The 60,948-nt window shown below is 41.0% G+C and overlaps 1 protein-coding gene across 3 annotated transcripts; it reads right to left on the bottom strand.

Annotated features, from left to right (window-relative positions):
* Window positions 1–21,794: 21,794 nt before the first annotated feature.
* On the bottom strand, window positions 21,795–39,357 carry zfand5a (zinc finger, AN1-type domain 5a). Of its 3 annotated transcripts, none has more exons than XM_034169816.1 (6): window positions 39,230–39,357; window positions 31,501–31,662; window positions 26,253–26,349; window positions 26,054–26,139; window positions 23,628–23,753; window positions 21,795–23,531 (listed from the first exon to the last, which is right to left on the bottom strand). In XM_034169816.1, the coding sequence occupies exons 2-6, from the start codon at window positions 31,658–31,660 to the stop codon at window positions 23,383–23,385; spliced, it is 618 nt and encodes a 205-aa protein (XP_034025707.1). In that variant the 5' UTR covers window positions 31,661–31,662; window positions 39,230–39,357; the 3' UTR covers window positions 21,795–23,382. The 3 variants fall into 3 exon arrangements, with proteins under 3 accessions (XP_034025707.1, XP_034025709.1, XP_034025708.1); XM_034169818.1 differs by lacking the exon at window positions 39,230–39,357 and adding an exon at window positions 39,113–39,229; XM_034169817.1 differs by lacking the exon at window positions 39,230–39,357 and adding an exon at window positions 31,927–32,191.
* Between the last annotated feature and the right edge of the window lie 21,591 nt (window positions 39,358–60,948).

The raw sequence follows: 60,948 nt of genomic DNA, 5'->3' as shown, positions 1-60,948 counted from the left end.
GTTTCTCTGTGAATTTTCAGACCTTTTGTCTGACTTAGTGCTTAGCTCAGATAAGATAATTATAGTGGGCGATTTTAACATCTACACAGATGCTGAGAATGACAGCCTCAACACTGCATTTAATCTATTATTAGACTCAATTGTCTTTGCTCAAAATGTAAATGAGTCCACCCACCACTTTAATCATATCTTAGATCTTGTTCTGACTTATGGTATGGAAATTGAAGACTTAACAGTATTCCCTGAAAACTCCCTTCTGTCTGATCATTTCTTAATAACATTTACATTTACTCTGATGGACTACCCAGCAGTGGGGAATAAGTTTCATTACACTAGAAGTCTTTCAGAAAGCGCTGTAACTAGGTTTAAGGATATGATTCCTTCTTTATGTTCTCTAATGCCATATACCAACACAGTGCAGAGTAGCTACCTAAACTCTGTAAGTGAGATCGAGTATCTCGTCAATAGTTTTACATCCTCATTGAAGACAACTTTGGATGCTGTAGCTCCTCTGAAAAAGAGAGCTTTAAATCAGAAGTGCCTGACTCCGTGGTATAACTCACAAACTCGCATCTTAAAGCAGATAACCCGTAAGTTGGAGAGGAAATGGCGTCTCACTAATTTAGAAGATCTTCACTTAGCCTGGAAAAAGAGTCTGTTGCTCTATAAAAAAGCCCTCCGTAAAGCTAGGACATCTTACTACTCATCACTAATTGAAGAAAATAAGAACAACCCCAGGTTTCTTTTCAGCACTGTAGCCAGGCTGACAAAGAGTCAGAGCTCTATTGAGCCGAGTATTCCTTTAACTTTAACTAGTAATGACTTCATGACTTTCTTTGCTAATAAAATTTTAACTATTAGAGAAAAAATTACTCATAACCATCCCAAAGACGTATCGTTATCTTTGGCTGCTTTCAGTGATGCCGGTATTTGGTTAGACTCTTTCTCTCCGATTGTTCTGTCTGAGTTATTTTCATTAGTTACTTCCTCCAAACCATCAACATGTCTATTAGACCCCATTCCTACCAGGCTGCTCAAGGAAGCCCTACCATTAATTAATACTTCGATCTTAAATATGATCAATCTATCTTTGTTAGTTGGCTATGTACCACAGGCTTTTAAGGTGGCAGTAATTAAACCATTACTTAAAAAGCCATCACTTGACCCAGCTATCTTAGCTAATTATAGGCCAATCTCCAACCTTCCTTTTCTCTCAAAAATTCTTGAAAGGGTAGTTGTAAAACAGCTAACTGATCATCTGCAGAGGAATGGTCTATTTGAAGAGTTTCAGTCAGGTTTTAGAATTCATCATAGTACAGAAACAGCATTAGTGAAGGTTACAAATGATCTTATGGCCTCAGACAGTGGACTCATCTCTGTGCTTGTTCTGTTAGACCTCAGTGCTGCTTTTGATACTGTTGACCATAAAATTTTATTACAGAGATTAGGGCATGCCATAGGTATTAAAGGCACTGCGCTGCGGTGGTTTGAATCATACTTATCTAATAGATTACAATTTGTTCATGTAAATGGGGAATCTTCTTCACAGACTAAGGTTAATTATGGAGTTCCACAAGGTTCTGTGCTAGGACCAATTTTATTCACTTTATACATGCTTCCCTTAGGCAGTATTATTAGACGGCATTGCTTAAATTTTCATTGTTACGCAGATGATACCCAGCTTTATCTATCCATGAAGCCAGAGGACACACACCAATTAGCTAAACTGCAGGATTGTCTTACAGACATAAAGACATGGATGACCTCTAATTTCCTGCTTTTAAACTCAGATAAAACTGAAGTTATTGTACTTGGCCCCACAAATCTTAGAAACATGGTGTCTGACCAGATCCTTACTCTGGATGGCATTACCCTGACCTCTAGTAATACTGTGAGAAATCTTGGAGTCATTTTTGATCAGGATATGTCATTCAAAGCGCATATTAAACAAATATGTAGGACTGCTTTTTTGCATTTATGCAATATCTCTAAAATTTGAAAGGTCTTGTCTCAGAGTGATGCTGAAAAACTAATTCATGCATTTATTTCCTCTAGGCTGGACTATTGTAATTCATTATTATCAGGTTGTCCTAAAAGTTCCCTGAAAAGCCTTCAGTTAATTCAAAATGCTGCAGCTAGAGTACTGGCGGGGACTAGAAGGAGAGAGCATATCTCACCCATATTGGCCTCTCTTCATTGGCTTCCTGTTAATTCTAGAATAGAATTTAAAATTCTTCTTCTTACTTATAAGGTTTTGAATAATCAGGTCCCATCTTATCTTAGGGACCTCATAGTACCATATCACCCCAATAGAGCGCTTCGCTCTCAGACTGCAGGCTTACTTGTAGTTCCTAGGGTTTGTAAGAGTAGAATGGGAGGTAGAGCCTTCAGCTTTCAGGCTCCTCTCCTGTGGAACCAGCTCCCAATACGGATCAGGGAGACAGACACACTCTCTACTTTTAAGATTAGGCTTAAAACTTTCCTTTTTGCTAAAGCTTATAGTTAGGGCTGGATCAGGTGACCCTGAACCATCCCTTAGTTATGCTGCTATAGACTTAGACTGCTGGGGGGTTCCCATGATACAATGAGTGTTTCTTTTTCTTTCTCTTTTTGCTCTGTATGCACCACTCTGCATTTAATCATTAGTGATTGATCTCTGCTCCCCTCCACAGCATGTCTTTTTCCTGGTTCTCTCACTCAGCCCCAACCAGTCCCAGCAGAAGACTGCCCCTCCCTGAGCCTGGTTCTGCTGGAGGTTTCTTCCTGTTAAAAGGGAGTTTTTCCTTCCCACTGTCGCCAAGTGCTTGCTCACAGGGGGTCGTTTTGACCGTTGGGGTTTTTACGTAATTATTGTATGGTCTTGCCTTACAATATAAAGTGCCTTGGGGCAACTGTTTGTTGTGATTTGGCGCTATATAAATAAAATTGATTGATTTTGTTGAAAGACCCAACTTTTGTTCATTTTGTAGAAAACTCCACAGATAAATATTTTGAACTAAATAATGAAGAAACCACAGCGAGTATTAGGTGGGAAGCCTATAAAGCTTACATAAGGGGAGAGATCATAAGTTACACTGCTACCCCCCAAAAAAAATGTAACCAAGAAATTCAATCATTAGAAAAGGACATCAAAGCCCTAGAGAATAAATTTTACAATAATAGTGACCCAAGTGATCTTAACAAGTTAAATGTCATGAGAGCTAAATATGATGAATTGACATCTGATAAAGTGGCAAAGAGCTTAATGTGGACCAAACAAGCATATTATGATCAGGGAGAAAAAGCGGGTAAACTGCTGGCTTGGAGCGTTAAAAAAATACATGCAGAGAGAACAATCTTTAGCATAAAATCCACTTCAGACGAGTTGACTTATGATCCAGTAGAGATCAGTGAAAGATTCAGGGCATTTTACGAGCTATTATATAAGTCAGAATGTAGTGATAACGATGAAGCTCAAGACACATTTTTAAACAAATTGCAATTTCAAATACTATCCGAAGATGATAAAATAGCTCTCGATAGCCCATTGACTATAACTGACATACTAGAAGCAATAGGAGAGATGAATAGTGGCAAAGCACCTGGGCCCGACGGGTTCCCAATAGAGTTTTACAAAGCATTTAAAGACAAGCTAGTACAGCCTCTCCTTAATATGTTTAATGAATCATTTGAGTGCGTCATTCTCCCAGACTCACTAAGATTAGCCACAATAACCCTTATTTTAAAACTAAACAAACCCCCAGCAGAGTGCTCATCGTATAGAGGGATTAGTCTGATGGGGTGTGATACGAAAATACTGTGTAAGATTCTCGCTAAAAGATACGTACAAATACGTACCAAAATTGGTTATAGATGATCAGCAAGGTTTTATTAAAAATAGACAGGGCTATCACAATATTAGATGAGTTTTAAATATAATACATGCGAAACACAATACTAAGGATACAGCAATGTTAGCTGTGGATGCTTGTCAAGCATTCGATAGAATAGAATGGAAGTATCGCTTAAGCCTGCTTTCAAGATATGGCCTAGGCCCAACATTTATTCAATGGATAAGATTACTGTATACGAATCCAACTGCACAAATCTTAACAATAATGTTTCGAAACCCTTCAACCTGCAACGCTCAACCCAACAGGGCTGTCTGGTCTCGCCGTTGCTGTTCATACTAGCTATAGAACCTCTGGCGATAGCTGCACGACAAAATACAGGAATAGCAGGTGTTAGCATTGGCGAGAGCAATCACCTTATTTCATTATTTGCAGACGACATAATATTTTTTCTGACAAATCTCAAAAACTCTATCCCTAATCTGATGAGTGTAATTGAAGATTTTGGGCTTTTTTCTGGATATAAAATAAATAATACAAAGTCAGTAATTATGTTTCTTAATGAGGAGGAGAGGAGAAAACCTATTGTGAATACTCAGTTCACAATAGTACAGGAAGGATTCACGTACCTAGGTATTAAAATTACACCAGATTTAAAAAAATTAGTCCCCGCAAATTATAACGCTCTGGTGGATGACGTATCGGGTGCATTGAAAAGATGGTCAAATTTACCAATATCTATGATAGGACGAATTAATATTTTAAAAATCTTACCTAAATTCCTGTACTACTTTCAGACAATTCCCCTGCCATTACCACATTCTTTTTTTGACAACTTGAATAAAGAATTTAGTCGATTTGTTTGGAACAATAGGAAAGCAAGACTTCGTTTTAAACTCCTCTACCTGCCCTATGAAAGAGGAGGCCTCCAACTCCCCAATCTTAGATGGTATTACATGGCTGCCCAGCTAGCTTCGGCTGCACAATATTTCTGCGTAACTCCACCTCCAGCCTGGGTGACAATTGAGCAGGAGTCTGTTCCCAATCTACCATTGTCTAGTTATCTGTATTCTTCAGATGTTAAAACTCTTCGAAAACATACTAAAAATCCCTTCCTTAAAAATACAGTATCAGTGTGGCACACAGCTCATAAACATGTAATAGACTCCCCGCCAATCTCCCAGTTTACACCAATTTGGGGAAATGACCAGTTTACCCCTGGAGCAAAAGATGGAGGGTTCAGACTATGGAACACTAAGGGTATCAGGACAATAAAAGACCTATATACTGGGGGTGAATTGCTCACATTTACCGAATTATGTGAAAAATACCAGGTTCCCTCGAAACATTTCTTTAAATATTTACAGGTTAAAAGCTACGTATCATCTAGAGTTAAAATTATTATGAAACTTCCCCCTCTTTCACTGATAGAAGAAATTGCATTTAAACCACAGAAAGGACTATTGTCCAGATATTACAAATTATTAATGTCTAAGTCTAGGGAATCTTCAATAGAGAAATTGAATGCCTGGAAATATGACATACAAGATGAAATAAAGGAGTTGTAATGGAGTGAGGCATGTTTAAAAGCTCAAAACCAGACAATAAACACACAACTAAATTTAGTGCAATATAAATGGCTTACAAGAGTCTACATAACCCCTGCCAAACTTCATCATATGTCTAGTAATATCCCTGATACATGCACTAAGTGTTTGAATGATAAGGGTACGCTTATTCATTGTTTATGGGAATGTTCAAAAATCCAGAAATTCTGGATTGAAGTTGTCAACTGTTTGTCACAAGCATTTAATGTGAAAATCCCTCTTTGTGCTAAACTTTGTATATTGGGAATATATCCAGAGGGTTTCAAACAAACAAAGAAACAGATTGAACTACTGGACTTTGGACGTTTACACGCCGGAAGAGCTATTGCTTTATGTTGGAAGAATGTGGATGCTCCCTCTTTAAAATTATGGACAAAGGAACTTTCAGAGTGTGTTGGATTGGAGAAATTAACGTATATTGTCAAAGGACGTCAGCAGGACTTATTCTTTTTGGAAACCTTATATAAATATTATAGAATCAGATAAATAGAGTTGTGAAACCTATTTACTATATTTGATGTTTACTGTTTAGTTATTTTATTATTATTTATGTTTATTTTGTTATTTAATTGAACACTATAGGTTGATACGCTTTAAGTACATCTGTAAGCCTTTTACCAACTGTATTTTGTTTCTGGGGTCCTCTTTGTGTAAATTTGCCAGGGATGTGTGAGTGTGTGTGAATGATTGCAATTTGTGTTATGTTCAAATGTTCATGTTTGTACAAATTAAAACTTGTTTAAAATCAATAAAAAAAAAAACAATAAAAAAAAAAAGTACCAAATTCCTCAACTCCTTAGCATACAGTTATAGTGTTGATGTAAAAACAGATGGACAGAGCGTGATGGTCTATTGACCAGCAGGGGATAACTTGTGCTGACTATACTGGCTGACAGTGCCACAAGGTAATATAAGACCCATCCATTTTCTATACCCGCTTACTCCAATTAAGGATCACTGGGGAGCTGGAGCCTATCCCAGCAGTCGCAGGGCGTGAGGCGGGGTACACCCTGGACAGGACGCCAGTCTGTCGCAGGGCCACATATAGACAAACAAATTCATTCAATTTAAAGTTTCTGTTGTGTGGGCCGCTGAAGAGGAGGTACTGTTGGCCCACCACCACCAGATGACGTCCTGCTTGAAGTGCGGGCTTCAAGCACGAGAGGGCGCCGTGACAGCTGTCACTCCTACACACCAGCTGTCTTTCATCACCTCTTCACCCTTAAAAACTGGACTGCCACTCCACCTCCCCGCCGAGAAATCAGCAACCAAGAGGTAACCTGTCTCTATTGTAATTTCTCTGCTAAACTACAACTGAACTCTTCTTTGCAGCCGTTTGCCCTGTGGTGTCCTTATCGGAGCTTGGCGTAAAGGTGTGACCGCGACGACTTCGCATCACGCTCATCTCAGATAAGTGGTAACAGGAGCTGCACGAGTGTGTGTTTGGAGGTGGAGGAATTCCCCTCCTAAAAAGAACATTAACTGTGAGTGGACTACTGAGTGTGCGGGCTCACACTCACCTGGACTTTCTCTATTCTCTGCCAGCAGTACCAGGGTCGACAGCCGAAGGCAGAGGCCACCTGGGAACTCAGGACTTGGCGGCTTTTGGTGTTCTTCAGGCCCGTTGGTGGTGGAAGCTGTGTGGGAATCAGCTCTTCTCTCGCCAGAGGTCTTCTATCTTCGAGCCTGCCCACACGTCACCTGGTGTATTATTGGCAATCCATATTTCTGTCTGTATTCCGTTGTGTGTTTTCACAACATTAAATTGTTACTCGTTGGCTTATCCATTGTCCGTTCCTTAGCGCCCCCTGTTGTGGGTCCGTGTCATGACACCTTCCCAACAGTTTCCAGTTCACCTAACCTGCATGTCTTTGGATGTGGGAGGACGTTGGAGCACCTGGAGGGAACACATTCGAACACAGAGAGAGCATGCAAACGACCAAGGTTGGGCAGGATTACTTTGAAATGCAATCCAAAAGTAATCAGATTACAAGTAATCCACATGTATTCTTTCAAAGTAATCCTACCCAACCTTGCAAACGACACACAGAAAGGCCCCAGATGGGAAGCGATCCCATGACCTCCTTGCTGTGAGACAGTAGTACTAAGCCACCGTGCTGCTGGTAATATAACTTTTAATTAAAAAATATCAAATTACAGTCTAATATTACACCACACTGTCCAAATATGAAAGTCTGTGTCAATGATAAAAAATTTATATTTATATATATATATATATATATATATATATATATATATATATATATATATATATATATATATATATGACCAGCGGGCTTGCCTGGGGTTCAGATGCCTGGCGGTCCGGATGTACTCCAGGTTCCAATGGTGAGTGAAAACCGTGAAGGGCACCGTCGCTCCCTCCAACAGGTGTCTCCACTCCTCAAGAGCCTCTTTCACCGCTAGGAGTTCCCGATTGCCGACGTCGTAGTTCCGCTCTGCCGGGGTCAACCTACGGGAAAAATAGGCACAAGGATGGAGAACCTTATCGGACTCTCCGCTCTGGGACAGCACGGCTCCTATCCCTGAGCAGTGTTGCCACAGTTACTTTGAAAAAGTAATCCAATTACTGATTACTCCTTGAAAAAGTAACTTAGTTACTTTACTGATTACTCAATTGTAAAAGTAACCAAGTTAGATTACTGACAACAACCCACGTCAACATGACAATGATACCTGTTTTGCCAAAACTCACTTTATAGTCACCCTATCTTGACTTCAATGAAAATAAATACTTGTTTTATAAAAAGTAAAATAAAGACCTCTTTCTTGACCTCATATTTAACTGTTGACAGCACTGTAACAGTAAAACTTGCAATTTCAAACCTACATTTTTTATAAATGTAACTATTAAATTCTAACATTTTTCTAACATTTAAATTCTCTCTAAACATTTTACTTGTCGAAATTATTATTATTTTAAGCAATATTAGTAGTTGTAGTAAAAAACGGCTTCAAAACTGGACCTTTAATCTAGGGGTGTTGTGAGGGGGGCACATCCTTGCCCCACGCCCCCATTCCATCTGGATTCGCCCCTGCTTTGGCGTTTGAGCACAAAGAATGGATAACATTTATTTATGCAGAAAACAGGACCAGATTTACAGGTAAGAAAGTTTTGCGTTTTCACATCATGTGGTCCTCAGAAAGAGAGTTTAGGTGCATTTGAGTGGAAAATAGTGTTAGTTGTTGACGCGTCGCGGAGGATCAGCTGTTTTTAACGAGACGATACGGAGCAGCTCAGCTCTAAATAAAGGAGGGAAAAAAGTATAAAAATGTCTTTGTAAAGCTCAGTGCAGGTGTGCTGATCACCGCGCTTTAAGATGTGAGGACGAGTCGAGCAGCTGCAAAAAACCGTGGATGAAAAGCTCACAGCTCGCTTAAAGTGGGCAGTTCAGTCGAACCCCGACCCCCTGCCCACAGACCAAGTTTAATGCTGCTATCGACCCACAATGAAAAATAATAGTAACGCACAGTGACATGGAAAAGTAACTTTAATCTGATTACTGATTTGGAAAGATTAACGCGTTACCGGCATCACTGTCCCTGAGTCAGAGGCATCCACTTCGACTACAAACTGGCGATTGGGATCGGGCTGCACCAGAACGGGTGCAGTCGAGAACCGACATTTCAACTCCTTAAACACGGCTTCGCACCGATCCGACCAGGTGAAGGGGACTTTAGTGGAGGTTAGAGCCGTCAGGGGGCTAACTACCTGGCTATAGCCCTTTATGAACCTCCGGTAGAAATTTGCAAAACCGAGGAACTGTTGCAATTTCCTACGGCTTGTCGGTTGGGGCCAATCTCTCACCGCCACTACCTTGGCCGGATCGGGTGCGACAGAGTTGGAAGAAATGATGAACTCCAGGAAGGACAAAGAAGTACGGTGGAACTCGCACTTCTCGCCCTTCACAAACAGCCGGTTCTCCAACAACCGCTGCAGGACCTGACGTACATGCTGCACATGAGTCTCAGGATCCGGGGAGAAGATGAGGATATCGTCCAGGTATACGAAGACGAACCAGTGCAGGAAGTCCCGCAAGACGTCATTAACCAACGCTTGGAACGTCGCAGGCGCATTGGTGAGGCAGAACGGCATGACCAGGTACTCAAAGTGACCTAACGGGGTGTTAAATGCCGTCTTCCACTCGTCTCCCTTCCGGATCCGAACCAGGTGATACGCATTCCTAAGATCTAGTTTGGTGAAGATTTGGGCTCCATGCAAGGGCGTGAACACAGAATCTAGCAGAGGCAGCGAGTATCGATTGCGAACCGTGACTTCGTTCAGCCCTCTGTAGTCAATGCATGGACAGAGTCCGCCGTCCTTTTTGCCCACAAAAAAGAAACCTGCACCCATCGGGGAGGTGGAGTTCAGGATCAACCCGGCAGCTAAGGAGTCCCAGATATAGGTCTCCATTGATTCACGCTCAGGACGAGAGAGATTGTACAACCTGCTGGACGGGTACTCAGCGCCTGGGATCAAATCAATGGCACAATCATACGGACGGTGCGGGGGAAGAGTGAGTGCCAGATCTTTGCTGAAGACGTCAGCAAGATCATGGTACTCCTCCGGCACCGCCGACAGATTGGGGGGGACTTTAACCTCCTCATTAGCTGTCACACCGGGTGGAACCGAGGATCCTAAACATTCCCGGTGGCAGGTATCGCTCCACTGCGTCACTACCCCAGACGGCCAATCAATCCGGGGATTGTGCTTAATCATCCATGGAAATCCCAAAATCACTCGGAGGTAGAAGGTGTTACATAGAACACAATCTCCTCCCTGTGATTCCCAGACACCACCAAAGTCACGGGTGGTGTCTGGTGTGTGATTAATGGGAGAAGGGTGCCATCTATGCCCGTACCTTCAATGGTGAAGGTAGAGCCACTAGAGGGAGCCCTACCTCCCTGGCCCATCTGCTGTCCAGCAGATTCCCTTCAGACCCCGTGTCCACCAGTGCTGGAGCGTGAAGGGTAAGATCCCCACTAAGGATCGTCACTGGGATGCGTGCGGATCTACGGGCTTTCCCCGCGTGAATGTTATGGCCCACCCTTAACCCAGTCTCTAAGGGCGGGCGTTGAAGTTTAACCGCTTGGGGCAGTTTCTTTGTATGTGCTCATTCGAGCCACAGAAAAAACATTCTCCGTGAGCCAGCCTCCGTTGTCTGTCATGTGATTTTACTTTAGCCCTGCTCGTGTCCATAGCTTCGTCAGCAGGGGGAGCTGTTGCCCCACGGAGCTCTCCGACTGTGGAGCGTGGGGACGGCGGCACCCTTTCGGACCCGGAAGAGGGACGGCTCGCACCCGGCTGCGCCCTTTGCCCCGCTCCCGACAGTGTTATTCTAACCGGTTGTCTAACCGTATGACCAGGTCGACAAGCCCGTCAAAATCCCGTGGCTCATCCTTAGCCAGCAGGTGCTCCTTCAGGACTGGAGACAGTCCGTTTACGAAGGCGGCGCGGAGTGCAACGTTATTCCAGCCGGACCTCGCAGCCGCGATGTGGAAGTCGACTGCATACTCGGCTGCACTCCGACGTCCCTGTCTCATTGACAGCAGCACGGTCGAAGCGGTCTCGCCTCTATTGGGATGATCAAACACCTGTTTAAACTCCCTCACAAACCCAGTATCTGTCGTTAGGAGCCCTGAATTTCGCTCCCAGAGCACCGTAGCCCAGGCGCGTGCCTCTCCTCGAAGCAAATTAATAACATAAGCCACCCGGCTGGCATCTGACGCGTACATAACGGGACGCTGTGTAAAGACGAGCGAACACTGCATTAAGAAGTCTGCGCACGTCTCGACACAACCTCCGTACGGTTCCGGAGGGCTTATGTATGCTTCAGGGGATGGGGGGGGGGTTCGTTGAATCACCACTGGAATGTCTGTATTCAGTGCTCGGTCAGCAGGAGGAGGTGCTGCAGCAGCGCCCTGAATGGGCGCTTCCACCTGGGCGGTGAGAGCCTCCATCCTCCGGTTAAGTATAACGTTCTGCTCGGTTACTAAGTCCAACCGAGCAGTGAAGGCGGTTAAGATGTGCTGCAGTTCACCTAACACGCCTCCTGCCGACGCCTGTGCACCCTGTGTTTCCATTGGTGGTTCACTCGATGGTTGACGCCCCTCGGGATCCATGACGCTGGCCGAGAAACCTAACCTGCATGTCTTTGGATGTGGGAGGACGTTGGAGCACCTGGAGGGAACACATTCGAACACAGAGAGAGCATGCAAATGACCAAGGTTGGGCAGGATTACTTTGAAATGTAATCTAAAAGTAATCAGATTACAAGTAATCCAAATGTATGTACATACATACATGTAATCCACATGTATTCTTTCAAAGTAATCCTACCCAACCTTGCAAACGACACACAGAAAGGCCCCAGATGGGAAGCGATCCCATGACCTCCTTGCTGTGAGACAGCAGTACTAAGCCACCGTGCTGCTGGTAATATAACTTTTAATTCAAAATATCAAATTACAGTCTATTACACCACACTGTCCAAATATGAAAGTCTGTGTCAATGATTAAAAAAAAAATAAAAATTATATATATATATATATATATATATAGTGAAAGTGTAGGTACACGGACCCACAACAGGGGGCGCAAATGAACAGACAATGGAATAAGCCAAAATATAACAATTTAATGTTGTGAATGTGCACAACAGAGCAACAGACAACACAATTGAGATCAACAGTTAATAATTCACAGTGACGTGTGGGCAGGCTCGAGGATAGAAGACGCCCGCCCAGAAAAGAGCCGGATCCCACACACTTTCCACTGCCACCGGATCTGAAGCACCCCGGAGCCACCAAGTGCTGGGTCCCCAGGTGGCCACTGCCTCCGGCTGTCAGATCGGGTACTGCTGGCAGGAAGAACAGACAGGTGATGGTGGGTGCATGAACACCCAGCAAACAGTCAGAAAGGGTGGGAAACACCTCCACCTCTTAAGCACAGTCACACAGGAACAAAAACGTGCAGCGCCTGAAGGACTACTTATCTGAGGAGCGAAGAGCGTCATCTCCTCCCAGCTTCCAGCTGCTGACCAGTCAAACAGGTACGCCTGCAAATGTTCAGAATGTTGTACGGCACAAAACAATGGCTGAGTGTTTACCTGATTGGTAGACGATTTCTCGGCAGTGAGGTGAAGATGCTGCCCGGCTTTTATGGAGATGTGGTTGTGGTGATGATGAGTGACAGCTGGTGCTGGTGATGACTGCCAGCTGCCGCTCCCGGATGCTCCGGCGCCCTCTTGTGCCTGAAGCCCGCACTTCAGGCAGGGCGCCCTCTGGTGGTGGGCCAGCAGTACCTCCTCTTCAGCCGCCCACACAACAAAAAAAAATAAATAAATATATATATATATATATATATATATATATATATATATATATATATTGTGTCCCAAAAAATATACAACATTTAAAACACTCGGTTTGACCCTTAAATGCTACAAACTTAATCACTCATGTTTCTTTTTTACTTGCAGAGACCCTGAAGTTTATGTTGATGCCACGCAAGACTCAGGAAAATGCCAAGATTAACCATACTACAGCGAACAAAAATTATTGAGTTTACAAGAGTGTACAACATTGAACATGTTGTCTAAGAGACTGACAAAATGCAGGGCCAATATTGACATTGGTATGAAAAACTTCAACCTTTCAGCTTTTTATCCAGCCATAAATTTATTTCCTAGACACATGCTTTGACCATTTTCTTTGCTGATAAAATGTTGCATATTTTTTGGGACACCCTATAATTTTGAATGTTTTTCTATTATTCTTTCATTTTCCATATTCGCTTATTCCAATTAAAGCTCATGGGTTTGCTGAAGCCTATCTCAACAGTCACTGGGCTTAGAGGTGAGGTACACCCTGGGCAGGCCGACCCTCCACCGCAGAGCCACATATAAACACACTGTCACTTTAAAGTTTCCAATTCTGCATGTCTTTGGAAGTGGGAAGAACCCACCCACACAAGCACAGGAAGAACATGCAAACTCCACACAGAAAGGACCAGGCAGGAAGCAACCCCATACTATAATTAGAGAAACATTTTCTGTTTGTTCCCCTACTCCTCCCTACTCTTGGCCTGATTTCTACCAAATGTGGTATGTGGATGAATCTTGGGCTGGAAATTGCTCTTAAAGGGTTTGTGTGGAAAAAAGTCAAGGGCATTGGGGACAAATGCCACACAGAAGTGGTTGCTGGAATTCCCCAGGAAAGATCAAGGGGCACTGGAGTCAAGGTCATCAATGTCAAAGGTCAAAGTCTGAGTTTTTGCACTCTAATTTGCACCAAACTTGGCAAACGTGTGTAGGTGGGTTCTGGAATTGCCCAGGGGTGGCATTTGTTGAAGGTCATTCACTGGGACCAAGGCCATGTCTGCCTGCTTGCTGGCTTACTCCTCTCAAATTATGTTGCTGATTGCTACCAAACTTGGTATGTCAATGAATGAACCCAAAATTTCAGATGGAGGTGAGCTCTGGAGCTGGCCAGGAGAGATTACATGTACCAAAGGGCAGTCATCGGGATGAAGGCTATTGGGGTGAAAGGTCAAAATTTAAGTTTTGAAGCTAAGCAGTGCGGGACATGGTTAGTACTTGGATGGGAGACCTCTTTGGAATAACAGCGGCTTGTGTGTTTCTCCAGGTAAAACTGGAGTTGCGTCAGGAAAGGCATCTGGCATAAAACTTGTGCCAACTACCAGTGTGGATCTGGCTGTATCCGCTGTGGCGATCCTAGAACGGGAGCAGCCGAATAGACCACAACAACAACTCCAGTGTCCACTACATTTTGGAAATGCATGTAGGTGGACTCTGGAATTGCCCAGGCAAGATTAAATTTACCAAAGGCCAGTCATTAGGGTTAAGATTTGAGATTTTCAGTCCAATATGTACCACGTTTGGTGGGTTCCTGGAATTTCCCAGTTGAGGTCACATTTGCCAACAGTCAGTCATGGGTCAAGGTCATGTCTGCCTGTTTGTCGGCCTATTCCAGGTTTTTTTTTTCTAGTAAACATGGTATGTCTGTGAATGACCCCAAAATTGCCAGTCAAGATCAAGAAATTTGGTTTTCCACCCAATTTGGACAAAATGTGGCACACACTTAGAATGGATTCCAGGATTATCCTGACAATGTCAGATTGCTATAGTCTGTCCTCATGCCCAATGGTACTATTACTTAGATTTTTTTTTTTTTTTTTAATTTCAAACTTGCTTCCCAATGTTCTCTTTGGCAAAACAATATTCTGTTTTTCATTCAACATACACGTGACTGTGAAAGTGCTCACACACAAAAAGTGCTGCAATTCCTGTACGCTCTTATCAACTCTGGCTGTAATTACCCTAAATTTCTGAACTAAAAGCCACTATTCATTATTTACTTTCAGTTCTAATCTGATCATAATGGAAATACATGTTTACACTTTACTTTGTTATCCAAGGATTTTAATGTGCAATGCACTATATATTTTTGGATTATATTGTATTGCATTATAAAAAAAAACTACAAGTGGATACTACATACGTCTCTTTATTCACCTATATAATCACAACATACAAAACTGACAAGAACATATGTGAGTGTAGCATTCATATGGAAGGTCTTTGATGAAAATTTGCCTATAATGAAATTGTTTTCTTAAAAAAAAACAAAAAACAAAATGAGCAAATTTGAATGACTTGTGCTGACCGGATGGATAAAAGTCATATTTGTGGTGTATCACACTGGGATTTTTGTTGTCAGCACTTCTAGGTTTTGTCTGCTTGTAACATTTTTATGTTTTTCTTCTGTTTTTTTTTTATCTTTATTCTTTACCAACTATTTAATTTTAGTATTTACTAGTCTATTTTTTGTTCTAATGTAATTATATTTGTGTTTTTGTCTTAACCGCCCGTTATCATGTCACTTTGTGTTTCACAGAGTGCTGTTGTTGTTGTTGTGGTGTGCGGTTTGAACAGAAGCTCCACCAGGTGAAGTGTGCTGGTAGCTCTGTCCTCCTCAAAGGTCAGCTGGGGGTCCAGAGTGTAGATTTAAAAAAAAAAAAAAAAAATTAAAGCATGTTTGACATTCTGAATTTATTACAAAATTCTTTAATGGTTACATTTAGACAAGCTGATGAATAATCTTGACTTTAAATGACACGTGTTCGCTAACATGAATGTGTGGAACTGCTGCGTTACGCTTTGAGTCACAAGAACCTCCAGTGATCACGCTTCAGCCATCTGAACAGCTGCTGCAATGCTGCCATCTGTCACTGCGGCCTCAGAGCTGCAACACACACACACACACACACACACACACACACACACACACACACACACACACACACACACACACACACACACACACACACACACACACACACTGAAACCTCACCCCTCACTTTAGCCCTGGAAATTGGAACAGGATCCCTTTCTTTCTTGTGTGACCCAGACACCGTTTTGAGGCACGTGTCCCATGTTATGTGTGTGTGTGTGGTTTAGCGCATATGGCCAAAATCCTGCATTAACATTGAGGTGCAAAAGAGGCCAGGTTAGTCCAGGCAAAGATTTACAGGGAACGCTCTGCTGTTCATCCTCTTTAAACTCACTCACCATCTCCTGCTAAAATGGATAAACCACGTTCACACTTCTGAAGGTATTTTGAGGATATGGAGCTAAAATGCAGAACAGAGTTCAACCATATCAGCAAATTAAAGGGGAACAGAAACGCTTGTTGAGAATTTGTTTGTGCATTCCTTGGTAAAAGTTAAGTGTTATTCATACACTTGCAGAATGTTTGAGCACAGTGTAGATAATGTTATTTGAATCAAATTTGCCGCTGAATTGACATCGCCATTGGCTGAAGTCAGTGGAGGGCACTTCCGGTTGACGTCACTGTTTGGGGTCTCCTCTGCTGGGGACGAGTGCAGCTTACTGAGCTCGCTTATTGAAATTCTATTAGTCTCTTCAAGAAACAGGTGGAATATGCTGGAAAGCTGCGCATGCTGGCAAAGCCACAAACGGAGGGACAAGGGAGACAATATTTCCTTCCATAAGTAAGTGGTTTTGGTTATTCTTGTCACTTTGTCCGTGACATTTGGATGATAAACAGGTGTATGTTTCCTGCCCGTGTCATCCAAGGACTCGGGTGACAATTACACACACCACTGACTTCATGAATGAAACTTGGTCAATAAAGGATAATTGTGTAAAAATATAGTGTATATATATATATATATATATATATATATATATGTTTGGTAATAGTTTTAGGAGCCGCGCTATGATGAAAACAGCAGCAGCAGGTCCATTCAGCACAGCAGGGCAGCTTAACAGCACAGATCGGTGTAACATTCAACACTAATACAGTGGGGCAAGAAAGTATTTAGTCAGTCCCTGATTGTGCAAGTTCTCTTACTTAGAAAGATGAGAGAGATCTGTAATTTTCAACATAGGTACATTTCAACTGCGAGAGACAAAATGAGAAAAAAAAAAAAATCCAGGAAATAACATTCTAGGATTTTAAAAGAATTTATTAGTAAATTATGGTGGAAAATAAGTATTTGGTCAATAACAAAAATTCAACTCAATACTTTGTAACATAATCATTGTTGGCAATGACAGAGGTCAAACATTTCCTGTAAGTCTTCACCAGGTTTGCAAACAATGTAGCTGGTATTTTTGGCCCATTCCTCCATGCAGATCTCCTCTAGAGCAGTGATGTTTTGGGGCTGTCGCTGGTCAACATGGACTTTCAACTCCCTCCACAAATTTTCTATGGGGTTGAGGTCTGGAGACTGTCTTGGCCACTCCAGGACCTTGAAATGCTTTTTACGGAGCCACTCCTTCGTTGCCCGAGTGGTGTGTTTGGGATCATTGTTATGCTGGAAGACCCAGCCACGTTGCATCTTCAATGCTCTCACTGATGGAAGATTTGGCTTAAAATCTCACGATACATGGCCCCATTCATTCTTCCCTTAACACAGATCAGTCGTCCTGTCCCCTTTGCAGAAAAGCAGCCCCAAAGCATGATGTTTCCACAACCATGCTTCACAGTAGATATGGTGTTCTTGGAATGCAACTCAGCATTCTTCTTCCTCCAAACACGACGAGTTGAGTTTTTACCAAAATGTTCTCTTTTGGTTTCATCTGACCACATGATATTCTCCCAATCCTCTTCTGGATCATCCATATGCTCTCTGGCAAACTTCAGATGGGCCTGGACATGTACTGGCTTAAGAAGGGGGACACACCTGGCACTGCAGGATTTGAGTCCCTCTCTGTGTAGTGTGTAGCCTTTGTTACTTTGGTCCCAGCTCTCTGCAGGTCATTCATCATGTAGTTCTGGGATTTTTGTTCACCGTTCTCATGATCATTTTGACCCCACGGGATGACATCTTGTGTGGAGCCCCAGATCGAGGGAGATTATCAATGGACTTGTATGTCTTCCATTTTCTTACAATTGCTCCCACAGTTGATTTATTCACACCAACCTGCTTGACTATTGTAGATTCACTCTTTCCAGCCTGCTGCACATCTACAATTTTCTTCCTGGTGTCCTTCAACAGCTCTTTGGTCTTGGCCATGGTTGAGTTTGGAGTCTGACTCCTTGTGTTGGTCAGTGCGGACTCTAGTACTCATATGTAACCTCTTTGTTGGTGCCTCTGGCAGGGAATCTCAAAACGAGGCTCACCTCCCCCCCCAGTGACATCACCCGCGTGACCTGCATAAATGGCGGCAGCTGGTCGATGTCAAAGCCTCTCAGACCATGACTAAAACAAAATTTCATGTAAATGTTTTATGGTCTTTAGTGTTTGAATTATCAAAAGAACACATTTTTGTGTTTATTCATGCTATAAATAATCTGTGGGTGTTTCTGTTCCCCTTTAAGCAGAGTAGAAGGGCATCAAACACTGCAAGCTACACGGGACTAAAATGATTCTACAGCAAATAATAGACACAAATGTAACAAAAAACCCATAAACCAAAAACTGAAGGTCTGACATGGGGCTTTGAAAATCCTAATTATTGTCGTCCTTCCACGAGGCTGAGGGCAAAACACCATTACACGCGCACTAATCACAGAACATCAGCGAAGGCCTGAAGAAAAAAGAAAACAAAAGCCTTGTTGTGCATCATGTTCCACCTGTCTGTCCACGTGGACATGAAGCCGTGTCCCAGGAACAGCTGTTGGTGTCACATTATAAATTGCAACACAAGTTTTGACATGCTCTAACAAAACACCATCAGGAAAGGTTTTTCCATGGTAACTGCCAATAAACACAACTAAATTCATCCATTATTTAGATCCGAGTCATCTCAAAGGTCAGGGAACAGAATCATCTTTAAAATTTCTGTGATCTCATGTTTGTACTTGCTCCAGCTGAGCGTTTTTTTTTTCTGTAAAAATGAATAGAAAACACCTAGTTTAACCTTTGACCCCAACGAAATGGCCACTTGCTGTAAGTACTAAAGCAAAAGAGTAGATACAGTATTTAGGCAATGCTACTCAAGGACTCAAAGTTTCTGTTTGTAGTCCATGACCCAGGAAGGTTTTCATTACCTGCGACTAAACACTTGCAATCCAGCCTGGGAGTATCACAGCCTACACAAAATGTATGGTGGCCATCCCAGGGTGGAAACTATACACAGAGGCCAACATAAAAAAAAAAAAAAAAAAATGCTCCAATAATATTGAAAAGTATATCACATTATTTGTCTTCATAGATTCCTAAAAGGATAGTTTGGATTATGTCTGAATGTTAGAGTTATGGGGTAAAAACAGCAAAACTGGTGACAAAGGTCGATTGCAGTTCATAAGGGTCAAATGTTAAGCTGCTTCAATTTTGGTAAAAAGTGATGCAACTTACTGGTTGAGCTAAGGGTTTTTTGTACCATCTCTTGTGCTTCACTAGCATATTATAGGGTCACATACAAGTGAGGAAAATAAGTATTTGAACACCCTGCGATTTTGCAAGTTCTCCCACTTAGAAATCATGGAGGGGTCTGAAATTTTCATCTTAGGTGCATGGCCACTGTGAGAGACATAATCTAAAAAAAAAATCCGTAAATCACAATTATGATTTTTTTAAATAATTTATTTGTATGTTACTGCTGCAAATAAGTATTTGAACACCTGTGAAAATCAATGTTAATATTTGGTACAGCAGCCTTTGTTTGCAATTACAGAGGTCAAACGTTTCCTGTAGTTTTTCACCAGGTTTGCACACACTGCAGCAGGGATTTTGGTCCATTCCTCCACACACATCTTCTCTAGATCTTTCAGGTTTGGAGTTTCAGCTCCCTCCAAAGATTTTCTTTTGAGTTCAGGTCTGGAGACTGGCCAGGCCACTCCAGGACCTTGAAATGCTTCTTACGGAGCCCCTCCTTAGTTGCCCTGGCTGTGTGTTTGGGATCATTGTCATGCTGGAAGACCCAGCCATGACCCATCTTCAATGCTCTTACTGAGGGAAGGAGGTTGTTTTGCCAAAATCTCCCTTCATTATGGTGCAGTCGTCCTGTCTCCTTTGCAGAAGAGCACCCCCAGAGTATGATGTTTCCACCCCCATGCTTCACGGTTGGGATGGTTTTCTTGGGGTTGTTCTCATCCTCTAAACATGGTAAATGGAGTTGATTCCAAAAAGCTTTATTCTGGTCTCATCTCATCTGACCACATGACCTTCTCCCATGCCTCCTCTGGATCATCCAGATGGTCACTGGTGAACTTCAAACGGGCCTGGACATGTGCTGGCTTGAGCAGGGGAACCTTGCTGCCCTGCAGGATTTTAAACCATGACAGCATCATGTGTTACAAATGTAATCTTTGTGACTGTGGTCCCAGCTCTCTTCAGGTCATTGACCAGGTCCTCCTGTGTAGTTCTGAGCTTTCTCAGAATCATCCTTACCCCACAAAGCGAGATCTTGCATGGAATCCCAGACTGAGGGAGATTGACAGTCATCTTGTGTTTCTTCTACTTTCTAATAAATAATCATAACAGTTGTTGTCTTCTAGCAAGCTGCTTGCCTGTTGTCCTGTAGTCCATCCCAGCCTTGTGCAGGTCTACAGTTTTGTCCCTGGTGGACAGGTTGGAGTGTGATTGATTGTGTGAACAGGTGTCTTTTATACAGGTAACAAGTTCAAACAGGTGCAATTAATACAGGTAAAGAGTGCAGAATAAGAGGGCTTCAGAAAGAAAAATTAACAGGTCTGTGTGAGCCAGAATTCTTGCTGGTTGGTAGGGGATCAAATACTTATTTGCAGCAGTAACATACAAGTTATTTAAAAATCACACAGTGATTTCCAGATTTTTCTTTTTTTTTAAGATTATGTCTCTCACAGTGGACATGCACCTAAGATGAAAATTTCAGACACCTCTATGATTTCTAAGTGGGAGAACTTGCAAAACTGCAGGGTGTTCAAATATGTATTTTCCTCACTGTATGTCAGAGAAATCCAATGGACCAAGCATTCAACATAGTCACAACTATTCAGGTTACTAATCTTATTAGGTCACTGCAGAAGGCAAATGGTTTGAGATGTTGGGATTAGACAGCATGGTGGTTTAGTGGTCAACACTGTTACCTCACTGCGAGAAGGTCCCAGGTTTGAATCCAAGCTGGTCTTTTCTGTGTGGAGTTTGCACGGGTTTCCCCCTCTGGATACTTCATCTTACTCCCACTTCCAAAGACATACAGGTTGAGAATTATAAACTCAAAAATGTGACCTTAGGTGTGTTTGTTCACCCTAAGATAAGACTGGCTCCCTCTTGAACCAATGACCCCTGGGGCAGGCTCCAGCCCACCATGACCCTGAAGTGGAATAAGTAAGTTTAGAAACTGGCTATGGGATAGTTAACCCAAAGTTGTGTCTGCCACCCGCTTTCGCCTCATCAGTGTCAGCTAACAAGTTAAATTTGTAACCTAAAAGCTAAATATAATGCCCACTATATGGCTAAATATGGAAATAAATATGCAACAGAACTGGTATGTAAAATGAGAATTACAGAATGGATAGAACATGGCTGGGGATGACATGAATGCTTTCATCCTAATTTATGATGGCAAACTCAAAACACTATTTCACAACATATGTGGGACACCTGTGATTTGTAACATTGTCCCAGAGTCTGTATCAAATGGAAGACATTCTGAATACTGACACCTGCTGGACAGTTCAGGATTGGACTATGCGTCCATATCAAATTCTGAATTTTATATTTAAAAGCGACAATCAGCATATTCTATAAGTGCACTAGGACATATTTGCATTTCCAATGTTTAAACATTAATATGCAGGTCTAAAATTTTGTAACCAACATTTTTCAGGAGCCAACAAATAAAGGCAAAACAAGATCATATTATGTCTCTGTACATAGTTTTTATTTACATGATACTATTCTGTTTTAATGCTGGATCGCAAGATTATATGCAATACATAAATATCAACACAGATTGTTGTTTTTTTTCCTTTTTTGTACAAATTTGCATATAACTAAGAAAGGGAAAACTCATATGTAGATTTTTAAAATGCTAAACAGCCTTACAGCGGAGGGGTGGGTTAAAAAAAAAAAGTCACACATACAGTGTTCAGGCAGCCATTAAAATACACTTTGCACAATTATGTGCTCGTGTACACACACACACACACCTCTACCATGCTCTAAAGCAGACACAACCATTTCTTGTTAGACGGATGAGAAGTTATAGCTATTTTCTTTCCCATAAACATAGATCTGGCATGCTCTTGTAGTTCTGTAAACATGTGCTGATAAACAAGGTAGCTCCACAAACAAAGACCAACACGCCCACACGTGCTCACACAAACATTCCATTAAAAAAAAAAAAAAAAAATTCACATACCCCAACTCCACATATGCACTGAACTACATGCGCCAACATCAGTACAACAGCAATGGAAAAGGTACAGGGAGAACAAAACAAAACATAATTGTCTCAGCAAATCAAAAGGTCAGAAAACAGAGTAGAGTAACGTCACATTCTTTCAAATACAAATGAAACACTATGGCTGATCAAAAGTAACTCATGCATTTGTCCCATTTATTCATTCATGCCCATCTACAACACTCCGAGCAGTTATCCAGGTGTCTGCTCCGTATTGGCGTACGCAGTGGTCCACACAGCTAGTCACATTACATACTCATCCCGGTTTGGAAAACACAGCACCAGTTACACCAACTGCAAATGTTTACATATCGGCGAAACGTGCAATCTGTTTGTACCCCGGCTAGCACGGTACCTCCGACTGTAAAGCAAGCAGCACTTTTGACACTCACAGTCGAGCTAATCTGCCAGTTACTGTTCTGCCGTGGTCAAAGTTGACAAAAACAAATGAGGGAAGACATCGAAGCTTTAACAGAGCAGCTGTGAGGTAGGTAAAGCTAGGAAAAGTAACAAAGCCCCTTTGTGCACAGCGGGGGACACTTTGAAATGTTCTCCAAACGTTGACTGACTCCACTAGAAACGGATCACAAGACAGAGGGACGTAACTCATGTGGAATGTTACTGCGTACACCCAAACTCCAGCAGGCAGGTCTAAGAAAAGTAGCAGTCTACAGTTTTGGCACAAAATGGCACCTCGTTTGGGTGAGTGGACTAGAGCACATCATGAACGGTTACCCTGGGCTGCTCTTAAGACAGACAATAAATGTTCTTTAAAAGGAGGACTGAAGAGCGGCAAAGTCACATCACAGAAAACAGATTAAAACAAACTAATGAATTAATCAAAACAGAAGAAAAGTGATCATTCATGCATCTCCCACAAACAGGATTTTTAAATTTTTTTTTCCTCTCTGTTTTCTTGAGGTTGGAAATTTGTAAATCAAGTTCTTTCAATTTTCACTGGGCCACTTGTGCCGGCATTCATTTCAGCGGTTCACACTCATCCAGTCTTTGTCAAAGATGTTTGCTGTCATCATTGTGTCGACTTTATATTCTCTGGATCTTGTCAGCTACCACCACGGGATTCTCTTTACGGATCTTGGCGGCAGCCTCGGCCTTGTAGTCATAGGGACAGTTGTGCTTGTCAGAGTACCGGTGGATGCCACAAAACAAGTTGCCACAGCGACAGTCGAACCCTGAAGAAGAATAGTCAGGGGTCAAAGCCCAAACGTAAACCCCCTCCCCAAACCATTATTATTAGTACTAATGTGCGAGTGTTTTAATTTGCTCACCTGTGAGGCCTACTCGCTTGCGGCACATAAAGCACCTGTTCTTCTTGGATTTGGAGGGGTCGCCCTTATTTTCTTCACTGCTGGAAGCTATGGGGGCGGGGCTAGAAGCAGCAGGCTGGCTTACAACTACATATGAAAAAAAAACAAAAGATACCAATTAGTCACAGTAAGTTTAATTAGCCAAGATGTTAGCTTTAACAACACTTGGAGATTCTCCACATTAAAAGCAATCCTTTATTTGGCTTAAGATGTATGAAATCTCTTGGCAAAACATGGTGCGCTACACTGAAAGCTTCTGGCAAACAGCACCAACCTGAGAATGTCCTTCAGCGTAGAGATATTTTTAAATGGGCTTATTTTTAGACAGCCTGTGTCCTGGAGGCTGTAAGTAAAGCCAACAGTTGGATCTGAGGTATGCAACAGAGCATCAAAAATAAACCGCCGCTTCTCATGCAAGGTAATATTAGCCTTAAGAGCCAGCGACTGGACAGTCACCTGTATAAGAAGCGGGTCAAACTTGCTTTTTGGCAGAATTTTCAAAGCTAAATCCAATGAATTTAAACTAAACCACATCATTATCTGATTTAATAATTCACTGTTAGTTGTTGCTGGGAAATACAGAGTTATATAATTATTTACAGTAACCAATAGTCATTTTATGATTAGTTTAAAAGCACTGATACAATGATAATATCTATACCACAATTCTCTGAAACCCAAATTTGTGCCTGTTATGTTAACGTGTCAGTTTAAAAACCAAGACATAGTAAATATTTCAGGCTGCATGTAAAATTACCTGAAGATATGCACAAAGATTTTTCTAAGTGTAACTATGTTTTTTAAAGCACATTATACGTCCTACTGCTCACACTGGAGGCAGCTCAAGCTAGCGTTAGTCCGTTTGCATCACGTTAGTTGATGCTAGAGAGCTTTCACGCTAATGTTGGTATACATGTCTAATTATGCATTTTAAGGGTACTGTAAACCTTATTGCTTTCAATGGAGGTGCACACCTCATGCTACTGTTAGGTGCGGTGTCAACACCTTGGCATCGCACCTAACTCCAAGCTAGCACCAAGCAAATTACACAAAATATTATGTAAAGACTAACGTTATTGAAATTAGAAACAATGCTGCAACACAATGACACTATATACCAATTATGAACTGCAGCTGGATTAAATATGAGGGCTATGGGACATGCTTCTCAGCATTTTCTCAATAACTGCTATAAGACTCAAGATTCAACAGATTATAGCCAAACTGTTGGCTATTGTTATTCAGGAGACTTTATATACTTCCTTAATTTAATAAATGTACGAAAATATATAAGCAATTTTATTTTGGGGGAATTTTAGATAGATTAGACTGGATTTTTCCAATGGGAGCAAGTAACAGCATAATAATGCAAGTACTGTATTTTTCTGGAGTATAAGTTGCAATGTTTGTTGTTGGGTTTTTTTGACAACCGGTGTCGCAGACTGAACAGTCCGCCCCTAAAAATGGGTCCGCCCTGCCTCTACTGCGCATGCGTCATTTTGGACTGCACCAGCTCATCTGACACAGAGTCTCTTCACCCAAAGCGCTTAAATGGATTAATAGAATTATTAACCATCAGATGATAAAGGTAAAACCTCTTAAATAATTCTAAAGTCAGTTTTAAGCAGAAACAAGGCAATAATTTGTGCCACTTTGAAATGACCAACATGCAGTGAACACATCAGATAGCCCCTCATGTAGCTGCGGCGCTGCTCTGTTTTATGATAAAATACTGCTGAATTTATGTGGAAATGATTGTTGTACAAAAGCTTCAGATATCTGGTGCTGAGATAGATGGTGACTGGAGTGCAGTTCTGAGCAGAAACGAGGTGATAACGAGTGAACCGCGGCTGATGACGCATGCACAGTTAAGGCAGGGGGGACTATTTTTAGGGGGGACCGTTCGGTCTGCGACACTGGCTGTGAGCAGTGGGAGGAGAGTCCCCAGCTCTCACTGCTTAAGGCAGCCTTCAGACAAAAAACAGACTGTACAAAAACAAACCAGGATTTGAATTGCATTTCAAACTACCTATGAATAAGGCTTGAAAAGGTAAAAAAAAAAAAAAAAAATGGAAAAAAAAAAAAAAAAACAATAATTTCACACGACTTCTGACTTGCAGCATGGAATCAAATTCAGATCGGAGCTGTGCATACGTCAGATTTTTACTGACAGTCTGAACAAGGTCCACATCTTCATGCTTCCAACCCTCAATGGCTCATAACATCCCACAGAGAAAATTCCCTTTACCCATCCATAGTATGACCAGGATAAGTGTATTCATTGGCTGTGCATGTGTGTATTTAAAAAAAGAAAAGAGGAGGAAAAAAGTAGCATGCCAGATTATCTGAATTTCAGTGTTTAGAAAGTCGTGCTTTTTTTTTTTTACCTGGTTCGAGGGGTTCTGGCTTGTCCTCTCTTGAGATACTCATCTCTGTCATTTGCTGAGTTACAGGTAGAGATCCTTGAACAGTTCTGAAGGTTTAAACAGAAATAAACAGGATGAACGACCATTCAGCCACCTGAACATAAATATCCTGACTAAAGCTGATGTCAATCACTTGAATATTCAAACAATCAGTACTGACCTAGACACTTCTGGTGAAGAGGTGGGGGAGGCCTCTACTTTGGATAGAGTCGCTTCTAGTCTCTGGATGGCTGAGACCTCTGAAGTAGGACTAGCAGCTAAACATGAATGAGAAAAAGAGTACACCATTAAGCCCAGGTTACACATAGACGGTTTAGTCGGCGTGTAGTACGTAGACCGAAGTTCGCGGTAGTTCCGGCTGTTTTTGCGGTGGAAAGGGGCGGAGCGCGCGCACGTAAAAAAAAAAAAAAAAGAAAGAAAAAAAAAACTCCGCTCCCCGCTGCTGTTTGCTGCGGGGAGCTCCTCCGCTGCTGTTTGCTGCGGGGAGCTCCTCCGCTCTTTCCCCCAAAAAACTCTGTCATAATTGTGTTTAGAAGCCAGTCACCATTTGCTTTATTATACAGCTGTGTAGCTAATAAGCAAAATAATCTCCAGGACGATTCGCGCGCGCACGCACGTAAAATAAAAATAAAAAGAAACTCCGCTCCACGCTGCTGTGGTCCTGCTGCTCTCTCCAAAAACTGTGTCATGATTGTAAAATAAAGGACAAAAGAGACATAAGTCCTGCTCACAGGCTAATACCAGATACAGGACATGTTCACATCTTCAAACTCCAGACATCTCCACGTGGTCCACGTCCGCGGTGCGACGAGAACTGCGGCACTACAGGAAGCGGCAGGATGAAACGGCGATTAAAAAGTATCAAACACCGTTGTTCGCGTTGTCGCTGTCGTCACGGGAGGTCTCCGGGTGCGCTCCCGGAATTATTTGACATGTTGAATAATTTTTTTGACGATTCCCGGTAAAGCCGGAACTAAGCCATGCCCCCTAGTGCCGGCGTTAACAACGGTGTGTGATCCTTAAGACGGCCAAAAACTCTTCCGGGACGCTTCCGGGAGCTCTTACCGTCTGTGTGTAAACGGGGCTTTAGTCAAAACAAGAAACAACTATGTATAAAACACACATCAAATCATGATGTAGAACATCAAGTGCCTTCATCAGAACTGTAACAGCCATGCCATTTTCTTGGCCAAACCCCTTTTGTAATGTATATTTTCTTTCTGGGGGGGGGGGAAGCAAGCCTCAACAAGCCACCAGTTCCAAAAATGTTAGCGAAACAATGTTTGACCACAAAATTGTTTAAATTTTAAGACACCCGAGCACAATGAACACCATCACGAAGAAACCAGCTATCTTTCATTACAGAAGGAAGGACAGAAAGAGGATGAGGGAGGAAAGCAAGAATTTTATTTTATTTAAACTGACAAGACTTGTTCATTTCTAAACATCTACATCATGTCCTTATGTTTGTCCCTTATCTCTAAAGAGATAGAGGTCATTGCCTATTATTTGCCTGATGCTTTTGAACTCAAAGGCTGTGATGAGTTTAGCTTTTTCCAGAGGCATTCATGACTTAGTTTGTCTACTATGACAAACAGCTCCAATTGAAGTGAAAAATTCAGACTGAATAATCAATTTAGCGCAGAATTTGTATTGTGTGACAAAAATGGTTCATGAATCTTAACATTTGCCAAGTTTTGTTTGAGAACCTATTCTACCCATTCATTTTGGTGGTTGAGTAATCTGATAAGAAAGGCTGACCAAAAAAACCCCCAAAAAAACCAAAAAAAACATTTAGAAATATACAGCTACATCTATTTATGCTTATGTCTCTGTAAAAAGAGACAGATGGTTGTGGTTATGTGGGTGTTAACCACAACTTCAGGGGTTCCCCCCCATGTATGCTAATGTGCAAAAAAAAAAAAAAAAAAAAATCACATATCAAACCTGAAATACAGCTTCTCTGTTGCAAATGATAGTGTAATAAATGGCACCATTTATAATTATTACTACAATAGCAAGAGCAAATGCACAGCAAACTTTAACACTGTAATAAATGGCAGGAATGCAAGAAATGTTTTTCCAAAAATTTAAGAGCCTGTCTAGAGATTTTACATTAAGAATCTCCACCACTACTGTAATAATTACTCATGCACAGCTCAACCACTATTTGAATAAAGTATGGTGGCTGATAGAGGCCACAACAACAGGTACATTCATCAAAACTCATCTCGCAAAATTAAAAATATGCTTGCCAACACAGAGAACTCAAACAAATACATCTAACCTGCAGCACATGAAACATTTCAATTTGATAATGTATCTGCTGAAAATTGTGACACAATGCATGCAAAGAGAAACATGTTGCAAAGCTCCAGAACTAAATTGCAACACAAAGAAAGAGGCTTCTACCCAGAGGACTTTAACTGACAGACCATTTAGTGTATCACAATGCTCCGTTATCTTTATCTCTGCATGGTCGATAGAGCTGAGTAGCTTTATTTATTTATTGATGATTTTCCTCTTTAGCTAGCTATAACTTAACATTTTACTATTTTATTTGCAATGCACGGAACCTTGAAAGTCTGTTTGAAGAGGTCCTCTGGTTAGAAACCCTTTTTTTGTGTTATTAGTCCCCTGTTGTATTTTTGGTTGTATTGTGTGACTGTACAGCACACGTTATCAATTTAAAACTGCTGCATATGATGTGTAGGTTATAATTGTGTACACCATGTTTGCAAGCCTTTGTGTCATTTTACAAGACATTTTTTGATGCAACTACCCATTGTACAATTGATGTAGATTGATTTTTGTTTTGTTTTTGTATTTGAAAGTATTTTCTACATTTGTTAGCATTTTCTTAATATTGAAAATGCTGTGGCCTTCCTCAGCCATAGCACATTAGTAATATTACAAACATCTAATAATAGAGGTCTTGCTAGCTGTGCATTTGCACCCGCTATTGTAATAATTATTACAACAGTGAGTTATAACAACAGTGGGAGCTAGGACAATTTGCCATTTACTTTAGATAATTATTTTCCAACATGAACTTACAGAGGTACTTATTCATCTTGTATAGAAAAAAGTCACATGCACGTGACTGTTTTTAACTGGCCTATTATCTATGGTAAGGCCCCCCCACCCCCTTCATTCATACTTTGACAAACACAGGCCTAAGAGCTGACATTCAACAGACTGATCCAGATTTAGAAATACTGGATATTACTGGTGCTTTCACCAAAAGAGAAAGCAAGACAGACTGACTGCATCACAAACCCACAAGCAAAAACAATTAAAGTCTGTGGAGAATAAGATTAAACCCCATCATCCCCCAGATGAAATATTATGAGATTAAATTACAATCAATAATATTAACAGGAAGCTGAAAAATCTTTGTTTTGAGCGATATTTTATATTAGCCTAAATTATTCTCAAAACAAGAGTGTCAAATCTGAGGACCGCTTGTCCATAAACCTGGACTGTCAAAGGTGAAGCACGTAGAAATGTCAACAAAATATCACATCCACCCAACGCCCAGATAACCTGCTAGCATTTTCCTGAAAATCTGACTTTAACATAATAAACATTGCAATGACAATACATAAGAAAGCAGGCATCTGACAATTTTAATGAATTTTCTGATACTCTCACCCAGGCATTTAACCCTTTCCTTGATAAAAGAGTTCCATATTTTTATATATATATACACACATACATATATATACATACATACATACGTACAAACACACACATATACGAGGTCTGTCCATAAAGTATCGTACCTTTTTTTAAACTATACGGATTTGATTCATATGTTTTCACGTCAGACAAGCTTGAACTCTTGTGCGCATGCGTGACTTTTTTCCACGCCTCAAGGGTTCAAGCTTGTCTGACGTGAAAACATATGAATCAAATCCATATAGTTAAAAAATAAAAATAAAAAGGTACGACACTTTATGGACAGACCTCGTGTATATATATATATATATATGTGTGTGTGTGTGTGTGTGTGTGTGTGTGTGTGTGTGTGTGTGAGAGAGAGAGAGAGACATGTCTCATCTATTTACGAGATCTATTAGAAAAGTATCCAACATTTTTTTCAAAAACCATATGGATTTGAATCACGTGTGATTACATCAGACATGCTTGAACCCTCGTGGGCATGCAAGAGTTTTTTCACGCCTGTCGGTTATGTCATTCGCCTGTGGGCAGTCTTTGAGTGAGGAGTCGTCCACCCTCTCGTCGATTTTTTCATTGTTTAGGAATGGCTCAGAGACTGCTACTTTGTTTGATCAAAATTTTTTCGAAACTTTAAGGCACAACTGAGTGGACACCATTCGATAAATTCAGCTGGTTTTCGGTAAAAATTTTAACGGCTGATGAGAGATTTTGGTCTGGTAGTGTCGCTGTAAGGACGGCCCATGGCGCCTGACGGCGATCTGTGCTTCGAGGCGGCAGCATCTCGCCGTTTCAAGTTGAAAACTTCCACATTTCAGGCTCTGTTGACCCAGTAAGTCGTCAGAGAACACAGAACTTTCAGAAGAAGTCGGCATGAGGAGTTTATTCGGACATTCCATTGTTAACGGACATTTTGTAATGAAAGAACGTGCGGGCAGAGTCGCATGTTGGGCCGGACCCGACCGCAGGGGGTCGCGACAGGAAAAACACCTCCGTTGGAAACCTTAACGGGCAAGTTGGAACATGCCCAAGCTGTTAAACAATTTCTCAGTTACTCACTTGTTGAAAGCCATCAAAAGCCGCCTGAATTTTACAAATGGTTTTCAACACGGAGGTGTTTTTCCTGTCGCGGCGCACGCAGATTTGCCGAGTCGTCATGGAAACGACTCGGCGAATTTGCGCGCACGTCTTTCATTAAAAAATGTCCTTAAACAGTGAAATGTCCGCATAAAGTCCTCATTCCGGCCTCTTCTGAATCTTCTCTGTTCTCTCACGATGTCCTGGGTGAATTAAGCCTTAAATTAGGATGTTTTCAGGTCGAAACAGGCCGACGACGGCGCCTGGAAGCGCTGCATGACGTCCCGCTCCTTGGGAAGTCCTTACACCGACAGAAACACCCCATAATCTCTCATCAGCCATTAAACTTTTCACTGAAAACCAGCTTAATTTCTCGAATAGTGTCCACTCGGATATTCCTCACAGGTCCAGAAAACAATTTTGATAAAGCAAGGCGCGCCGTCTCGAGCAGCGTGTGAAACAAAGGAATTCAGCCGAGAGGGCGGGACCACATCTCACTCAAAGCCTGCCCACAGGGAAATGACGTCACCGACACGCGTGAAAATCCATCCATATAGTTAAAAAAAAATAAAAGTGTCGGTTTATTTTCTAATAGACCTCATAGATTATTATTATTATTTTTATTCCTCTGTGTATTTGTGCTGCCTTACCCAGAGGGCTGAGGGGGCTCATACGGTCACTGCTCTGCTGCCGTGTCAGGTGTTCCTTATAGCATACAGAACACATACCATTGGTTCGTGGGTTGCCATAGAAACCGCAGCCGGTAGCACAAAGCATGGGCACCGGGCTCTGGTTCGTCTCTTGGGCCATTGCTAACAGAATGACAGAAGAATATTTGTTAAACTATTAGGTGACACAGGACACAAATACAGGAAGCATTTTCATATAGACATCATTCTGCCAGTTCAGTTAAAAAAACAAAACAAAAACCTTGCTGCTGCCATGTCTTCACCGTTAACAGATAATCAGTAACACCATGATATGAACATTTGATGTCTGTCTGCTTTGATTTTGCCTGAAGACAATAACACAGGGAGTCCAGATAACATTACAATGCACACTGTTCTCTTTAGTACCTCAGCAAAAGCTGGACTGTGTTCTGTCCCACAGCTTTGTTTGCCACTTTTCATCTCATCCACCCACAGATCTCTTTTCACAGCTCTGAGAACAGTTGGTGTGGCTCTTTATCCTTTCTTTTCTTTGTAGCACGACATGCTTCATCTCTGCATAGTGCTTCTTTTGAACTGTTTTCAATTGTCTGCATTTCATATTCACTATGGAAAGAGTGTTATATATGGGGGAAAAAATAAGACTACAACTAATACTTATTTTTGCCCATGTGTTTTGTGTCTTTTTTCTTAATGCACACTTTGACAAAAATTGAGAGTAATTTTCACCAAATTTGGGTGAATATTTGGAGCAAAACTTTAGACCAACAGTCAATTTTTTTTTCTTTAAATAAACATTACATGGCAATGTAGTTTGGGCCTCAGTTTTGCAATGATGTTTTTTGTAATAATTAACTGAGTTGAGATCTTCATTTTTAAAGAGCCCCGTTTCATTGTTATTAACCATTTAAGTCACAAAAAATAAAAAATAAAATCTACATAACTATAACTGCATTCCTTGGTAGTCAAATAAATGATTCACAACAATATTTTGTCAATATGATCAAAATTCACCCCTTTCTGTAAACTATTAGCTTATTGTTCCACATAGGTTAAAATACAGCAACAACTCATGACGACACATTGGGAAGCTCAGTTCTAGAGCCCGACCGATATGGATTTTTTTGAGGCCGATGCCAATATTTGGATGAAAAAAATGCAGATAATCGATAAATCAGCTGATTTGCCAATAGCCGATAAATCAGCTGATATTTTTTTAATGAATAAAATGTTCTTTTTTGGACCCTTAAAAAAGGTATGAGGTAAAATCTGAAGCTTTGTTCTCATATTGATTAACTTTATAACAGAGAAGAATTTTCAAGTTCAAAAAATGCAAAAATGCAATTGAGCAGTTAGGGGGCTATTCAAACGGTCCAACTAGTAAGATATCACTCCTGAAAACGATCTTTGCCATATCACGTGAGGTAAATCTGCCCTACGATTGGATTTTGTAAAACGACTGGACACTCACATTGCGCACGTCATCACACAGCTTCTATGAGTACCAAGATGGCCGATGGTGGAGCAAACGTCCGCGAGGTTAACGTTTCAGCCAAAAAAATGTAAGTTTCTATCTAATATCATTAAAAAGTTATTTAAAATTTAGTAAAGCTTGGTCCCAGCCACCGTATACGACGGCGTCGGCCCCAGAGGGTTAATGGAAAATGGCAGTAATTCCCAGAACCCTTCCGGACAACCAGTGAATCTGAACGTTTCAACCTCTTAGCAGTAAACAAAAGTTTTTCATGCTAGAAGTAAGGTCTACACAACGTGGGCTTAATAAAAAGCATGACAGATGCAATGAAGCACATTTGACACATTACTACATAAACTGAGTTAATCAAATTGAGTTGAAACGGGAGAAATGTGGGGTGACTGTAATCGCAAAGTTATTACAAACATCTTTATAAACTTACTTGCTTTTGTCAGCCGATCAGTGCAGTGTGACGGCGAACTACGGGGGCCGGTGATGAACACATTTAAGCAGGGGTGTAAGCAGCTCTCAGTTGAATGGAGACAGAGCTCCATCTACTGGACAAACGGTGCAAGGACATTTTACACTGCCGACACAAACATTATTTCAGTAACTATTCTGTTTATTAGAAATTATTGGTGTTCTGTCGGCAAAATTTGGCCGATAGTGAGTACTTTGAAAAGGGCTTATAAAGGCCGATAATAGTTCACCAGCACACTGCACTGTTTGAGGGTCAAATGGCACTGCTACATTACATATGGAGCGGTTAGCATTATGGAGCCCAAAAATTGTGGTAGATTTTCAAGTGTGACTAACGTGCTAAAAAAAAGAAAAACACCCCACTGTAAAATGGACAGAGGAAGACAGTGATGAACATATCCAATAAACAGAGGTGATCCAGTTGGGAAGAACTCCATATAAAATCTGAACAAACCTAACGTAACTTACGTAAGTTACGTTTTACTTGGTTTGCTAAAATGAGTCCGTGGGGAGACTAACATTTGATTAGCACTTTCTTAGATTAATTTTCTGAGTTGTAGATTGGAAATCTGACCAGAGTCCCTAGATTATATTGAATGCAGCATGAATTTTGACTTTGCACATGCTCCTGCTCCATGTTGTCTGCAAAATCTCACAGTGAAGTCACTATGTTTGCCATTTCTTTTTTTTTTTTTGCTAGCAATAAAATTAGCTGCAATTTTACAATGTAGCACAGAAATAGAAGTATCGTATAGCATATTTTAACAAAAGGTTTGGGTAATTTTGTGAGAAATAAAAAAGGGACTACACATGTAAGCAATTGATCAGTTATCAGTACGTATTTTCTCCATAATAGGGACCTGCAACATCATATTGTGCATGATGTAATAGGAGAGTTTCTCCACATTGTAAGAATGTCATCCTGTGTTATTCACAATATGATTGCTGACGCATTTACACATACGTAAGAAGCTTGCATGCAGAACGAGAGCAAGCCAAGCGGAACCAAACCAGTTTCACCTTAAGAAAAACCACAGTATGATGCGAGGCAGTCCATCATCAAGTCAGAAAATTTCTCCAACTCAAAAGAAATGTTTGCCAGTTGCATGCCTTATGACAGACGATGTAAACACTGGATGAAGGCAGTGACATTTTTTCTAGTATTGATATTTGCATTTTTGCTGTGATTTTAACTTGTAAATAAAATCCAAATTTGTTTTTTTAAGCCTACTTGGATGGCATAGCTTAATAATTGATGATCTCTACATTTTACTTTTCAAGACTGTTGTATGCTGATGCGACTTGTGGACATAAAGATGGTGATGACTGGTACTACTCTCACTATTATCGAGGAAAAATACTAAGAAGTATTGCACTCTAACAAAGTCTATATTGCACATCCCTCGTCTATTTAAAACAAAAACAGAAAACAGTAAATAAATAAAACAAACAAACATACAAACAAAACAAGCATTACAAATACCCAGAGCCATTTGGTACAAAAAAGGCATTTCATTTACATAGACATAAAACAGAACAGTGAATATTTCTGCCTAGGGCCAAGATTGTCAGCAGGATATCTACACACTCTTGTGATGTCATAAAGTAGGGTCTTTGAGGGGGGGGGGGCTTATCTTGAAATGTTGAGGAGGAAGTTAAACCAACCTTTTCCTGACACAAGGACTCAACACAGAAAGTCTCAGGAATATGACATCCCAGACCAGTTCAGAATTCCTTGGTACATGACTTCCTTTATAATTCACTTTCGTGCGTTTGTGTTACACTGTTGGGTGACAACATAATTTCAGCACAAGACGACACTGACGCATGACTGATTACCTAACTCAACATTACAGCAACTGATCATTTGTGTACATGTTGTGAATAAGCCTTAAACACTCCCTCAGCTGAATATCATTTCCTCACACCGTCCTAGTAGACATTAAAGGAAGGAAGACTCAATACAACAACAACAGAAGAAAACAGCAGCTCTTTCTGAGCTAACCAGTGACAAACAAACTGTCCTGATTGTTACAGTAAGTACTCCCCACACTGGACAAGTTTTACCACACAGAACATTTCAAAACCTTCAAGTCACATCTCACACACCCACCCAGGAAATAATTATTCATGTGCACCAGTCTGGCAAACATAGAGCCCCATGACGTCGTGACCTTGTTCTGCTGCAATGAACTGTGGCAGGAAGTTGCGTAAAGAAGCCGCCTTCAAGGGAACAGTACAAAAACACCTTGATGAATGAGCGGCAGAGATAACAGAAAAGCAGGAAGGGCTGGATTCATTTGGTAATATGCATCCTGTCTGCCAAACCGGGAGTGACTATTTTACATACCATCAAATACCAGAAAATAAAGCAGACAGAGCAGAAAACAACTAACGCACCCAAGCCAAAGTATGGTTTGTTTTCCTGACTGTGCTGTAACATGGCAGCTGCTCGCCCCCATTATGTGAAGCTTGTCTATATTTTGATCACAGACAAACAGGCCAAACGAGGAGAGGCTGGCATGCGGTTCAGAACGTCCTGTCATCCAGTTTACTCGAGGTGACCTCACCGAGAGACTAAAGGCTATTAAATCTCGAGCTGCATCACAACACCGGCCCCATCTCTCCTCTACCCTTGCACATATCTCTACCATGCCAACAAAAACTTTCCTGGGGAAAAGCCCACAAAGACCCTCTCTTGACTAGCATCACATGTTCAGCTGCTGACTGTAGGAAAATAGAAAGTATGACCCAGAGGCTGGTGGTGCTATTGTGGAAATGCTGCTACATTTATCATTCAACGTCATTCTCTTTAAATCCATTTACAGCAGGTTACGCATCCAGCACAGATAAATTTGGACTGAAGGATCTGAGCTACACATTTAGACAAGACTTTGGAGGAAACAGTTCTTCAAAGGCTGACTCTTGATTTAAACTGAGTGCCAATTGTCTTTGTGACAAATCACAGCTAGCAAAGATACTTGTACACTAAGAGTGTGACATGACCTGTGGCTGCTAACAGATTAGCTGTGATTGCTGACTTTCTGACAAAAAGGAATGACAGCATGGATCAGCTGTCACATTTAGAAACAGTGGTCATCCAAACAGCAGAACTAATAAGTAATGCCAACAGTCCATGGGCCAAGCAAGTTCTCTGTACTACCAAAGGTAGCAAAACAACACATAATCCAGTATCACTTGCACAAAAATGTATGCCAACTGCCCCACTGTAGTAGCTATAGCCAGGGAAGGACATGATTACATAGAGATCAAAATTCAGCAAAGCTCAAGTCATGCAGAAATTATACCACAATAACTGTGTGATCATAAGGATTCCACAAAGCTATAGTTAGTATTATATAATGGCTGAGTGGATCCTTTTCATTTGATTGGTGGTTTGTATGTCATGTGACATGGACTATTTGTACCATTTGCCATTGTGTTCCATTTACCATGCAATTTTAGTGCTATTTAGTGTGCAATTTTGGTACTATACAATTTGTGCTATTTCATGCTGTGAACACCATTTTCTTACCAGTGAACTGATAGTACACAAATAATGAATGTTTATCTACAGTGGAGGTTATTGAAAACATCAAAACTGGTGACAAAGGCCAATTTTAGTTTGTACAGTTGTCAAAAATTATAGCTGCTAAAATTCTGGGAATAAGTGACGAAAATTATTGGTTGAGCTACAGTAATATGGTTAAATTATTTATTTTTTGACAATATCCATCATGTTTAGCTATGACATTATGTGACAACGTGTCACAGATATTGTGTCTATGGACACTGACCTCATTTGCCCTTTCCTCTGTAAACCAATTATTCAAACTATTCCTTACTGGCTGTGTTTTCTTGAGGAAAAATGATGTACAATTAATTAATTAAATATGAGAATAATGCTCCAAGCTTTGCAAACATAAAAACAATAAAAAAGTCTTTACAAACAATGAATAAAGCTCATGATAATTACCAAGCCCAAAGTTAAGATTAATTTTTCCAAAGATGTTACATAAACGGAAGCAAAAAGCAAAAACCCTTAAACTGCAAACCTTTAAATCTTGGACTGACATGAAATCGGGGCAGTGGAACCATTTAATATTTAGTAATGGTAGTAGCAGCAGCAGTACACAATTTTTCAAGAGATTAAATTACTTTTCCATCAAAACATGGCACTTTAGTGGCTATTTTCATGATCTATCAATCCCATGATTATTTTTACTATTTTCAATATATTCTGTAAAGTAGCAGAAAATATATTTAAACTCCCAGAGCCCAAACTCTTCAATTTAAAAATCTAAATGAAATATGGGCACTGAAATAAAACAAATGAACATCTGGTAACTAAAGAGCTAATCACTGGACTAATCAACGGGTGACCATCATCACTGCTTTTGCAACAGTTGGTTTGATCATTTAATGCTTTAGGGCTGCAAATAAACTACTTTGAATAGTTACGACACTGATTATCTCTAAAGTAGGCCCATTAATAGAATGGTCAGAGTGGCTGGAATGGTTAATGATGGTTAATCAACTGCCAGAAAAGTATTAAATAATTGTCAACTCTTTATCAAAGGCATTCTAGAAACTGCAGTTATTACAGCTTCTTAGGCAGGAGAATTTTCTGTTCTTGGTTTTTATGACTACAAATGGAAGATTGTTGGCTTTTTGACTGATTGGTGAAAAAATAAGTTGTAGATGGCATTTTGCACTGTAAGAAACTGGCACAGAATTGGATGCTTGTAAAAAAAAAACAGGAAGATGAGCAAATAATTATATTTGCCAATGTGCCAAGTCTGGCTCTTTTCCCCTTTTCAGAAAGGCTTATATAATTAATAGATTTGGCTGCAGACTGACTTTGTGGACTGACTAATGATTCCATCATTATTACTTGGTGTGACCATGACCAGGAAAGACTTAGGGGGTGCATTCAGGTCAAATCAGGGGGTTTCCAGCACAATCAGCCACCAGCTTCCTTTCACAAAGACTGTTGGTGCTTGAAATAAGCAATGATGCCTACAAACCAGCATGAAACAACAAGAACTGTTTTGTGTGTGTGAGACCAACAAAAAGGAAGGATTGGATGAGCTCAGCTCATATTTCAGGCCCTTCTGCTTTGAAAAAACATGAGAAAAAAGAGAGACTGAATTATTAAAAAATAGGCAGAATGCTATAAATAATCCTTTTAAGACCTCAAGGGTCTAAAGCAGGCCAGATGTTAGTCCAGTCTAGACACTGAGCTCTCTGCTCCCTTTGTCTTCCTTTGTCTGCTATCTCTCTGCTTTCTGCTTCCTACCTGCCCCATTTTTCCCCCACTTTTAACCAGCTCAAGGTTAGAAGAAAAAAAAAAACACTTTACACGATATAAATCACACTTTAAATGCTTAGAAAGGACATGCTGGCGCTACAGTCCACCTAACATCGACACAATCTGATTTCTGTGAAATTCAAAGCAGCATTTCGATGTTTTGACTGTGTTTTTTTTTTAGTTTTGGCTCCCCATCCCCCCCAGCACAAACCACCAGCTCCCTCCCCTGTTTTTCCGTCCTCGTATCAGACGGAGTCACGTCGGTAAGCTTGTGATGTTTCTCGTCAGGAGGAGATGACAACTCCAACAAACACAAACGTCCGACTGACCTTTCAGTCCACCATTAAAAGTCACCGACCGAACGACCGACCGTCGCCCCACAGATTAAAAAAACGACGTCTAAAGAGCCCTGTCGGGGGGGGAAACAAAAATAATCCAAGAATCACCTGCTAAAAGTCGACGCTTCTTCGAAATGTAAGGCCGAAAGGGGCTCCCAGGGTTTAGGCTCCTTTGCTGTCGAAACGCTTCTCCTCCTCTGGATGGATGTTTGTTTCCTTCTTTAGTAAGGGGAGTGGCGGACGATGACGTCACGGCTAACGCGACACCTCACTATTGGCTGCGAGCGGAGTCCGAGTGTCGCGTGGGTGAGAGAGAGAGAGAGAGGCGGGGGGGAGTCCCCGCGCATGCGCGCTGTCAGCCTCGTGCTGTTACACATGGTTATACATCTCTTCGTCATCCTCCTACAAGGACACGAATCTTTTTATTGAGTAATCCGCCTATAAAAGAATGAATGACTGAATATAACAAAATCACACAAATCATGATTAACTACTAAGAAATGTAGAATCTGCTTTGGCGCTGCTGGCATCCACTGCCACCTTACTGTTCTGTTTTTTTGTCTGAGTTGCAAAAAAAAAAAAACCCCAAACTATATATATATATATATATATATATATACATATATATATATACACACACACACACACTGGTCATGTAATTAGAATATCATGAAAAAGTTGATTTATTTCAGTAATTCCATTCATAAAGTGAATGAATTCACCACAGACAGACTGAAACACAGACTGATATATTTCAAATGTTTATTTCTTTTAATTTTGATGATTATAACTGACAACTAATGAAAATCCCAAATTCAGTATCTCAGAAAATTAGAATATTACTTGAGACCAATACAAAAAAAGGATTTCTAGCAATGTTGGCCAACTGAAAAGTATGAACATGTACAGCACTCAATACGTAGTTGCGGCTCCTTTTGCCTGAATTACTGCAGCAATGCAGCGTGGCATGTACTCGATCAGTCTGTGGCACGGCTCAGGTGGTATGAGAGCCCAGTACTAGGGGAGCTATGACCACTATCTTTGCGCCCCCCAGGACTAAACCAAACCAACTTTTTAGGTTCCTTAGATGACCCCAAAACACAATCAGGATGTTCCCAAAAATAAAAACTTGCCTCAATTCAGTCATCCAAAATGGCGTCCAAGATGGCCACCAAAATAGGGTTTTTCACTAAAACACCTTTAAACAACATATAAATAACTTAAATATCACAGAGATTCAATGGGAAGACCATTGCAAGTCACAGCAAACTCATTTGTGCCTAAACTAAATTCATTCATGGGTTTAAGATTCAAAATGGCGTCCAAAATGGCCACCAATAGACCCAGACAGCAAATAGATCTGGGCCGGATGTAGTCCAACATCTGGTACCAATCCTGAAAACAGATCCGGTCCAGACAGTTTTTGCACCCTGGCCCAGATCCGGCACGGCTCCGCTTTACAGTTCTGGAACAGATCCGGACCAGATCTGAACTGGATCCGCAAAACACCAACTGTTTACAGACCATATCTGGCATGGATCTGGCGCATCATAGCACCGTGGCAGGAACAAGTTTTACAGGGGCAAGTTCCGTGGATCCGAGGAAACTGATTTGTATCTATAACACACAGATCAGTGTCCCTGGACTTATAAAACTTGATTGTCATAAAGAAACAAGCCGCTTTGCAATAAGCATTTAAAAAAGCCTCAGTGACGATCACGATTACAGAGTACAGAGTTTACAATTGCTAATGGATAGTTTCTACCGAGTGCAGATAAAATTGCTTATCGTTATGCCCCATGTTCCTGCCACGGTGCTATGATGCGGACCACATCTGTCCCAGATCCGTGCCAGATATGGTCTGTAAACAGTTGGTGTTTTGCGGATCCAGTTCAGATCTGGTCCGGATCTGTTCCAGAACTGTAAAGCGGAGCCGTGCCGGATCTGGGCCAGGGTGCAAAAACTGTCTGGACCGGATCTGTTTTCAGGATTGGTACCAGATGTTGGACTACATCCGGCCCGGATCTGTTTGCTGTCTGGGGACCCTTATCATTGAATCTCTGTGGATATCTCTGGATACCATGGTCCTTAAACCAGGTACTGGTAGCTTTGGCACTGTGTGCAGGTGCCAAGTCCTGTTGGAAAATGAAATCTGCATCTCTATAAAGTTGGTCAGCAGCAAGAAGCATGAAGTGCTCTACAACTTCCTGGTAGACGGCTGCATTGACCTTTGACCTCAGAAAACACAGTGGACCAACACCAGCAGATGACATGGTACCCAAACCATCACTGACTGTGGAAACTTTACACTGGACCTCAAGCAACATGGATTCTTCCTCCAAACTCTGGGACCTTGATTTCCAAAGGAAATGCAAAAATTTCTTTCATCAGAGAACATAACTTTGGTTCACTCAGCAGCAGTCCAGTCCTTTTTGTCTTTAGCCCAGGCAAGACGTCAAGTCAGCAGTCTTCCCCAGGATTGTGTAGCTGACAGAACTAGACTGAGAGACCAGTTAAAGGTCTTTGCAGGTGAGTTAATTAGCTGATTAGAGTGTGTCACCAAGTGTCTTCAATATTGAACCGTTTCACAATATTCTAATTTTCTGAGATACTTAATTTGGGGTTTTCATTAGTTGTCAGTTATAATCATTAAAATTAAAAGAAATAAACATTTGAAATATATCAGTCTGTGTGGAATGAATAAGTATAATACACAAGTTTCACTTTTTCAATGGAATTACTGAAATTAATCAACTTTTTCATGATATTCTAATTATATGACCAGCGCCTGTATATATCCAAAGACATGACTGTAAGCCCAAGTAAAGCTATCAGAGAAGACATCAGGTTTACTAAATTCCTCTTGGAATATTACAGATATTAGTGAGAATATTATTATGGTGGCAGAAGCAAGTCTTTGTGAAACTATGAGACAAATGAGCTGCGTCACAAAAATACATAGCGGCTATTTTGACAAACTGATACATGATCTAAAACCCGTTTTGCAGGTGCAGCTGGGGCGTGTCCAACACCAATGCTAATTACACGGCAATCTGAGTGTAAAGGGCATCAGACGCTAAGCAATTATATCGATCATTTGCAGATGATGTCACATGACCCAAGTGCCTTTGAGTGGATCCATCTGTGTGACCCTTGAACTAAAAACAACAGCATGGAAACATAACAGCAGCCAAATTGTTTGTAATATTTTAACAAACGAAATGTTGCTGATAACTTCAGCAGGTATTGACAAAAAGTTTAGTTATGAGCAGGAGTGGATCCGGTGTGAGCCAGTGGCCACCTGTATAGATCCATTAGCACATCGTACGGTGGACATTCACATGAGAATAATAGTTTGTGTTAGCAACCAGAATTTTGACCGCAATATTCTGGCAGAGCTAGCCAGACCCTCGGGGTCCCCATTTGTTGTTGGAGGCACAGAGAGAAGCAGCAAACACAAACATGCATACTTCATACAGCCATCAGATACACCTTCTGATGGCTAAGTCCAGGAAGTCCAGTCAACTAAATCAAATGCTTTGCAAAAATCAACACATGCTTTCCTTCTATGAGTACGCAACAGGGCTAAAATGCGGTCAACAGTTGACTTCTTGGGTATGAAGCCAGACTGTTCCAGTCGCTGAGCAGCAAGTAGCAGGAAGTGAATCCTATTCAGAATAATCCTTGCAAGCACTTCCAGACTGGAATAATTCCATTCCTTTTTGCAACACATCAAAGGTGTTTTTTACATTGAGGATATCAAGTGATAAAGCTTTTCGGGCATTTACTGGTTTGAGGTTGTATAATACAACAGTGTCCAGTCATTCTTTTGCTTACACAGCTGAAACTACAGTTATCTAATTGGCAGCTGCTAAATTTGGTTTGCGGCTGTTTGGCTTCCACTGCCTGGATGTGACACACACACACAGATTTCTGTGTGTATATGTGTGTCTCTGTCTGTATATGCCTTTCTGTGTGTGTGTGTACACGCCTGTGTGTGTGTCTGTCTGTTCGTGTGCGTGCCTACGTGTGTGTGTATCACATCAGCCATGTAACTCCAGACAGGGTGTTCCAGATACACAGAAGCAGTCCTCACACCCTTACACACACACACCCACTCACTGACACACAACAAACAGGCTGACCGTAAACTGCTGCTTCTGTTGTCATAGCAACAATGCCACTCTCAGCTCCACACGTGTTTCTGACCTGGTAATTGTGAGGAATATCCTCAACTACCAGTGCAGCGACGCCACCGTGCACCACGCTCAGTCAGGGTGTCAGTGGATTATGAAACACACACACACAGCAATCAGGTGTGCGTAATGACACACACACCCTCCCACACTCTCAGTGAAACTCATCAACCTTCACATGCTAATGCACACTTCACATACACACCTGTTTCCTTTGATACACTAATAAAACACACACAAAGACCCCAGTGAGAAACAAAAACCAGGTTCTCGCTGAGCTTATTTTCATCATTCACATGTGTTGTTTTCACAATATTTTAACCAAAAAATGTTACTGGAGAGAATGAACAAAATTTAATGGAATATTTGCTTGAAGTATTCTAATAATTTCCAGCTGGTTCTGTATTTTGAGAGTGTGTTTCTTCTATTAATTCATATTATATTCATCGAACTCTTTATTCTTACAACAGCTTCAGTTTTTTTTTTTTTCCTGATAGTGTGACTAATGCAGTGTCTTATGTGCATAAGCTTTGTCAACCACATCCTCCCATGAAAGTCGCAGGGTGGTTGTTGCAAAGTCCAGTGAGACATTGAGTCTTTGGCTAAGGTCAGTTGCAGTTCCCAGTCCCTGGCTGTGTCCTGGCTCAGGATTTGAGGGGTTAGCCTTCAGTCTTTCGCTGCCTGGAGGTTGTTGGAGCACTGCCTGGTATTTTGACAGGTCTCGCATTGATGCATGCTCTTTTGCATATTACAGTAATATTTGATTGCGTTGCCAGGTATATTTACCTTGTGCTAGGCCTGTCTCCCATCTGACCAAGATGTGCTTGAAGGTTGCTGAAGCTGTAAATAAGGAATAAGCTGGAGGAGGACCTCATATGTGGCTTTGATGATGAAACTCAACCTATTTGACTCCATGCTCCTTTGTTGGTTCCATGTTAGTGTTCTTTTCTCAGCACCCTCCCTCCTTGTCCAACAGCACTGTTGAGCTTGTGATGTTTCTTTGGTAAACATGGCAGCGTCTTCCTGATGGCACACCTCCTCTACTTCCATGGTCTGGCATTCAGTCAGGGTTGTCTTCTGCCAGGCAGGTGTTTTTCTTCCCAAGCCAAAGCCTCCTCTGCCTTCATGGATGTATTATATCTCAGTGTTGGAGGCTAGATTTAGCATACTGTACAGCTGTAGTTGGAGTCCACTTCCTTCCTGTTGCCAGGGAAGTGGTGACTTCTCTCAGCACAGGGTCACGGGATTCTGTGAGGGACATGTTCAGTCTTGCCTTGACACATTTAAACTCCTCCACCAAGCAAGAGATTGGCAATGAGAGGGCTTTGTTCTCATAGAGACTGATGCTGCTAAGGCACCTTGGTAGACCAAGCCACTCCCTCACATGCAAGTTCATCAGCGTCTCCAGTCTCTGGCATGTAACAGCGTAACCATGGTTCTTGCTCACATGAGTTGTGGTAGTGATCTAAACTGAAAGCACCACAGTAGAGCAGTGTTGTTAATTTGCTTGATGCCATTGCTTGTATCCTGCCTGAGCTTTTTCAATTGGTGGGCATCTTTAAGGTCGGCATTATACCATCTTCCAAGGCTCTGGAAATTGTTGGAAATTGTTTAAAATTGTTGAAAATTGTTGGAATCGGTTCATCATTAATATGGTACTTTTCATCTGTGAGCTTGCCTTTAACAATGGAAATGCTGCAAGATTTGCTTGTTTTGATTTCCCTGTGTGCCCAGTTAATAGTTTCTTGGAGCTTCTGTTGAAAGTGTCTGGTGCACGGTTTTGTTGTTGTTATGGTGGTCATGTCATCCAAGTATGCCCTTACTGGTGGAAGATGTAGCCTGTCCCTGAGATTATTAGACCACTAGACCATCACTTTTTACACATTTTATGTTACAGCCTTACTCCAAAATGGATGAAATTCTTTTTTTTTCTTCAAAATTCTACACACAATTCCCCATAATGACAATGTAAAAAAAATGTTGTTTTTGAGATTTTTGCAAATTTATTAAAAATAAAAAAATAAGAAATCACACGTACATAAGTATTTACAACGTTTGCCATGAAGCTCACAATTGAACTCAGGTGTATTCTGTTTCCACTGGTCATCCTTGAGATGTTTCTACAGCTTAATTGGAGTCTAACTGGGATAAATTCAGTTGATTGGACTTGAGTTGGAAAGATACACACCTGTCTACATATAAGGTCCCACAGTTGACAGTGCATGTCAGAGAACAAACTAAGCATGAAGTCAAAGGAATTTTCTGTAGACCTCCGAGACAGGATTGTCTCAAGGCCAAATCTCGGGAAGGGTACAGAAACATTTCTGCTGCTTTGAAGGTCCAAATGAGCACAGTGTCCTCCATCATCTGTAAATGGAAGAAGTTCAGATCCAGCAGGATTCTTCCAAGAGCTGGCTGCACGTCTAAACTGAACAACCATGGGAGAAGGGCCTTAATCAGGGAGGTGACCAAGAACCTGATGTTCACTCTGTCAGAGCTCCAGCATTTCTCTGTGGAGACAGAAGAACCTTGCAGAAGGACAACCATCTCTGCAACAACCCACCAATCAGCCCTGTATGATAGAGTGGCCAGACAGAAGCCACTCCTTGGGCCCCTTCACACATAGTATGAATAAGTACAAATCAGGTCGAATCTCGACGGAACAGCTTATATGAACGAACCATGAAAACATCGAGCCGATGGGCAGGCGTAAACAATGCTGCTGCGATGTTTCGGGCATGCGGGAACACAGTGCAAGCAGCTGTGGTTACACATCGCGCAGCTGCTGTGAAAAAAATAAATAAAAAATAAAAAATTCATGCTGTGATGTTTTCGTGCATGCGGGAACACACCATGCAATGTGTAACCACATTGCACAGCTGCTGTGAAAAAAAAATACATGCCACCCATTTGAACCTGCAATTTCCAAAAGCTCTGATTGCCAGCCAAAAACATTACCACTGAACTACCATCACTGTCCTGTAAAAGGTGTGGGAAAATGCCTGATATCAAGAAGGACATGGACGTATTTTTAAAAAAATACAACTACACACCATATAAAAAACATCTTATTTTATTGAATCCCTCTTATCGAGCGGGCAATACAAGTATGAACCATCTGGTCCTCCGTAGATGACCCATGGTCACAGATGTACTGTCATGAAATGACATGAATGGAGCAGTTCGCTCTTATTATGTCTAGATGTGCTGGTGGCGTGTCCAGCAGGCCCTGCGCGCATGTCCTGCCCAACACGCGTGTCTTGTGGACGACGTGCCGCAGGACAGACACAGTGTCATATGGAACAGAGCTCACCTGGTTGATGTGACATTCAGACTGTCTGCTGCGTGTTATGATTTGACGATCCATTTCACCTGGGGTAGCCTGTCAATGTGCGTGTTGTGCAGGCACTCACTGCAGCCCATTGCAACAGCAACATATATTTTTATGTATGCCCACGTGAGGACAGCAAGCACACACATGCGCATCACAGTGGGCAGTTGTTAGTTCATGTCTGTCCAAACACGGTACGTGTTCTCCAACTGGAATGTCCAGAACCACAGATCTCCACAGTTGCTCCTGTCAGCGGACACATCAACTGTCAGTTCAGTGCACACACCAATGTGTCACTGTGTCTGTTGGCAAAGCCGCACTCGTGTGGGCACTTAAACCCCTTTCACACCGGCCTGCTTTGAGTTGCGTCATGCTGCGTCAGGTGCACGCAGCAGGGGAGCAGAGAGGAGGTGAGGACGATGCAGAGGAGAACCTGCAGACAGACTCAGCTGCAGCCAGTCTGTGCGTTCTTTGATTTCTCTTCTAGTTTGTATGTCTTGGGTGCTGAGCTGCAGGTCTGCACTCTGAGTTCTGTCATAGTTTATTCTTCTCTGACCTGTGAGCAGGACTTTGGACTTTATTCAAAAACAGTTGTGAGAGAATTTAAGGTTAGAGCGAACACCTGCAGCCAGGCTGCAATCTGCATTTTTTTTTTTTTGTTGGAGGCAGCTATGATTTTACACGTATTGCATAGGATTCCTGCTTCATGCGCAATTCATGCGCAATTTGATCACATTCACAGTATGTGTGAAGGGACCCTTAATATAGTAATCATTTAAGCATTTTTCAATGCTTATTTATACTTTACAAATAAATATTCCTGATTTATAATTGTACATATGTAGCATTTTACATTATCAGTGAAATCCAAGTTGGCACCTAATTTCACAATGGCTGCTAAATTGACGACAAAATCATTTTCTTTTTCACAAAAAAATTGATTTCTTATTTGATTTATGTGATTTTGGTCTCAAATTGTAGATTTTCAGGCATGTCGGATTTCGTTTATCATGTTCCAGCAACAGTATGACACTCATCAGCGCATAAATTTCCATTTGTCCATGTTGACTGGAAATATTAAAAATAAGAACACAATATATTTAACACTTAACACCTTTTAATAGGACTGCATGCAGTAGTTTCAAGAGATAAACACTTTTAAAATATGCTGGATGGAAACCGTTAATACTAAATGCAATAAACTTCATTCTAATTTGGCACATAAACAAAACAAAACACAATAAATACCACAAATAGAAAATAAAATATAATATAAATAAATGGAATTTGACATCAATATCATTTTAATTGATCAAATAGGAGCATTTCTATGCAAAAACAGATTTCTGATAGGCCATTTTGGTGGAAATCTTGAATTTTCAAGTGGCCAATCGACCACGTATGTTGAGTAATGTCATGAGAATCACCAGGCCAGATTTGGTGCTTGTACCACCAAATGCATCATTTTTTTCCATTATATGTTCCACTACACTAAGTTTGTATTTGCCATACAGAACATTATTCCTGAAAATGAAACACCTGTGCTGACCTATGACCCTTATGGAATGGCCACTCACTGTATTTCGGTACCACCGAGGACAGAGAGCAGATTTTGAGTTTAAATCACTCGGAGATCCCAGGTTTCAGGTTGACACAATATTGAATATTTCCCTGGAAATGTTTCTTTAGACTTTTTTACTCTGATTAGATTATATATATCCCTATTTCTCCATATGAGGTCAATGCAAAACTTCTAAATACAACCCCCCCCAAAAACAAACAAAATTACAAAATAAACTAGAGACATTCATCACGAAATGCCCCCCGCGCAGTATTATTTTCCATGTAAAGTGCAGTAATATGTACTTGTATGGGGTGGGTATTTGGTTGAAGCCTTATGTGTTTGATGTAAACTGGGATATACAATGAAAAAATTGGAGATTGGCATAATATTTATTTAGAGGATGTGACAAACAGTGACCATAAAAAGTCGGTCACGGTCACCAGCCTTCAAAACAAATGCAACCACTGGTGACCTTGAAACGGAGGTTAAGGTCACCGGCCTTTGAATCCATGCGAAAGGCATGTACCCACCAAGTATGAAGTTTCTACGAGCAAAAGGTGCAGAGCTATGTTGTGGCAAAGGATTTGACAGTTGTGACCATTGGTGACCTTGAAAAGTAGGTCAAGGTCACCGGCCTTCGAACCCATGCAAAGTACTCCTCCAAAGCATGTACCCACCAAATATGAAGTTTTTGCTAGCAACAGGTGCAGAGCTACGTTGCGGCAAATGGATTGCTGCTGGACAGACGGACAGACAGACGGACGGACGGACGGACAGACGAACTGACGGATGGACAGACAAACAGACGAACTGATGAAAGGACAGACGGACGGACAACCCAGAATGCTATATGACGCGCGGGGCATAGCAAGCAAATTCCTACATCAAAGTAAAAAAAAATCTTGCAACTGCCAATTTTTTTTTCGCAGGAGAAAACCCATCACAGGCTACAGAACCTACACCTGGTCAGCAGAAGTTCACTTTGTGTACCTTATTGATACTTTAACTCTTAAGCTAGCTACAGTTTCATATTTTATTCAGCAGCTGAGAGGGTTCTGCACCTTTGAAAATTTCTGTTAGAATTTTTCAGTATACAACAGTGTTGTGCAATTACTTGATTTGTCCTGAAAGTGGTGAACTGATGCAATACTTGATTCTGAAAGCCAGTATTTGCAGCCTTTTAGTTGCTGAATCAGCACATTAATTCGTTGGCGTGGGCTCGGCTCCACTACTCCACTGCAGCACTTTATGAATGTGTTTCTTGTTATTTCTACAAAGGGAGCAGTCGACCCAACTTTCCCAGCCACTCTCAGCCCAAATTAGTGTTCTTTCCCTTTTCCTCCCCTCTTCATGCACGCAAACCTCACCCTATATGGGGATCTGGGTGATTGCTGGGAGAAAAGCATGTGCATGTGTGTCTGTGCATGTAAGTGTGACTGTGGAAAGTTGGGGGAAGGCCAACAGGAAAACAGTGCTGATAATGCGCCATGTAACCGAGAACATGTTGCTTTGGCTGGGTTTGTCCTTTGCCTTGACAAATGTGAACCTCTGTGCATGTGTGACACAGAGTGTGTGTGTACGAGTGTGCAGCAGATGCCGTGTTCTGCCGTGCACGCCGCACTGGATGCTCTTTGTTGCTGTGCCCTTGTGCAGACGGGCCCAGCCACGTGCTTCTTCTCCATCACTGTAATCTTTCGGCGGCAGAAGCTAAATCCCTCCCCTGACACCCAGGGCCTCAAAGGTTCCACCCTCTCCAAAATGATGCAGTTTTACTCACGCACACTCATGCGTGCTCACTCTCACCCACACCCCCACACTGCTCACAACAAAGCTGTGCAAAACAGAGCACCATGTTATTGCTCCTCTCTCATATTCTGCGCCTCTGGCTCTGGACATGCTCACGTTCCCATCCTGAAAACGACGGTTGGTTCCATAACGGGGCAACAGGAATTATTTAATGAAAACTCAGGTTATTCATCTGTGTTTAAAAACAAACAAACAAACAAAAACCTGACAACAACACAGTTTACAGGAATAATATTTAAATTTAGAAATGATCCCAAGTCAGAGAATAAGGACGGTAAACAAAATGAAAGGAGTGGGAATCTGATTATCAGTCTGATTTCTGATTGATTATCAATCAATTTTCTGTGTGTAAAAATGTAGATCGACACCGGATTTCAGCATCAATGCAGCTGTTTCCCTTGTTGCTGTTTCCCTGTTTCCCTTGTTTGGCATCATGACATCATGCTGGCTCTCGATTCCCATTCCAACTGAGATATTACTTTATAGTATAAACTAGCTGGGGTACCTGGTGCTGCCCGGGTTTCACCTGTTTTAGACATAGGCCAAATGCCAATTTGCCAGATTTATAGACCTGGGCAACCAAGGCAGCTTGACCCGGTTGCCCAGTAATTCCATAAAAGATAAATAGATAAGGAGAATAGATTAAAGCATTAATTTTTTGGTTACGTTCAACTTTTAAAAAAATGGTACCAGTTTGTTCCCCATGTCATGAGGATTCAGAATATATCTAGTTTTTAGGGCTACATATTATATTTTTGGAGTTTATCCCGGACAGACAGAATGAGCCCTTTATGTATATAGATGACAGGAATACTGTATTTTCTGGACTATAAGTCACACCAGAGTATAAGTCACATTTACTTTTGAAATGTAGCGCTCCCACAACAAGAAGCAAAATGTAATTTAAAAGGCACATTATTTACTTATGACAAAAACATCACATTACCTAATGAGGTTATTTATGTCATAGCAACATAACAGGCACAAAATATAAACAAGCTGTGAATTTTAGCAGCGTAACAGACAATCATATGTGACGTAAATGTGCAATGTAATTAAACGTTTGAAAACTGGCTATTATTTATTTATAACACAAGCACTGCCTTAGCCAGCAGTAGTTAGCTAAGCTAATGCTATTGTACCATGCACAAAATGCTACTAAACTGGTTCTTTTGGTAACTGAAGAGATGTTCATGTGAGACCTTAAGTTAGTTGACTTGCCGTTGCTGTTATCATTGTTTTACATAGTTCAAACAAGTGTTGTGTCAAGTAGTACAAAAGTTAAATTTTTATTCCAATGCATGATCTTTCAGGTGGAGATGAAGCATATTTTTCTCATTCAGTGTTTTGTCATTTCCCATAATTCCCCTGGCGTCCGTCTACATTTCCCAGAATGCACCGCAGTGCCAGCAGAGTTCCGCAGTCTCACAGTGAATGATGACACATTCTTTCAAGTTGAGAGGGTTATCTAGAGGAGGTGTAGCACCTGTGATAAACTTCTGCTGTGTGCCGATGTTGTCTTGTTGTCCACACTTCATGAGGTGTGTTTCCATTGTGCCCTAAACCAGAAATCTGCTGAAACAATCTCTCGCGTGAGTCACTGATCTCCAGACGGCGCGAGATTTCACAACTGTGAAACACAGAATTCAAAGATTCTTCTTCTTCTGCTCTGGAGTGTGAATCTCAGTACCTCATTCAGTATACAGGAGCAGCTTGCCACACATGCAGATGGTGACATCTTAGAGAAATAGATGAGAATGCAGTATTTTTTAATATACAAGTTGCTTTGTAATATAAGTTACAGGACCTCCCAAACTATTTAAAAAAACAATAAAATACTCCAAAAAGCATGACTTATACTCTGGAAAATGTGGTACATGTAGTGAGCTTTGAGGGACCACACAGTCCAATAAGGTGTTTTTGTTTAACTATATATGACAGCATGCAATGACTTTTTTGTGATTTCATTGTGAAGTCAGTTACATAAATCAATCACAAATATTTTACTGATTGATATGAGCTTTTGATAAAATCTCTACCCACACTAATAGCAGAGATATTATGGTAAGTAAATCCCTTCGGCTGCACCCTTGTTTGCACTCAGTGTCGCCACAGCAAATCCAAGGTGGATCTGCATGTTGAATTGGCACAGGTTTTACGCCGAATGCCCTTCCTGACGCAACTTCACATTACATGGAGAAATGTGGCAGGGGTGGGATTTGAACCCGGAACCTTCTGCACCGACACCAAGCACATTAACCACTTGGCCACAGGCTATATATTGCTTGACCTTGAAGTTAATCATCTGGAGACACTAACCAAAGTAATATTCATCTGGCCATGTTTTTGATACTTTGTATATGCCCCCCCCCCACCACCACCACCACCATCATATACACACACACACACAAATTTATTTTTGCATTATACTTCTTATCACTGAAAAACAAGTGTAACCTTTGACTAGAAGCGATCAACCATCGCACACAGCTATGCAGATAAACAATCTGTATTCTGCTGAAGGTACAAAATGACACCGTCTGTTTTGGGTTTCTTTAATGACATGTGTCTCTATGCAGTGATGGTGCCTGTGGGAGAACATTTGCAGTCTAACACCTGAAGAACTGTCATTCGCCTCTGAGTCTAACAAAAACAGCAGAGTCTCAGCCTCTGGGTCACAACTCACTGCGCGTTTCCTGTCAACAGGAACCAAAGAGACGTGTATCATGACCCAATGGCGAGTCAAAATACAGTGTTTGAGCGTTTGTTTTCCCTTTAAGGTGTAATAAACGTTCTGCATTCGTATTATTATCACTGCATCTCCCCAGGATGTGATGTTATCGCCTCTGGCTGTTTGTCGGCACAGTTACATGGAAATTACAAACCTCATTATAATTAAGTTTGGTTGAATTCTGAGCTGAAAAGATTAATCACTCAGTTAGGTAACAAGAAAAATAATCAGCCATCATATATGATCATCCTTTAGTTGTTTTAAAGGTGTGATATTGTGCAAAATCTGTTTTTATCTGTCTTACAGAGTTTTCATATGACTATTATTTGATGTTAAACGTTCCACAGTTTGGTGAATGTGTATGAGTTCTCCTGCTGCAAACACAAATTTAGACCTGAAACAGTTTGTTTTAGATTTCTGTGACATATGTCGCAGATGGCTATATCTAAGTAGTACCGCGTTTGCTCTGTGCAAGATAGCGTCTCTGCCACAGATACAACATGTTGTTTCTTACATAACATAACCTTTTTTTTTTAAATAAGTTTTCTGTCAAATTTTAATCTGGCCTTCCTGTTCTTGAGTCTTACTAGCGGTTTGCACCTTGTCCTAAAACCCATGTATTTTAATGCTCTTGATTGTAGATTTTGAATGACTTGACCCTATGTTGTAAAGGGGTTTTCTTCATCAAAGACAGAATTCTGCCATCATCCGCTTTGTCTTCTGTGGTCTTCCAGGCATATTTTGTGTTGTTTCGCTCAGCAACGCATTTATTTTTCAACCAAATTATTGATCCAGGCTGTCCTAAAGTTTCTGTCTCTCTGATAGGTATATTTATTGATTTTTTTCAGCCAAATTATTTACATGGACGCATCTTTGGGCTTAATATAGAACATTCCAATGAACAGCTGCCAAATGCAAATTAAATTAAAATTAAAATCAGTGACAGTGAAGCTGTGATAGCAGGGTATTTTTTTCACTGGTGTGTGTGTGTGTATGTGTGTGTGTGTGTGTGTCTGTTGACAAGAAAACAAAAATGATTGGATGGATTTCCTTGAAACTTGTTGGGAATATTAGTTGGATAGGTATTTAGAGGTGATATATTTTAAAATAGTTTGGTCAAACGTCTAGGTAAAGTAAAACAAGTCCAACAAACAAACAACCCACCTTTTATTCTGTGTTTCTCAACAACCAAGAAGTCTAGATAGAAATTTGGTGGCAATATTACTTGGATAGATATCGAGAGGTGATTAGATTTTGGAGTTGTTTGATCAAAGGTCAAATAATAAGCAAACAACACCTTATATACCTCAACAACCACAAAGCCTAGATTAATAACCTAAAGCATACATTGATCAACATAATATTTATGATAATAATTATTTTTCAGAGTATAAGTTGTGTTTTTTTACTACTTTGGGAAGTCCTGCGACTTGTACTCTTATATACTGAAAAATCACACATTCATAATTATGTGTGATTTATTTTTGGATTTTTGACAGACAGAAAAATTCAACCCCTCACTGGACCATGTATAATACACAGGACAGAAAGCGACAAATGTGAAGTGATGCTGGAAAAAATAATACTCGGTGGGTTGACTCGATCAGTGATGACAACAACAACGTTAATTATAATAAAAGAGAAAAAATAATAAGAAGAAAAAATTACACAGGACTTTTTTAATTCAATTTTTTCAATTTATTTCATTTATATAGCACCAAATCACAACAGAATTGCCTCAAAACGCTTCAAACAAGTAAGGTCTAACCTTACCAACCCCCAGAGCAACAGTGGTAAGGAAAAACTCCCTCTGAGGAAGAAACCTCAAGCAGACCAGACTCAAAGGGGTGACCCTCTGCTTGGGCCATGCTACAGACATAAATTACAGAACAATTCACGGACGAATATACAAGAAATGCTGTTGGTGCACAGGACAGGAGGGTCTCCAACACAAATACAATTCCCATCTCTGGATGGAGCTGCACCTTAAACAGAGAGAAAACACAGAATCAGGCATCAGAAAGACAAAAAATACTGTATAATTTGCCAGCATTAAACAACAAGAAAAAAACAAGAAATTCTAAGGTGATTGCCAGCCACTAGCCCTAAGCTTCACTAAAACCCCCAGAATTTAGGTAAAGTTGAGGCCGCAGCCCGCTCCAATTGCTGATAAATGAATTAAAAGAGTAAAAAGCATAAAACAAAACTGTACCAGTATGCTAGCCATATGAAAGGGAAAATAAGTGCGTCTTAAGTCTGGACTTGAAAGTCTCCACAGAATTTGACTGTTTTATTGATGCAGGGAGATCATTCCACAGAACAGGGACATGATAAGAGAAAGCGCTGTGACCCACAGACTTCTTATTCACCCTAGGGACACAAAGCAGTCCTGCACCCTGAGAACGTAAAGCCCGGGCCGGTACGTAAACCTGGCAAACGTGACTTTGCCAGGAATCAAAGCACTAAACAAAATAAACTCTATTAATAAAAGAACAAATGTTCAAAAATAAAAAATACACTGCAATAATACACAAAAATCCCAAATTTAAGAGCTGATAAGACAGAAAAAAGACAGGACTTATACTCCAGTGTGACTGATATACGGCGTTTTTCCTCTTCGAGAGGCAATTTGGGTGGAACTTATACTCCAGAAAATATGGTAATTAGTATGAATGACTTCATAATGAAGTCACACTAAAGCCATATAATAAGTTATACGTAGTCAGAAACACCATTACAGAGATATGTATATTTACTTGCACATTTATATTGTGGTATGTGGAGTAATGCGACAGTCCTCTGATGACTTTCATTTGCCTTTAAATAATAAGGAATAATGTCAGACTGCATGTAAAATTACTGTAATTCTTTAATGTTAGTGTGATATTTTTGTTAAACCCTGTGATTTAAAGTCTATGCTAGTTGTACAAGCACATCTGCATTGTTTCATTTAGAATCCATTGTTATGGCATACAGAGGCAAATTTACTCTATTTATGTCGCTGTTAAAGACATATATTATCCAACCATAGTCGAAAAGATTGTGATTCAGAAACATGAACATATTCCACTGTTTATCATTACTACAGGGTAATACTAAAATGACAAATTAGTCTGGTAACAGACAATAAATCAACAGCCATTTAATAACTGAGAAGTATTCTTCAATATAAATCGTTCTGTTTCTTAATCATTAAAATTCAACATTGTTGTTGAATTTTCAGAGGCAGCTCTGGTTCAGTGGCCTGATGCAATGGCAGATGCGCTCAAACGTGTACTGCTGTGACCTGCAGCAGCCAGCACATGGTTTGGTGACAGACGAATCATGTGTCACAGAGCTGCTCTTTGACTCACCAGGCATCAGCAGCCTTTTATGACAAATAATGAGTCATTGTCTGAGCTCAGCTTGCTGATGGCTCTGTGTGAAGAATCAGCACAGACACAGACAGTCTGTGCAGATGGAAACCACAACACACCACAACTCAAGCCCAAACACCAGGACTCAGATTAGAGAGACAATCTTTCCTTCCTTTAGGCCCCCTTCACACATAGTACAAGTAAGTACAACTCAGGGCGACTCACGGCAGAACAGCTCATATGAGCAAACCATGAAAACATCAAACCAATGGGCAGTCGTGAATGATGCCACTGCGACGGTTTCATGCACGTGGGAACACAGTGCAAGCACAGTGCAGTTACACATTGCGGAGCTGCTGTGAAAATAAAATAAATAAAAAATACATGCCACCCATGGGAGTCGAACCTGAAAGTTCCAAAAGTTCTGATTGCCAGCCAGAAACTTTACCACTGAACTACCATCACTGTCATGTAAAAGGTGCGGGAAAATGCCTGATATACACATACACTACACGTCAAGTTCATTTGAAGCATTTATTGTCATTGCCACAAAAGAACAATGAAATTATGTCTGAAGCATCCATATGCGTAGTAAAAAAAAAAAAAAAAAATAGTAACGTGCAAACCCAGTGCAATAAATAACCCCTAAATACCCCATGTGAACATTTATAACATCAGTACAGTGACATTATTGACAGCAGTATCAGAGCAAGTTGTTGATGAAGTGCACTGAAGAGTAAGGGCAGTCAAATAAATCAAATATAAAAATGGTGACACTGTACAGCAATGCAAAAACCAGTTCAATACTATTGATTGGTGGATATAATCCACGGAAGGGGGGACATAAGGGGAAAGGGGCAATTTTTCAAATAAATAAATAAATAATAGTAACAATATGCAACAATGCAAAACCAGTTCAGTGCTACAACAATTAATTGTGAATTCAATGCAGTTGATATAGTTATAGTCTGTGGGAGGGAGGAAGAGAGGGGAGGAGGGCAGTGTTCAGTAATCTGACATCTTGAGGATACAGGCTATTGGCCAGTCTAGATGTTCTGGCCTTTACAGCCCTATACCTTTTCCCTGAGGGCAGCAGATGGAAAAAGTGATAAACAGGATGGTGCTGATCTCGCAGGATATTGCGCACTCTACTGAGACAGCGAGTGGGGTAGTTGAGTAAAGTTGAGTTATAACCCTGAGATTAGGTATCACTGGCGGTAAATGTTGTAGAATACTCCAAGCAATCAGAAACATTTGAAACATGTTTTTTAAAACATGTTTTGTGATGTCTGGATAAATTGTGATCCACAAAATGTGAAGAAACAGATGCAGTTGGGTAATGTTGTGATAATGTCAGTGAATGTGGACCATCGGGTACAATATACAGTAATTGGAATGCACCGTTCTCTGTGCACAAGCCTCCCGTTGCAACATTAAACCCATGTCGTGCACTTGGGTTGTCAACAGAGACATTTTAGCTTTTCCGAAAAATGGAAGTAATGCTGGCAAAAACAATCATGTAATGCGAATGGTACCTACTGGGGTTAATTTGGCAATAATCGCTTACACCTTACTAGTTAAATGGTTTTTTTTAAAATCAGCCTGATTTCCTCAATTATGAAATCCAGACAGAAATTAGGGCCAAAGACTGGCAATGCGAGACCATCCTTAGAGCAGACAAAACTTTGCAAGCCATCTGTGACCTTTGGCAACCCAGGCAGGTGGGGTTGGCTGACTTACTGAGGTATAAGTTAGCCCATCCCTGCCAGCGTATGTGGAACAACAAAGGCTATGATCTTGACACATCCATTTAAAGTAACATATAATGAAGATAAACCTTATTATATCTGGAACTTTGATCCACCAGAGTGGATCAAAGTTTTTTGCCTATGTAAAATTCCATAGACATGCCTGCCACCCGCTGGATGTTTTTTGAATGCTGGATACATTATTGAACATTCCAAACAGCTTCTTTTGAAACATACAAGATGATTTGCGTTATAATGTGTGTGTGTGTGTGTGTGTGTGTGTGTGTGTGTGTGTGTGTGTGTGTGTGTGTGTGTGTGTGTATATATATATATATATATATATATATATATACACACAATTAACTGAATGAACGGCTACATACATACACAGTGCAGGGCTTATGCTGCTTTAAAAAAAAAAAACTTTACAAAAGTAAATTTCAGCTCTGTGCCATCTGACTCAAATCAGATTAACCATCTCTGCTCACCAAAATCCAATGAACTGATTTTCAATAATCTTGGTGATAGGGCTTCTAATATAAAATATCCTTTTTTGAGGCAGATTTGAAAAATGAGCAAGAAAAATAAATGAGAAGTTAAAATCAAGATTGTCAACACAAAGCAATACTGCCCTCTACAGGTTTATCAATTTACATGAAATATTTCCAGAGTATCTTGTCCTACTTCACCTGCAGTGATTCAATTTTCAGGGTCAATGTATTCAGATGGTGAGAAAGAAAAAAAAAAGAGATAAAATCTGTTTCTCATGGAAATAAAGTTCAGACCCTAATTAATGATGATTAGTTCCCTGATTTTCCTGAAACCAGTGTGCCCCTGTGTGAAACAGCAAGCTCTTCTAATATGCATTTATTCTCACCACATCAAGGTGAGTTGTTGGATCTGGATTATTTATGGCAGATTGGTAAATATCAGCGCGTGCGTGACCGGAGAAAGGAGCCAGAATTCAAGCATCTGTATGCTGAAATTTATCCATCTGACTGGATCTGAGGCACAGTCACACTTCATCTTTAGTTAAATCAGATGACCAGTTTTTTAAGTTTATATGTATAGAATTCAATAACTGCAACTGAGCAAAATTTTTTAAGCACCCTAGAATTTTCTAAGGGCCCCTTCACACATAGTGCGAAGTTTGGTTGAATATGGCGAAACAGCGCAAAACATTTCAAATTAGTGCACCACAAAACATTGTGCCGACAGGCAGGTGTGCATGATCCCTGTGTGAGGGTTTGTGCACGTGATGGTGTCTTTCGAGCAGGAACACACTGCGAGGTGCACCACATTGCGCCACTGATGTGGAATAAATAAAACATAAAAACCAGCTGGTACCTGTGGAACCATATCGCGCCGCTGATGTGGCATAGATATATATATAAAAACATGCCACCTACAGGATTCGTAGCTGCACTTTACTGATTGCCAGCCCAAAACTTTACCGCTGAGCTCCCATCACTGGCCTGTGCAGGGAAAATGCCTGAAATCAACAAAGAGATGGATGTATTTACAAAAAATAAATGAATAAATAAATAAAACTATACACCATAAAAAACACAGCATTTTATATTGAATCCCTCTTACCTAGCAGGCAATACAAATATGATCCATCTGTTCCTCTGTAGATGACCCATGGTCACAGACATACAATGACATGAATGAGAAGCAGTTCGCTCTTCTCATGTCCACATCTACTGGCGCGTGTCCAGCCGGCCTGTGCGTGTGTCCTGCCTGACACACGTGTCTTGTGGAGGGGGCGCCAGAACTGACACCGTATCATATAGAACAGAGCTCACGTGGGTGACGTGAAAGTGCATGTTTTGATCTGATGGTTTGTTTCAGCCTGGGGGTAGCCTGTCAATGGGCTGCAGCAAAGGAGCGCGCGCACATTGCATCCCACAGCATATATCGCCACAGCAATATATGTTTTTATTTATGTCCACGTGATGACAGCAAACAGATACGTGTGTCACAGTGGGCAGTTGTTAGTCCATGTCCATCCAGACAGAGTACATGTTGTCCTGCTGGCATGTCCAGAATGACAGATCTCCACAGCCGCTTCAGTGGGCGGACACACCTCCTGTCAGTTCAGCGCACACACCAAAGCCACACTCGTGGGGAATTTAGACAAATTTCACTGCCAGCACGACAATGATTGTCTGCAGACTGTTGTCGTGGCAAGAGTGTGATTGGCCACACATTTTCTAAGTGCCAAAAGAGCGGTGTTAGATGTTCGTGCATGTCAGCTGGAATTTGGCTGACACCTGCCGCGAGAGGGTGCGATGGACTCGAGGCAGGGACAATTTTACACGTTTTGCACACGATTCCTGCTTCATGCGCACTTCGTGCGCACTTCAACCACACTTCACACTATGTGTGAAGGGGCCTTTAAGAATGTACTTTGACTTTTTCCTTTTACTCATCACCATTTTCTAATAAACAAAATCGATTTTGAAATGTAAAAGCATTACTTCAACAAATTCAAATGTGAGATTTTAACTCAAGGCCTTAGTAAAGCCTCAGCATGTACACTGCAAAAATGCATAAATAGATAGATAAATTCATCCCCTCCACACTGTTAACACAATCACTCAAAACATCTAAATGCTGTCAGCTTGTAATGTACCACATGTAAAGAGCATAATGAGTGTAAACTCATTCAAATCTGAATATGATGCACCAGATCAATTGCCTATGTAATAGCACTTAGATGTTTCTTCCCCCTAGATGATGGATTAGGAGTAGGCAGGGGCGCCGCCAGAGATTTTGGGCCCCATGAAAAGAAATGTTATGGGGCCATAGCCAGCTGCTAGGCCGGTAAAAATTTTTGATGCTGTTTGACAAAAAAAACTATGCATTTTAGTGATATTTTGACTATCATTCCCATATTTGTGAAAATAAAAACATGATTTGACAGTTACTTGGCAGGGGAAGCACTGAAAATACAATAAAATTAATTTTGATTCAGTTATTTGCTGCAAGACTGATGTTCTAGACTGATAAAAATACATATGTGAGGCTGGTTATTGAATCTTTTGTTTTCTAGAAAATGTAAACATTTCCCTGATTGCACTGAGAGCAAT

Source organism: Thalassophryne amazonica, chromosome 5 (assembly GCF_902500255.1).
Source record: "Thalassophryne amazonica chromosome 5, fThaAma1.1, whole genome shotgun sequence".
In the NCBI taxonomy this organism is placed as follows: Eukaryota; Metazoa; Chordata; class Actinopteri; order Batrachoidiformes; family Batrachoididae; genus Thalassophryne; species Thalassophryne amazonica.
The sequence above is the reverse complement of the archived record's forward strand: the minus strand, read 5'-3'. Positions and strand labels throughout refer to the sequence as shown.

Bases quoted from the DNA above. Each gene is read 5' to 3' on its own strand.
- zfand5a (XM_034169816.1), bottom strand. From the start codon at position 31,660: ATGGCCCAAGAGACGAACCAGAGCCCGGTGCCCATGCTTTGTGCTACC. The intron at 26,350-31,500 runs GTAAGGCAGCAC...ATTCATGTTTAG, and splicing joins GAGCCCCCTCAGCCCTCTGG to CTGCTAGTCCTACTTCAGAG. The intron at 23,532-23,627 runs GTGAGCAAATTA...ATTCTTCTTCAG, and splicing joins CAAGCGAGTAGGCCTCACAG to GGTTCGACTGTCGCTGTGGC.